General features: G+C 34.1%; 1 protein-coding gene across 1 annotated transcript; it reads right to left on the bottom strand.

The window, feature by feature from the left end:
* Window positions 1-28,621: 28,621 nt before the first annotated feature.
* On the bottom strand, window positions 28,622-67,615 carry LOC129222268 (40S ribosomal protein S25-like). Its single transcript, XM_054856748.1, has 4 exons — window positions 67,503-67,615; window positions 47,109-47,198; window positions 37,439-37,622; window positions 28,622-28,733 (listed from the first exon to the last, which is right to left on the bottom strand). Exons 1-4 carry the CDS (start codon window positions 67,503-67,505, stop codon window positions 28,660-28,662), a joined length of 351 nt encoding a protein of 116 aa, XP_054712723.1. The 5' UTR covers window positions 67,506-67,615; the 3' UTR covers window positions 28,622-28,659.
* Between the last annotated feature and the right edge of the window lie 4,474 nt (window positions 67,616-72,089).

Genomic DNA, 72,089 nt, shown 5'->3' with positions numbered 1-72,089 from the left:
AAGTTTAAAAAAATCACAGATCAACAATTGTCGCACCCTTGATTTTTTTTATAGCTCATAAAAAAAAAAAGAAGAAAATTCACGACTCGATATGCAAAGGAATTAACTAGTTTAATGGCTAAATAATGCTGATTGTCGATAAATTGAAGAAACTCTAATTCCAGAACGCTATTCAGAAATTAATTTCAGATACCAACTGAGAGAAATCATTGTCTGTCTGCCTAAATAAAAATTTTGCTCATTCGCCTGCAATCTGCTTCGAAAAATAGCTGTCACCGCCGAAATAATCATATTTTGAAAAATATGAAAATGAAATCAGATGCTCTTTAAAGTCACAAGAGAATCGTAGCTTTTTAACTAAAGGTGAAAGGGAACAATTTTGAAAGAAATTGTGGAAAATTGCTTTATTTCAGAAATAAGCTGCTGCATTTAATCGTAAAACTTGCTTCGAAATAGAAAAAAGATCAATGTGCATGACGGCATACACCCATGGACTTACACATTTACTTATTATACATATAATTTCTTTTTAAAACTCTTTTAGGATGGATCCAACGTCATGGAGAAAATCAGAACCAAGACAGACGAAGATTTTGTACATAATTATAACAATATTCAGAGTGTTCGTATATTATACATTGATTTCATGCTACACATGTTTGGAAATAATAATAAAAACTTAGGGGTAAAAAGCAAATGTATATTTTATAATCATTTAACAAACATTACACTAAATTAATTTTACCAAAAGATTTATTTCACATCTGCATTTTTTTAAGATTTATATTTTCAAATACCTTTTGCAATTTTGGCAGAGAATTGTTTTCAAAGTATGAAGTATGAAATGCAAGCAGTAATAAAGTTCCTGTATTAAACATAAATTTGGCCAAATAAATATTCTACATACAAGCAAAATTAATAAAACAAATAATTGATTGGAAAAAGAAAAAGGTAAGCTTTTTCTTAAGATTATCTAATTTTATTTTCAGTATCTAATTTTAGAACAAAGATATACTAACTTAAAGTTGTCCATTTTAATGTACTTTTTCTTTGAAACTTGTGGTATAAGTTGGATAAAAATCTTTTTTTTTTTCTGGAATTTTTTCATGCGATGCAATGAAGAAGAAAATCTCCTGCAAATTTCTCCCGAGAATATACTGATTTAATTGTGCATAAAAGTGGCACATGATTTATTTTTCCAGAACCCAATGTCTGCTGAGGAAGTAGCACTTTTATATTCCCAGTAGGGCAGGGCGATGTAGGAATTTCTACATCGTGATGCATCGCCATCCTTACATCGCGATGTAGCGATGCATCGCGATGTAGTTCAAACAGTTTGAAATATTCTTCCCGCTTTAGGGGCACTCCCCCCCCCCCTCATTAGGGGAGTTTTCCTTACAAAAATCCAGGCTTTTGTCAGATATTTTACGAATTTGGCACATAGGTCCTTTAATCACATGGGGTAGTACCCCGTATGAATACTGCCCCATGGGAAACTATGGATTTCCGGCATCAAATGACATCTGGGCCGAATCTGGAAAAGATCCGACGAAAACTGGTTTTTTATAAGGAAAACTCCTGTGGGGTTTGGCACACATAGCGGGACGAAAGCTACAATATGGGAATTCCCGAGCATCAAAAGACAAATGTACCAAATTTGGAACAGATCAGACGAAAACTGGGTTCTTATAAGATCCCCCCCCCCCCCCCCCGGCACACACATGGTTTCCCACTCCATAGCGGGACGAAAACGGGAATTCCCGAGCGTCAAAGAACATCTGTGACAATTTTGGAAAAGACATGATAAAACTGGTTTTTTATAAGAACCCCCCCCCCCCCCCACACTTGGTGGTTGTCCCCCATAGCGGCGGGAAAACTACTTTATGAGAATTCCTGAGCATCAGTGAAAGAACCTCTATGCCAAATTTTGGAAAGATACGACAAAAAAAGAATTTTTTTCAAGGAAAAACCCCATCGGGATTGCCCCCCCCCCCCCCCACAGAGTGACGAAAGCTAACCTCCGTAAATTTCTGAGCATCAAAGAACCTCTATGGCAAATTTAGAAAAGATCGGACAAAAACTTTTTTACATAAGGAGAACCCCCAATGCGGGGTTGCTCCCCCCCCCCATCATGGAGGGTTGAAAACTACCATGTGTGAATTCCCGAGCATCAGAGGACTTGTTCCAAATTTGGAAAAGATATGATAAAAACTGTCTTTTCATAAGACCCTTCCCCGTATGGGGGTTGCCCCCCATAGTGCAACGAAAACCACCCTATGAGAATTCCTGAGCATCAAATAACGAAACTCTGTGCCAAATTCGGAAAGATCCAACAAAAACTGGATTTTTTTGTAGGAAAATTACCATAGGGGTCCCCCCCCCCCCATAAAGGGACGAAAACTACCCTGCGTGAATCCCCGGACATCAAAGAACCTCTGTGCCAAATTTTGGAAAAATCCGACAAAAACTAGATTTTTTCAAGGACCCCCTCCTCCCCCCTTATAATGTTATGAAATCTACCCTGCGAGATTCTTGAGCATCTAAAAACCTCTGTGGCAAATTTAAAAAAGACCGGACAAAAACTTTTTCTTAATACGGAGAACCCCCAATGCGGGATTGTCTGCCCCCCCCCCCACATAGAGGGACATAAACGACCTTGTGTGAATTCCCGAGCCTCCAATAACGAACTTGTGTGCCAAATTTGGAAAATATCCGACAAAAACTAGATTTTTTTGAAGGAAAACCCCCATTTTGGGGGTTTAATTAGATAACATGGGGAGTTTAATCTGCAATGATTTGTTTTACCTTTTTGAAGAAGTTGTTTGTTTGCATTTTTACATAAATAAAAATTTGCTTGACATATTTTATGTGTCTCTTTTTTCAACAATTACTTGTCTTTTTTTTATGGGGGGGGGAGGGGCTGCAGGCCCGTTATTTCAATTTTTTCCCAAATATGGCAAAGAATCTGTACTCAATAAAAAAATTTACAGAAAACCAAATAGATCGACGGCCAGTCATGTGTAAAAACATGAATGTTCAAAAATCAAGACGGGAGGGGGGGGGAGGGCGTCAATTGACCCCCTGACCCCATAAATGACGGGTCTGTGAAAGTGACTATACGCATTAAAGTGGGAAACTACGGTGGTAAGATTCTGAAGATACGATTTGATCACACGCACACGAATCTTATAAAATGCAGTCGGACCTCGTTATAACGAACTTAAAGGGACCATTAAAATCGATTAAAAACATGGTTCGCTTTATCCGAAGAACAATAAACAATAAGACAAGGATTGCAAAAAAGTTCATTTCAGCAGTTATTTGTTTTAAGCGTGTTCGAACTAACGAGGTTCGACTGTATTCTCAAAAAAAAAAAAACTAATGTGCTCCAAGATGATAATAAAAAAAAAGGGAAAAAAATTTTCTTAAAAATTTACGAAATTAACGTCCTCATGTATGACGAAATTAATTTGACGAAAATAATGATATCAAAACTACGAAAATGATTGTTAATTTGACGAAACTAGAATGAAGAAATATTTTGTTACATTTGACGAAATTCGCATCCTCAAACCACTAACAAAAGCAGTTTCTTCAATTTGACGAAATGTTCGCTCGGCGCATATCCCTGGAAGTGGTTTCGTAAAAAACGAAGAAAATTTCGTCAAATTTGAAAGTCCATTTTTGAGAGTGCTTTACTACTAGTTCCGGGACCTCCCGTGTTGCTACTCCCTTTGATTTACAAACGAACTTCTGCTTGATCAATCATACCATTATGGTAAACCAGCTCTCTATAGTTTACTAAAAGAGTGGGAGGGGACGCTTTCCCTGAGGGGTAGGTTGACGATGACAGCTGGAATGTATTCACTGATATTCACTTGGCTTTCTCTCTTCTTATTAGGGATGTTCTGGGAACCTTTTTCAAATTCTGCCAGCTTTAGAAGCTGTTCTTTAAGCATTTTATTACGAAATTTCGAGTATGACTTTTACATTTGTTCAGACATCGTATATTTTGTAAGTGCTAGTTACCTAGTTTAGTTATTGAAATTCGCCATTCAACTTTTGAAACTGCAGTAATCCAATTAATTAAATTAAAAAAAAAATAATTTTAAAAAGAATTAAAAATTGATTGAAGTTGAAATTACTTTACCACAAAAGTGCAACATTAAATTAATTATATTCTATGCATAGTTGAGTTGCTTATTGAAACTGCGAAGCTTAGTATTTGCGAAATGATTTTACTATGATAAGCAAAGTTATTTTTATTTTTTTACCATCGCATGCGTAAAATCTAGATAATGTCTCAAATACTATTACAATATCGAAGTCTTAATTATTAATGGTTTCTAGTTTTGCTGCATAAATTTTTATATGGTACCCAAAGGCTGGAATTAACTTGCATCACATGTGACTTGTGGAAAACCTATCAAATAGTTGGATCTGCTAGTGTTTCCTATGTTCCAACCAACTTAAACCTAGGTTTTCAAACAATGAAATTCAGACTGGGACATTTATAACTGATCCTGTCTTATATTAATAATTTAAAGCCGGCAAAAAATTCATCAGCAATTGTATTTTTAAAAAAATAATAAAAAAAACTTAAATGTATCGTATATGTTATATGTATTGTCATTCCAAACCGATGTCTACGAACTCATAATTGAAGAATCTGTTTGCAAAATGTAACTATAAATGGGGCAAACCTAACCTGGCAGCATTTTGAAGGCTACGCAGATCCTAACGACAACATCACGAAGCTGCCAAGTTAAGTTTACCTCAACTATATATCAAAATCGTATGCCGGATCCTACTACAATATTTGGGGGGGGGGAGGGGTAGGCAGACTTTGTTGCCCCTCCCAAGAATTTTTTAAAATTTCAGCATAGTGCCATATTTTTCGGAGCGTGCGCCCTCATACCTTTTGCGCACCCCAAGCATTTCAAAAGCAGGAGCCGTGATCTACACGCCAGTTCCCAGAAAGTACATAATTCTGACTACGCCAGCGACTGCTATACAGTCGTCCCTCGCTACTTCGCGCTTCGACTTTCGTGGTTTCACTATATCGCGGTTTTTTCAGTTTTTTTTTTTTTTTTAATTATAGCAATGAGCCTTTTTTATGTTCTCGTGTAAACTTTTTCTTACAAGATAATTACAAATTATGTCTTTCAAGTAAGGTAAGCTGCGGAGTTGTAGCAAAAATGACAGACTCTGGCTCCAACAGCTTTACCTAAAACATAGTTCGACTCCGATTTCAACTCGGAGTTTAAAAACCGTCGGACTCTGATCTTATCATAAAAATCAGTCCGACTCCGCAGCACTACAACAAATTAGAGTTACGGAGTCCGAAGTGAAATGACCGACTCCGAAAATTTAGAGCATTCGACCCCGACTCTTTTTCTTCAAAATCAGTTTGACTCCGACTCCGCAGCCTTGCTACAAATTAGGGTTGCAGAGTCAGATGAAAAATGACCGATTCTAACTTCGAGAATTTTAGATTCTTTGACTCCAACTCCTTAACCCAGAAACGCAGTCCGACTCCGACTCTTGTAGTTTATAAGGACTTAGACTCCTGACGCCGACACTTTTACACCAAAATCAGTCCAACTTCAACTCCGCAGCCCTGCTACAAACAAGATTTGTGAAGTCGGAAGAAAAATGACCGACTCTAAGTCGCGGAATTTTAGAGCCTTCGACTCCAACTCATTTACCCCAAAAGCAGTCAGACTCCGATTTCGACTCAGAGTTTCAAAATCTTCGACCGCCGACTATTTCACTTAAAAATCAGTCTGACTGACTCCGCAGTCCTGCAACAAATTAGGGTTGCGGAGTCGGAAGAAAAAGAATCGATTCCAACTCAGGGAATTTTGAAGCCTTTGACTCCTACTCCGACTTTTTTACCCCAAAAGCAGTCCAACTCCGATTTTGACTCGGAGTTTCAAAATCTTTGAATTCCGATTACGACCCTTTTACTCCAAAATCAGTCCTACTCCGACTCCAACTCTGCAACCCTGCAACAAGTTAGGGTTGCAGAGTCGGGAGAAAAAAAGCCGACTCCGATTCCGGGAATTTTAGAGCCTAAGACTCTGATTCCGAACTCGCAAGACTAGCAATCAGTAATTATACACCAAGCTTACAAAAGTAGCAAATAACATGCAGTGCAATTTTTTTAATAAGGACTATTTCGGGTGAATTGTATTTTGAATTATTTTAGCACATAATGTAAATACTTATTTGATTTGTCAATATTATTATCTTGAATTTCAACTCTTAAACATTAATTGTTTACCAGAAGGTTTTTAGAATGTGTCTTTCTTCCTGTTTTAACTATCTACGTAAATAAATATTCGACAGTTATTAACATTACTAATTTATGTTAAATTTTTGCACACATTTCTGGTAGATCGAGACAATTCATGAAAATTAAAAGTATCTCTTTATTTCGGTAAAGTCTGCGCATCTCTGTTCAATTCAAATGAATATGTATTGTGAAAATATCTCGTTTGCTTTTAAAAAGCAATATTATTAAAACAGAAGATTAAAGCCAAGTAAGAAGAAAACAAATTCAGATGCCATATTTTTTAATTTATCGTCTGCGTAAATTCATTTTTATTATATTTTGGAAACTTGTTTCAACAGTTTATTAAGAGTTGTTATTTTTTTCTGAGAGTATTAGATCGACTAATTGTGTTGTGAGTAAGCGAAAGTTTTCAGCCTGAATTATTGTGATGAGTTTTTAAGTTGTGCATCGTTAGTTAAGTTGAGCGCGTGTATGTTTTTTTAAAAATAGTATTGAAACTTTCTCTATATTATTAGAAGATTAACAGAGTTTTGAGCAATGTTGAAATATAAGTTCTAAAAGGTATCGTTTCTGATTGTTACTGGCATAGGCAACGCTGCGAACCTTTTGCCATTTTTAAATAAATAACGGATACAAATACAGGCCTGTGTCATTCAAACTCCCCCTCCCCACATCTTCCCGGATTTTAAAATATGATGTAACTGCATTTTTCATGTATTTTGATGTGTATTCCTTGTAATGACGGCATGTACAAATGTATGTTTAAAGTGCTCTGTAATTGACTGAAAATGTATGGATTCTTGCGTCTTGTAATCAATGTTTTAAAATTATCTCATACGCAGGCATACTAGCATTTAAATTAAAGCATAAAAAAGCAACAAATCTTTATTCTCAAATCTAAAACTTGTTCTAAACGCATCTGCTGTTCACAGGAGCTTGGCGAGAAGCAACTCGCCAACAGAGCAAACGGACACAAAATACTTAAGAGCCGTTAAAATAATTACTACTTAAGTTAAAAGTGTATTTATGGAACTAAAATATTATTCGCACTCATGATATACTCGTACAATGTGTTATTACATTTATAGGTAAAATCGTACAAAAATTTAAAAATTATAGGCAAATGTGGGATATGTACTCGTTAGATGCATATATATGTTATTTTTTCTTTATTTAGAAGTAAAAAACATTCGTACATACCTATGAAAAGTTTATGAACCTCCTGGTGTGGCTTTTTCTTCACAGTTTATGATGCTAGGATGCTACAACACTGAATTATTGCTATAAATCTTATTTTTCTCTTCTAACAGTTAAATGTTTTTATTATTCATGGCTTCAGCTTATAAAAACTTCTTCAGCGGTTACGGACAACTACCAATTGCTCCCCAAGTCACATGGTATTGTTGCCGTATCAGGATAGTAGGGATGCACTCTCTCCATCTATTCCTTCTTAATGGATTTAACGTCTGGTTGCGACTGTTGGATCTGTTTTAGTCTTGATTGAATTTCATTTCCTAAGACAACTTTTGAATAATTGTTAGATCTGTTCTAACCTTCCAATTGCAGTCAGAGATAAAAAAAAAACCATATGAGCTGAGAGTAAGTACATATGAATTTAGGGGAAATTAGTGATTTTCAAACTTTAATTACTCCGGCCCATGATGTCCTTGGGGGTTGAATTTTTTGTATATGTACTCAATGGCTCCCCAAGAATATGTATACAAAAAATCATTACCATACCCCCCGGGGGACTGTGATAGAACCCCGGAAAGGTACAACTTGGGGAGTAAAAACGAGGGGGGAGGGGGTCAAATGGCACATCAGTAGGGCACAAGGAATGTGTGTGCGAAATTTCAGCTTGATTCCTTTTTTCGTCTGGACTGTAGCCCTGTCAAAGAAAGCGAAAACTTTTTTGAACAGCGATTTTATAACTTAAATTCCTCCTCTCCCTGATTGTCCTGGTTATTGTATTTTGGTTTACGTCGTCAGGGGGCCACTAGAGAATAAGTATACCAAAAATCAACTCCGGGGGTCTTCATGGGGCTGAGATACAGAGGGGTGAAAAACCCAAAAAACCCCAACTTGTTCTGTCGCGTAAACTGTTCTTGGTCGCTTTTATTTCCTTTCGTCTTTCTTGGCGGTGAATTTGCTTTTGTTGGTTGCTAACGTTTGGTTTCCTTGGCGGCCGGGACGCTCCCGCAATCATGCCTTAGGTCTCATAAACATTTTTGTTGGTGAAATCTCGATTCTTTCACTATTTTTCACTGATTTTAAATACTTTTTGCATATCCAGTAATCCAGTGATATATTTTGCTTTTGCAGCTTCGAATGGGAGTGAGAATATTCTCTGCTCAATTTCTTCTAAAAACGTAATCCTGTGACTTTTTATGAAAGATAAAGATGATCTCTGCCTCTGTATGGCTTCAGTATTGATAAACAACCAGTCAACTACAGTTGCATCTTCGCACTTCATGGCCAAGGATACATCTCGTCGTCTAAGAGCAGCAGCTAATCACAGGCTATCCCACTGTTGTTTTGGGGCGACGATAGATCAAATTATAATAACAAAAAATTCCGTCTAGAACTATACGAGCCTACTTTCCCGTATACCCATACTACTTTCTAGTACCTGATCAATATTCTCAAAAATAGCTAAAATCGCAAATTGTTTCAAACATATTTTTGCTAATTTCTAGGAATAAAGTATTCCTCACACATCTAAAAAAATTAGATGCATAAAAAAGCAGCATTTTTTAAACAAAGCAGCTAATACACTTTTTTCCCTTAAAAAAAATTCTTTAACAGCATTCAAAACGAAAAAATAATAATTAAAATTAATAAGCTTATTAAAATAAATACATCATATCAAAAAAAAATCGTTTCTTTTTCCCCTGTTGCCAAAAATATTTTTTTTAATTAATTAATGCACTTACCAAAATAAATAAAAACAATAAAATGTCAACTTAAAGAAATACTTTTCATTGTCAAAAAAAAAAAAAAAAAATCGTCTGCGCATATCGTTATGTAGAAAACTGAATTCGCAACTCCAACGAACTATAGGGGGCACTGAAGTCACTGTCTAATGGCGGACTTAAAAACTAAAACAAACGCACATGGTAACGAAGAAAATGCTAAAAGTGTTGTGATTTTTGTTCGTACGTATGATTTTTTCGCTTTATACTTTTTAAATTAATTTTCAAAGTCTTGTGGATATTCTGGCCCACGTAGAAAGAAATGAGAATTCAAGAAGCATTACTAAACGTCAAAGATTAATGAAAACTACGTAGTTCGTAGTTCTAAGCAGCTATTTCCACGATGTTGAATTCGATATTTATCAACTCCTGATAAAACTAAATAATAATTGTGGCCTGACAAGAATAACAATTAATGCTAGAAAATTCAATATGACATTACAAATTGTTATCGAAAGAAGATTATACTTTTTTGCCTTGCTTGACTAGCGCTTATTGTTTTCCATTTGTAGCTGAGTTTTTTCTCTCGAATTCCCGAATCGGTAAATTTAAAAATTTTCTGTTTCGATTTTTCTAATTTCTGAGTTACGATTTAATTGTGTCATGTTATGCAAATCATCAACAAAATTCTCACGGATATATGGTGGTAGTTTTCTTTTCAGTTGATTGACCATTGTTTATTTTCACTTATCGTATTCTGTAATCTTACTACCATTTTATTCCACTTATGATAAAAATTAAAAATGGTTTAACTAAAAACGCGAAATCTCACCAAGGCTACTTTGCTCGCACTATACTAAAACTATAACCCTAAACAAATTTGGCGAAACCTTTCAGCTGAGAATAAAAGGAATAAAGTAAATTCTTTCTCGGTTATTCATTTTGTTCTACGATAATATATTCAAGAAAATATTTTGCATACTGTCCATTCCAACTAAATGCTGCTGTAAAATATGGTAAGTTTAATTAATTTAAGATTAAAAAAAAAACCCATATTCTTACAAATTCATACAAAACAATAAAAAATTTTACCTTGTATAACGTTATCCAAGTTTGTTAATCCAGAATTTTCGCTTTCACCAATTATTAAGGAAATAATGAAAACTAACATTATTTTGAGAAGCTCGAGAATACTACTAAGGGACGAATTAATTTCTGTAGCTGAAAGCAAACTAAGACACATCGATTGCGTTAATAAATACTCAGAACAAACTGCCTGTGTTTACGTCAACAGACACACGTGGAACGCAACGTGGCAATGTTTTAGTTTCATTTGCAGTTTTGTAAATCACCGCAAGGTAGCGTATTCGAGCGCTGGAGTTCCGAATACCTAAATTAAAACTTTAGCGTGAAAATAAAAACAAATCATATCAACAATAATTATTTCACAGATAAAAACCTTAGCTGCGGAGTCAATCTCATTTTGGGATAAAGGAGTCGGAGACGAATATCCAAGAATCGGAGTCAGTCATTTGTCCTCCGTGTATAAATTTTTGCCAAAGCTACGAAGTCAGAGTCAAAGTCGGGGAGTCGGAGTCCGACTAATTGTCGGGCACAAGAGTCGGAGTCGGAGTCAGGAGCCTCTTAATTCTCGGAGTCGGAGTCTGGAGTTTGGTGTCAAGAGCTATTTCCAACAAAATTTGTTTGAAATAAATCCGCCTTCAAGTACGGAATCTACATTGACTTTCAGTTTCCCCGTAGGCGCTAATAATAATTTTTGATTTGAACTGTTCAAAATTGAACGAAAACTTGTTCAAATCAAAAAGATATTTTCGATACATGTTTTTTATCAAAAGTTTTTCCCTACAAAGTTTGTTTGAAGCCACTTCGCTTCTAAGTTCAAGATTTATTTTTGATTTGAATTTCCCCGTAGGCGCTAATGTTAAGTTTTTTTGAACTGTTCAAGATTGAACAAAAAATAGTTCAAATCAAAAAGTGAAGTATGGGAATGAGGTGTCCTCGCCGAGATCTTTCGAACAAAAAAAAGGTTTTTTCGAATCGGACTATTCATTCAAAAGTTATTAGGGGGGGGGGGGACAGACAGACAGACCGACGGACATTTTTCCCCATCTCAATACCCTACTTTCCAATTTTTAATTTTACGATATTTATTTAATTATTTTATTTATTTTTTTTTCGCGACATTTTTAAGATGCATTAAGCCTTCTTTCATGCTTTTTTCTTCTTTTTCTGACTTTTAATGGGAAAGTAGGCTAAAAAGAGGAGAGATGGCATCTTCCTATTGCGATTAAATCAAAGAACTTTAGTACTAAATACATAACTTACTTTTTTTGGCACACATATTTTCATTGTCTATTTTTATAGGACTTTCAGGTAATCTAATACTTTAATCCAGACTTCAGTTCCAATTAGTTTGAGTTAACGAGGGTATACAGTACTTCAGAGATTATTAGAACAATTTGAAAACCGTAATGAAACTGTTTTGAATGCTGTTTTTTTTTCCCCCAATAAAACGCGCTTTCTGCTTTTGGAATTGTAATTTTTTTCAAAATTACAGATAACGTCATATATATATATATACAAAAAAAAAAAAAAAAAGACAAATAAGCCCTAATAAGGGAAAAAAACTTTGAGTATAACGCCGATTACTGCTATTGTTTTTCAACCAAGAAAAATCAAAGAAAGGTTGCATACAAATAGTCATGTAAGCACTATTCCATTACAACATATTTCAAGGAATTGCAAATTATGTACTTTGTGACGGGATTTTCATTATATTGGAATTTTAGCAATGCAATGAAAATTAAAATGGGAATGAACATTTATTTTGTTGAACGGCCATTTCGTTGTTATCATTGATTTTTTTTTTTTTTTTGGCATTCATTTAAATGTCAAAGACTTAAGATTCAAATTTAACACTTGTTCCAGAATCTTACCATTTTAAAACTAGATATTCCACACTTGTGTTTGTGGCAAAGAATGAAGGGGCTAATGGTATCTTAGACCATTGAAGAACCATCAAAAAATGGTATGCACTCATACGAGTGATTCATTTACTCACTTGGTGGTGCTAATGAAGTCTTTTATTCGCATTGTAGCAGAGACATGCGAAACCGGTTCGCTTCCCATGCCTATGTAGAAAACAGCTCATATACACGGGCTATTTTCTAACTAGTAAAAGTGGCGCAATGTGAAGATTTCATTATTTTTTAAATATAACTCATCAAAAATAAAAGGAACAAAGAAATCCTTTATTTATCGAAGGAAAACTGACCTCACCTTGGGATTTCGCACCACAAGAAACCATACCAAAAGAAGAAGTGGTTTGAAACCTAATAGCATTATTTTTACTGTAAAAACCATATATTTCGGAATGCCCCCCCCCCCCACGGACGTCCCCTCCAACTGCAGCATTGTACATTTTTACGTTAATTGAATCAAGTTTTTTTCTGCAATTTTTTTATGGTGCGCTATCTAGTGCGTGGAACGAGTTACATTTTTCACATTCCAATAACTAAAAAAGTCATACTGAAGATTAGATTCAACTGACTCTTCAAAATGAAATAGAAGTATGTATCGGTACTTGTTTTATATTTTCTCCCTAAAATATTTATGTTTTATCCACTTGTTAACATTTTCATAAAAAGGAACAATATAAAATCTTTTGTTTACAAAAAAAAAAAAAAAAAATTCAAAACGCTTGGCGATCGTAAAAGTTTAACAACATCTTATTTGGAAAAAAACTGACACACGCTTGTTGCGGGATTGCAGTAAGCAACTTTTTGCGTAGGAAGATGAGAGCGTTGGATGTAACGACAATATCCAATATAAGCTATAAGCTTATATTTTCCTGCAATAATAAAGGTCTTTCTGCCCCCCCCCCTAAACACGTGTCTGAAATTTTAGTAAATTTGTGCTGCTTTCAAGGTTATTTTTTGCCTTTCAAATTTTACCAAGGCCGTAGCCAGGATTTTGTTTTTTTTTTTGGGGGGGGGAGGGGGGGGGGGTTCAAAAATGTTAAATAAAAAGACGAAAACGTCACTTGTTACTATGATTTTTGAAGCATATTGTGCATTGGTAGACATATGGCAGTAGGGTGAGAGGAAATGGGGGTGGGGCAACACAGCAAAATGAACAATTTTTTTGGAAGAAGACGTGGGAGAGAGTAGGCGGTATTATCGGTTGTTTTTTTCTTTAGAATAATAATTTTACTGAATTACCAAGAGTTAAAAGTTACTTTATCGAAATGTGAGCAAATGTTTTCTCAGAAAATTTAAATTTATCATTATAATATAATTTAATCAAAATTTAATAATGTAAGTTTTGTTGGTACTAATAACATAACAACCTTTAATTGGCATACCTAGAAGTATTTTTAATATTTTGAAACACATGCGAAACTGACACTGGGTTCAGCTTCTCATTTTAGGCGCAATTTCAAAAAACATCTTTTTAAACGCAATTCAGGCAACATTCGGTAGTAACACAAGGGAAAAGATTTAGTGTGCGGACACTCCCCTGAAAATTTTTGAAGCCTTAAAAACGCATTTCGGTCTGTCCCCGGTACATTTTGTTACTGAAGTTGTAAAAACGCAATTTCGGGATGTATGCTGACACGTTAGAGGAGGAGGTGATTGCTTAACCTCGGAATCTTTTTTTACATTCGTTCCGTGAAATTTATTAAGAACTTGAAGAAAAGGCATTTTCTAGAAAGAAGAAAAAAAAAAAAAGAGAGCAAAACAGATATCCAAAAAAGCTTCAACACACGTGCTCTATTAATACCAGAATCCCTCGAGGAAGGAGGATTTAACAAGTTAGAATTTAGCCTTGAGAGGAGGAGCGGTCAGTCATATCAGTCCACAAATAAATATGTTTTAACATACATGGATTACAAAATCTCACTTAAAACTATGACAAATATCGAAGCCCTCTCGAATTTTTAGAAGATTTCCTCGGACAAATTGAATAAAATTGTAGAAAAAAAATTAGCTTCCAACACCCAGCATTCATTTGAATTTTGACGTCTTCAGTTCAAATTATGCTTTTCGCAATCGGGTCATTCCATACAGATTCAACGGATGAGTGCGCTCGACCATTTTTAATTTTTTTGAAACTCATATCCCAAAAAGATGCATATAAATGATGTCTAAAACCACTTTTATTTTTTCTCTAACCTTAACCCTTGATTTTTTAGAGGTCATCAAAAGTCATTTTCGTAGTCAAAAATGGGACTTTTAGATCTTTGCAATTTGACCCAAATCTAATTAAATAACAATCATAGCAGAACATTTTACATTTTGATGTTAAAGTACATAAGCTAATAGTCTCACACACTGAGTTATGTAGCTGTACCTTAATAATTAAAATAATGGCAGCAGGCCAAAGTTCAAGGTCAAATGTAAAATATGTACTCATTTCAAAGGGTCATAACTCGCTTAGGGGATAAAAACACAAAGTGAAATATGGCAAAAACTAATCACTGGAGTCACACTAATGAGAAAATATAGCTGTAATTGTGTGTTTGTTTACCCTTTACAAATTACAGCCCCTCAAAGATCAGAAAATTCAGAAAAATAACACTTTTAGACCCCTGTAAACCAAAAGGGGATGGAATTAAAATTAAAATTTCTTGGCCAATTAAATATTTCATTCAAGTACTATACATGTTATATATATTGTTTAGTGTATTTGGTTTGTAAAAAAGATACAGTTCTTTGAAATTGAGCAATTTTGCTAGTCAATTTACGCAATAAAACAGAAATAAAAGGTGTGAAAACTTCATTGCACTTTTTTAAATCCTCTATATAATATATTATACTGAAAAACCATATTTTAAGTATAAAAAAACTATTTTAATTTGATAACTTAGAAATATTTGGACATGAATGAGTAGTTCATATTTGGTTGACAGCTTAATTAGTTAATTTATAGAATATCTACACACACAAATTTTCAATACACACAAACATATGCTCTGTACATTAACATATCTAAATTGCCTTAAACATATGCAAAAACATTATATATACAAAATTTAAATTTTAAAAAGTGCATTTTTTATTTCTTGTTTGATTGTAGTTTTGAAAAAATGAATTCACCTAGTAGTCCTATAGTTGTAATGGTGACTCAAGTGTATGGCGTTTTGGAATGCTTTACCAAGGCACATTCATAATTTGATACTTTGAAAATGTACCAGGAGCAAGACAATGACAGCGGTTCTAAATTTAGTGATCAACACAAGTTATGTAATAACTTTTTTGCCAATAATGGGCTTTTTCTTTTGATTGTCTTTTTAGTAACACACTATTCTTCATACCTATTGCTAGGGGACAATAATTTTACAGTGATGATATTTAAATACGGTGGCATAAAGCAGTGATTAAATGTTGTATTGAGAATTTTATTTTTAAAGTCAAACCTTTCTTGCAGCATTTTTTCAGCTAGTTTAATATACTGAATACTCACAAGGATACAGGCAATGTTTAGTAGCAAAAATGCAGAAGGTTTACTTCTAGTAGTTCTTTGCAAGCTAGTTTTAGTAGTATCAATTCTTTTTACGGTTCTTCTGATTCTATTACAATGTCCATTACCGTGTGATATTGCATAGAAATGCCATTCAGCTCTCAAGTTGACATCCGTTTCGTGATTACATAAATTAAGAAAGTTCTTTCTACTTTTGTTGTGTATTTGAGTAAAGTATTTCAGTACGCCACATGCTGTGTCACCACCTATAGCTCTGAGTTCATTTTCTTAAAACTACCCTGAAGCTAGAAATGAAAAACGCTCCCTTTTTTCCTTTCAACTATGTAGATTTCGATTAGAAGATTAGATTTAGATAGACGATTTAGAGATTAGTCGTATTAGACACGCTTTTGCACGTGTTTAGGCAAGTTATATAAGTTAATGTACAGAGCGTATGTTTGTATGTATTGAAAATTTGTGTGTGTAGATAGTCTATAAATAACCTACTTAAGCTGTCAATCATGTATGAACTACTCATTTATGTCCAAATATTTCTAAGTTATCAAATTAAAATAATTATTTTTTTACTTAAAATATCTTTTTCCAGTATAATATATTACATAGAGCACACTATACGTAATTTAAGAAAGTGCAATAAAGTTTTCACACTTTTTATTTCTGTTTTAGTGTGTGAATTAACTAGCAAAATTGCTCAATTTCAAAGACCTGTATCTTTCTTAAAAACCAAATACACAAAACAATATATATAACATGTATAGTACTTGAATGGAATATTTAATTGGCCAAGAAATTTTATTTTTAATTCCATCCCTTTTGGTTTACAGGGGTCTAAAAATGTCATTTTTCTCAATTTTCTGATCTTTGAGGCGCTGTAATTTATAAAGGGTAAACAAACACACAATTACAGCTACATTTTCTCATTAGTGTGACTCCAGTGATTAGTTTTTGCCATATTTCACTTTGTGTTTTCATCCCCTAAGCGAGTTATGACCCTTTGACATGAGTAAAAATTTTGCATTTGACCTTGAACTTTGGCCTGCTGCCATTATTTTAATTATTAAGTTACAGCTACATAACTCAGTGTGTTAGACTATTAGCTTATGTACTTTAACATCAAAATGTAAAATGTTCTGCCATGATTGTTATTCAACTAGATTTGGGCCAAAATGCAAAGGTCTAAAAGTACCATTTTTGACTACGAAAATGACTTTTGATGACCTCTAAAAAATCAAGGGTTAAGGTTAGAGAAAAAATAAAAGTGGTTTTAAACATCATTCATATGCATCTTTTTGGCATAGGAGTTTCAAAAAAATTATAAATGGTCGAGCGTACTTATTCGTTGAATCTGTATGGAATAACCCAATCATGAATTGCGATCGGTTCCTACTCATTGAGTTTCTCGTTTCTACAAGTGAAATGGAATGAAAATGACGCATAAATTTGCACCCGTTACATTATGACTGAGGATTTTCTAGAATAGATAATACGAATGACATTAATAAAAGGAAAGGTGATGAGGATGCGGTAAACTAAAGATTTTATGACAGATATCCGCCAATACTCATACAGCCGGGGAGCTAACTGATGGAAAACTGCAAATTATGATAAGATGCCACTTGGTAGGAACGTTGTTTATGACTGTGCAATGAAATTAAGACTCAGAGGCACTTTCGAAAACCGCTTAAATCCAAGATGACGGCGTTTTTCAAAATGGCTGCCCACATTAGCGTTTTTGAAGTACATGACGCACAAAAGAGGTTTTTATATCGAATTATAGGTTTTTCAGGTCACAAATTCCGTTTTGTATGTTGAAAGTATGATAAACGTTCATTTTGGTGCTTATTTTTTTTTCAATATAATTTTATTACTTACAAAAGAGATTACATGCTTTTCAAAGTATCAATACTTAAATTTGAAAAATATTAAATGTAAATATGTACAAAAATATCAATTATATGTCGTTAGTCAAACACTGCTTCATTGCTCTCATTCATTTTTGCATTTGTATAATAGTATGCAGGACAGATCAACACTTCTGCAGTTACACTTGTTTTTGCAGGTTTTGCATGTGCATTTAATGAGCTCAGTGCATAAATCAGAAATTTCCGGTAACTCCCATCATTTCAGCTGCCAAGATTTGTCATCCAACAGACATCTCCATTCGCTTAGAGATGGTGCACGTATGATATGTTTGTGAGCTGGTTCTCAATTTTTTTTTTTTTTTTTTTAAATCATAAACAACTCTTTCCTTGTATCTTTTACAGTTACACTATTACTAGTGGAGCAGTACAGTAAACAGTAGTACTACGTACCTTTCGAAAATGTCAAAAATTTCCCTTGGTATAGAACTTTGATGTTCGAAATAAATAAAAACACCGCAGTTGCTTCTTTGAATATCATCCATGCTTTGCAAGTTGATTTTTTGGACTTCCCAATAAAGCTAGGAATGCTTTCACAACCTACGAAGGTATTAAATCCTGGTAAAGCTAAAACCTTTTCTTTCCCAATGGCTGATATGAACCGGAATCCACATGACATGAACCGGAATAAATCTGTAGTTCTTTCCTGTTCCAAAGAAGAAAAAAAAGTTTATCCAGACTTAATGTTGACAATGAAAAAAAGTAAGATATTGCTAAAACTAAGACATCTGTATAAACAGTGCGAATGACTATGTTCCTGAAACCGTTTTCTACCATGTCTTGAAGATGCAGTATTATTCTTGAGTCTGCATTCTCTTGGCCAGGGCAAATAACATCAATGCATGGTTTTTGCAATACTGTTTCCTTTAAAGTCTTCACCTGAAGTCGCCAGAACCTGCACAATTTTTAATTTAAGTACAGTAAAGCACTTGTCTTCTTATTCCTCCTCCCCTCTTCCCTTTAGTTTTACCTTTGATGGTTGGTGTAACATATCGGTCCCAAATAAAATCATTTCTCTGGCATTGGAAAGTTTCAATATCTTTACAAACGTAAGGTTTAAATGTGTTTTCATAGTAATCAACATATGTTTTAGAGGTTTGTCGATTTAAAATATGAGTACGAACTACACCATCGTAAATTAAAGCGTCACAAGTGCCTGCGAAGGCATAGTCATTTGTCTTGATAGTATCTTCTAAAATCCTGGTCAGCTTTGTTACTTGATCGAAATTTACCATTACTCGAAAATGCAGGTAGAAATGGTTGATTTTCATGTTTGAAAAAATTTGACCTATCCAACTGACGATTTTGTGAAACAATAAAAAGCCTGGAAAGCAGCTGGACGTCTGCTCTTAAATTTTTTAGTTCATTATTTGTCTTATTCAATTTCTTCTCACGACTACTGAGCAAAGAAACATTGTTATTTTTCAAAGGTTGAAACATTGTAACCTATTTTTTCAGAAATCTTTCTTCGATGAAATTATGGAACAGTTGAATGTCAATGGACTCGACTGAATAAACTGGCATTGACATCACGGTGCACAAACTGTTATCGATTGCGATAAGTTCCTGGTCATTAAAAAAAATGGATTTCCTAGCTCTTTCAAAGTGCTATAAAGAGCTCAAACCTTAATAACCAATTTAACTTGAAATGAGTGGTACTGCTCAAGATGAAACCGACTACTTTCTTCATGTTTTAGCTGAATATCACACTCAACATCTTCCATTAACCGTCTTATTTCTGGTATAGAAATCATACAACGCCTAAGTGCCGATGGATCCTGTGTTAATCCTATTGCACCGACATCTCCTTTAACTATTGCATTATTTTGTTCACGTGCATGGTCTATACTGATTGCTGAGAATAATCTATTAGATGTTCCTTTTAAAAACTGTCCAGAAATAAATGGTCGATGCAGCTCAGGTAGTTCAATCTCTGCATCATAAAGGTCTTTTAGATGGATTGACAACCAGGAATCACTTCTTTCAAGCCCTAATGGAACAAAATGTAGTTTCCAACTCTGATTGAGCGAACAAACAGGAGCATCAAGATTTCCATATTACAATAAATTAGCAGCGGCGTCGCTACAGGGACGGAGTGGGGGGGGGGGGCAAGTGGAATTGCAAGTTTTTGAAATATATGTAGCTAAAATGAATTTTGAAGACTACAAATTCGAAAATTTTCCGGAGGAGAATCCCCTTATTCCCACATCACATCATAGAGTGAACACTGTACCTAGGACTAGTTTCATTTTGTCTATAGTTACATCTAGCAGTGACTTTTTCTTACACCAAAAAACTGAACCTGATTATCTTTTCTTGTGTTTCAGATGGGATTGAAATAATTAAAGGGCCATCAATTTCATACATCCCCTAATTTTTTTGACCTCTTGAAGGCCTGCACACATGCGTCTAGGCCAAGTTAAATAAAAATCGTTTATAGTTTTATTTGTATTTTGTACACGAATCTGAAAATTGTATAAACTTCATGTTTTTATGTTTACATAAAAAAATTCCTTTTTTTGCGTCTGTCGGGGAGAGGGACACACACACACACCAAAAATTACCACCCCAGGTGTCACCCATGCTAGGTACGCCACTGAAGTTAGCCAATATTTGAACATCACACTCTCTACAGTTCGTTCTTCACACTATGGATGAAACTCAAGCTCGGAATCTGCTTTTTCATAAGCATCAAAAATCAAGTGATACAGGGTATGAGGGTATGTACTGCAGTATATGTACAAACAAATGTAGTTTTACAGTAAAATTAAAATAATTTTAAAAATTCAATTTTAGTTGGATTTTGGCGCTTACTTAGTGTTTAAAAACCAGCTGAGAAGTAATAATTAATACCACTAGTCATCTTACATTGGTTTGACGCTTTTTTCAACAACAAAAATAAATTCCTTGACCAGAAAAACCTATAAATCAATATAAAACCTCTTTTGTATGACATATAGTTAAAAAAAAAAAAAAACGCTGATAGACTTAGAAAACCGCCGCCATCTTGGATTTAAACGGTTTTTGAAAGTGCCTCTGGGTCTTAATTTTATTGTATAGTCATAAACAACATTCCCACCAAGTGACATTTTCTTATCACAATTTGCAGTTTTCCATTGACTTTTGTCGTTTAGCTCTCCAGCTATTATCGTAAATATTATTTACAGCGCATAACATTATCTTTTTTTGTTTCTTATCAATCCTAAATGATGGGGAGTAATTTGTAAATTTTGTATTTCAATGAAGTTTTTTCCTTTGAAAAACAAGTGTTTTTGCACCCCTCCCCCCATTTAAAAGTAAAATCCACCGATTTAACGAGTTAGCTTATTCTCGTCCATCATGGCAATCTGAAAAATCAGAGCAACGTCAACTTTGGTCAAGTGCAGATAATAAGCAATTACTTACGGCTCGAAAAAATCTTACATGCTTCGTTCTAAGAGTTGGTGAAGAATAACGGGTTCGTGTTGGAACACTTCGTAAAAAATAATTCAATTAATGAAAAAAAAGGTCCTGATATCAATAAGTTTACACCTTTTTTTGCAATGAAAAACAGCTTGTAACACCAAAATAGATTTCAGAGAAGTTTTTGGAACTTTGCGGGTTTCTTTTAGCACAATCGTAGTTTAATTTTTTATTGTTTTAAATCTCTTGTAAAATTGCAATTTTTGTCTTTTTTTTATTTTTAATGGCAAATTTTGAAATTCAGTTTTGCGAAACATTGTTGCATGACGAGAACATTCTCAGCTCATTTTCGGATTTAGAGCTAAAAGTAGACAAGAATCAACTGCCAAAAAATTAGAAACATGACCTTAACATTTTACAGGCTAAGTGTAATTTTTTTCCATCGGGGATTGTTTATTAACACCAGCTTTTCTTTTATAAAATACATTAACGTTGATATTTTTTTAAACTGCAAGTAGGTTTCTTCGACAGGTTATTGATATTTGAATCGACTAATTACGATTTTATACTAGCATGCCAGTTGTAATTTTTGTGGCGTAACTTTGATACCAATTTAAGACAGAGATCTCTAATCCTAACCTTTTTTGTACTTGATACATAATTGCAATAAAAATTTCATTTTCAGCTTGGTAATATTTTGCGAGAACACATTTTTAGTAACTAATTTTAATCTAAAAATTCATTGCACTTTGCAATATTGCTGTTATTTTTCTGTTTTACAAATTTGAGTACACAATACACATCCTTTTCGAGCAGCGGGAAGACGAACTTACGGGATTGGTCTTGAATACGTGCGCATGTCCAGTGAGAGGAAATAAGCTAAATTGACAACTGACGCCCTATCTGCTTCTTTTTCGGAATTTATCTTAGAACACCCGCAGTAAAGGAACTTAGAATACTGTGGGAAAGCTTTCTGCCCCTATTCAAGGGGCTCAGGCTACACAGTTATTTAAAGGCACATAAACCTCTCCCCGAGCTCAGCTCGGGCTACGCAGTTAACAAGTTAAATGTGGCGGGAGTTATCTGCGTTTTTAGCTCGAATTTAGGCACTTCTTTCTTCATTAAATCTATCAGTAAAAAAAATTTTGAAAAAAAAAAATAGAACCGACTTCAAAATTGCTCTAAAAAGTGAAAAATAATTTTATTCTTTAAACACCATCGATAATACTTTTAAACATAATTTTTGAAGTTGGCGCAAAATAGTTCGATAAAATCATTCACAGCCATAACTCAACTACAAGTATAAATTTAACCACGTCCAGTTTCCCACATGCATTATGCATTGATGACAGCATATTTGAGTAACGATATGTTTCGTTCCTAAGTTTGGATGATTTTTTTGATAAAAATATGAACGAAGCATGGTTACAATGGATTTTACTTTTTGTTTTTGCGCCAACTTCAAAAATTATGTTTAAAAGTATTATCGATGGTGTTTAAAGAATAAAATTATTTTTCACTTTTTACAGCAATTTTGAAGTCGGTTCTATTTTTTTTTTTTCAAAATTTTTTTATTTGATTCTTTTTAGTGTAAATGTAGATATTTCAGTAAAAGTAAGAAGTTACCTAGTAAGAAGTGCGGCTCTATATCACTGTATTGCTTTAGAAAAGCCTTTATTCAAAATTATCATTACAATTACTGTTAATGTTACAGTTATATGGCACCAAACTTTTATAACAATGAGTTTCATATTGTCGCGTAGATGAAGATAGCGAAGGACAATGTGAAAGCCAAATGAAGCGAATACTCGTTAGTCTCAACTCGAGATCTTTATTCAGAACCACGAGATGAACGTTACATCTCCTTATATACAACTTGAAAAAGTGCTGGAACTTTCCAGACTTGAAAAGATACAGAAATTAATAGAACATTCGAGAAAATACGGGAAACAGTAGAAACGAAATTTTAGTAAAATTCACTTTGTCCTAGTCGGGATTTGAACCCGGGTTGCTCGTCTGGGAGACGAGAATTCTACCACTGAGCCACCGTTATCCACGGATAAACAGTGCGAACTTCGCTACAATATCATTTTAATCATTTAATAGGGAAATTTACTGTTTTTTGCCCATAACTTTTTTTCTAAAGAACAAATTTGGTCAAACAAAGTAATGGGACCTAAGTTGAGCCATCCTCTATCCATTAAAAAAACGAATCATCAAAATCGGTTCACTAGGTGAGACGCTATGAGTGGACAAACAAACAAAAAAAAAAAACATACATACGGTATGAACTGATAACCGCCTCCTTTTTGAAGTCGGTTAAAAAGCGAAGGAATTGTCCCAGTTTTCTTTTTGACACCACTGAAAAGAGCCCTTTTTTTTACTCCTGATCTAACTCGACCTATGGTCGAAAAAAGAAGCCTCCATCTCCAAAAGAAAAAAGTTACAAGCAGTTCAAGTTCGCATAATTTCATCACCATTAAAATTATCGTTTTATTTGGCGTTGCCTTAGTTACGCCTTTTCGATTCGCAAGTTTCTTCTTCCTTATTCAAACTTTTATGCCTGCTCCACACTCTCCCTGAAAAGCACGAGAGGTTTTTTTTTGCCGAGAGATCTGTGACGTCATGGCGAGGGAAGCGTTGAACGAGAGAGCCGTTCACACTCTCGGGCGAGGTGTTTGCGCACGCAGAAGCCGGTGATGTCACGAGCATTCGCGCGCGTTTCAACTGTCAATCCGCTTGTTTATTTAGAAAATGGACCACGAAGTGAGATGCAGATTTTGCGATGTGCCTGTATTCTTTTTACATACAACTACCTACACATTTACAACACCAAGAAGGCAAAAAAGAAGTCGAGGAAGAAGAGATGGTGGTTGACAAATATGTTTATCCGCTATTTTTATGAAACTGTTTTATGACAACAAATGTGAATTTAAAAATTAAGATTGCAACCAAAAATGGCCACAATATTATACAATTTAATTATAAAAATAAAATATAAAGATCTGTACTCATGATTTTCATAGCATTGAATTACACTGTGCGGCAAAAAAAAAAAAAAAACCCTTCGAAATGCTTCTGACATTTTGTCGGCTGATTCTTATGTAAAATGGCTCCCTGAATCCGAATATGACCTCCTATACGTCCCAATTTTATTAAAGTCCCCCCCCCCCCCCCCCAAGTTTTTTAAAAATTTCCTTAGCTTTAGAGCAAGTATTTTTTTTTTTTTTTTGGAAGTGAAAGGAGCTTTATATTAACTGCTAATAATAGTTTTGATGGGCAAGAGAAGTTCACAGTTCAAGATCATGGACACCGATCGCAAAAAGGGGGACTTGGGGTGTACCCCCCCCCCCCAAAATTAGAAAAATAACGAAAAACGATCTTTTTATTCTGCTTTTTTAAAAAAGATCTTTGTAAAAAAAATTTCGGTGCAGAATGAGAGTTATAAGACTCTTCTATGAATGACTCCTATATCCAAAAAAAATTTCGCGATGTAAAAGAAATTTAAAAAAAAAAGTGTCTTGTGCATGTGGCACGTTGCATACGATTGAATCGCAGGTTTTCTTTCGAAAAGACATTCTTCTGGCTGATTCTAAGGTAAAATGACCCCTTGTTTCCAAATACGACCACTTTCCTCCCCATCTCGCCCCCCTTTTTAGAACTTCCCATACCCCTCCTCTAATTCAGAGCCATTTTTTTTTTTTAATTTGGAAGGGGAAAAGAGCATTATATTAACTATAAACATTAACCGTAAGAGATGTCCAAAGCTCAAAATCTTGTGCATATGTGGCAAAAAGGAAAACCATGGGGCACTCCTCCCCCCCCCCCAAAAACACACTGCGCAGCAAAAAAAAAAAATTAAAATGATTCTGAGGCTATTCCGCCTGATTCTTCTGCTAATTGACCCCCTGAATCCAAATATGATCTCCGTTTTCCTCCTACACGTACAGATTTTTGTAGAATATCCCCCCTTTTTGAATTTGGGGGGGGGGGGGGCAAGTTTTATTTGTTGCTACATATGCACAAAATTTTGAGCTTTGCACATCTCTAGTCATTCAGGGTAATGTTAACGGTTATTGTAATGCTCTTTTCCCACTCCAAGTTTTAAAAAAATGGCTCTGATTTAAAGAAGGGGTGGGGGAAAATCTAAAAGGGGGCGAGATGGGGGAAAGGTGGTCGTATTTGGAAACAAGGAGTCATTTTACATAAGAAGCAGCCAGAAGAAATGCGATTCCATGCATCAAACCTCTTGCTTATTTTTATGATCCGTGTGCTTTGCGTTCCAAATTATAGGCTCTGTTTGAAAAAATTCCAACTCCAAAGAGTTGTTCCAAACCTAATTATTAGACATGGCGAACTGCGATTTGCTTTTTGAAAACCAAAACAAAGCAAATTCCGCGCGACGGACAGATGGCGCTGCAGTAGCCTCTCGCGCTCCTTTGACTCGGGAACAATTTACCGACATTTACTGGAGGCAACGCGAGAGATACCAAGAGGCGCCGAGTTCCCCATCCACACTCTACCCCTTGTCTTGTCTCGTGCTCTCGTTGGAGTGTAGAGCCGGCGTAAAGGTTTCGATTTTAACAGGAAAATCTTAGGCTCAACTCAGTTCAAGCCCCCAGCTAAAGAGCAAAATATATTACTAGAGAACAAGAATATGAAAGCTACTTTTCAAACGTACAGTTGCAGTTATCAGGCAGTGTGGCCAGATTGGGGGAAATCTGGTGCTCTGGGGAAATGGGTTTGAGGGGAATTTTTTGGGAAAAACCTGGGGAAAAAAACCTCGGGAATTTTTTTTTTCGTATTTAAATTCGCGTCCTGATATCTGGCAGTTATTGTTTGTATAAAACAGCGTTGGTTTAGCTTTGCTCAACTTAATGGAATTTGTATTTCGCATTATGTGGAATATTATGCTACAGAATTCGAATTAATAGTTCTGCGCGAATACTTAGTTGATACGTGAAACAGGAAAAATAAGTATGATGAAGAATGTTCTTGGATAAATATATACAAAAGTCATAGTTTAGGAATTTTATAAGAAAATTTGGCTATTTGTGGAAAAAAAAAATTTCAAGCGACAAAAATATCAGAGGAAGTCTATTCATTTTATGAAAATATTAGTGGAAAAATAATTTTTGAATTTGGGGAATTTTGATAGAAAACATCGCTTTTTGGGGAAAAGTTGGAAGGGAATCGGGAAAATCTGGATTTGACCATCTGGCAACACTGCTCTCAGGAGCCCTTAGCCCTTACGGCTCTGCAAGTTGGTGCAAGTTATTTTGAAACTTGGGGTAGGGGGTGCTTTTTCATCCAAAAGGAACTGTATAATGCATTTTTAATGTTTCATTCAAATGGATGATTTAAATCTTTGTGAATCAAATAAGATTGCAAAGTGGGTGAGCGTTAGCAAGCAGGGGGCAGAGCCCCCCTAGTTAATAAAAAAACCTTACACAAGAGAAATTCGTGCAATTAATGTTAACCACTTTGATACTTAATAAGTTTGTTTGTGGTGTTATATTGTCGGCATTATGCTGAACTAACGAATGTGAAGATTGGCTCTTTTTAGGAGAGCCAAAACAATATTTTTGTCCACCAGATGCGTTTAGTTATTTTCAATGTTTTAATTTTTATAGATAGCTTTAAGTGTTAAACTTATTGTTTGAAGTGTAAGCTTTTTACGAGTTCTACGGCAAACCATTGAAAAAACGAGATTCGAAATTTTTCACCTTTGCTTCTTTAGCAAGTTTAGCATGGTGCCGACCATATGATCAAGTTTCTTTTTTTTTTTCTGATTACACAAAACACATTACTTTCGTTTTGTACATTCAAAAACTTAGAACCAAGGCTGAGGAGTTGGAGTGATTTTGAGGTAAAGTCGGAGTCAGGAGTCTTAAGGTTTAAAAATTCTGCCTCGCGTTGGCAGGAGACAGGGAGGGAAGAGAAACATTTCAGATAAACAAAATCTGCTTGCAATTGGCAAAAATAAATACCCCTCTCACTGACTCTACGGCCTTTGTCGATTTCGAAAAAGCCTTTGTCGATTTCGAAAAAGCTTGTGAACGAGCTTGCTCTTGTCAACTTAACCACTTTTCCATTGTTAATATGATCTGATTGGTTGCTACGAGTTTTCCCATTAAAATGTAAACAAATTGTTTTATAATCCTGTTTCAATTAATTTTTATTGAATAAGAGGTAAGATGTTATTGTTCAACTTTTCCAAACTGTGGCCCACCAGGTGATCAATGACCGGAATTCTGGCCCATGCACTCTTGGCAGTTTGACACATCTGTTTTACTTCAATGGGGAGGATGTTTAACATCCTCAAGTTTATCAACTTATTACAAACAATCGAAATTTGTATCTTTTATCCTCTCTATCCCCTTAGTAATGTTAATAGTGAACAAAATCCTTACATATTATTTCTGTACCCTGTTTTTGGTTTTGGTTTCTACGCGAGATCTTCCTCAATTCTTGATCGATTTCTTTGATTAACACCTTATTTTAAAGCTTATCATGCTGGCTACTGACGAAAAATAGACCCACGATCTAAAAATTGTTTTTTTTCTGCTAAAAAACCTGTTTTAAAGAACCAGAATGAGGTTTTTGGTTAAATTTATAACTATAACTTGCACTATGACCAACAGAGCTGAATAGCTTGATCGGCAGAGCGTTCGACTGGTAACCAGGAGAATGAGTGTTCCGGCCCACGTTCGGACAATCTGCATCAAAAAATTAAAATATCAAGCATTACATGAACACTTAATAAAATAAATAACAAACTCGAGGGAATAGAATAAATGAGACGAAACGCTCCTTGCCGTTATGAAAACTTGATGCAACATGGTGCTAAATTACTTCTAAATTGTAAGGCTTTTTTTTTTGTTTGGCTCCCCTTTCCTCTCCCTTAATAAAGCTTAAAAGCACTGGACTTAGTTGGTCCGCTATAAACTAACTGAACTTCGGGCAAGCTCGAGCTGTCCGACATAATAGCATATTCAGATTAATATTACACAGTACATGTACTCATAACATACAGCAGATAACACACGTTAATAAAATAAATGCAATGGGGAACGCTACTTGGTGTTTTGATTCCTTTATGCAGGCTACAGTTATCATTCGGATAAGTTGACTGTTAATCGAAGGGTGTTCTTTGGACAAATGAAAAAATACTACGCCAAATTGAAACTACGAGTTTCACCCAGTAAACCTTTCATTATTTATCCGCGAATACGATATAAAACATTAAAATTACTATCAACTTTAATAGTAAGAAATCATTTTTTACTCCTCTGCTTTCCGCTGAAAAAAAATTGAAGCAGAGTGCGGAGTTCCGCACGGGTCAACTAGTGATGATGAATATTGCATTACATACTTTGAGTTAATTATAACAAATATGTTTGAAACTTTTATCAGAAAATACATGTTTTGAGTATGGGCACTGCCTGAATATCCCTCTATGGCTAAAGCTCAGCTCTAACAAAATGACTCAATTAAAAACAGTTCAAATGACATGCTAACATATCATTTAAACTTGTAAAATTTAAAAAATATATATTCTTGAAAAGTGGACAAATGACAATGAGTGTCTATAAAAATGTTTTTATTACATCATTCAGTTACTTTAAGAAGTGTCTTCTTTTGTTACTCTTGTGTAAATGACTTGACTGTGATGCTTTACAACTTGCTTTATTAGTCCTGAAAATAATATAATGATTATATAACAGCAGAAGCAAAATATATACTAAAAAAAGTACAAACACAAAGTTAACAAAATTAATCCTAGAATCAAAAGCATTTTTCTTGTTCAAATATAAAAGGAAATAATTTCTTTTATGCAAATTTGCTTAACTGAGCAGCCTGAAAAATCCCACAAAGGTTCTCTCACAATAGCTAAGTTATGGACCAGAATTAAAAAAAAAAAAACTAACTCAGTTTTATAGCATACTTTTCATTTTGAGTCACCATTTTATTCAGGACATTGGTCCGCGCTTAATGAATTTTTCGGCATCACTATGAAAGGTAACGTGCAAAAAAAAGATTATAGCCCAGCTATTTGCTGGATGCTGCATTATTTTCCTAAAAAATCCCTGGATGGAAGCAGCAACTAAAAATGAAAATGGGGCTATATAACTAAATTCAAAGTGTGTTCTGCCCACTTTGGGCTAAGTAAAATTTTGAATTCTTAAATCTACTCTGATATATGGATTTACTACAAAACCCTCAGTTTTAAATGCCTCTAAAACCTGTAAAGCAAAAAAATGGGAAGTGTGCCTTTTAAGGGACTTCGTTGTTTTACTGAAAGGGTAAAAAGGGGTTTATTTTTTGAAATTCGCATTTATGAGATAAATAAAAAAAATTCCAATTTGGTGTTTAAAAACATTCAAGCACAAAAAAAAAAAAAAAAAAAGTGAGCATTTTTTTTTTCAAATGAGCTTTTTTTTAATGTTTTTATAGGGCAAAGAAACAAAGTTGCTATTTTGTCCACTTTTTTGTAATGTCTAGGACGCCGGCAGAAACTGAACAAAATTGGACGAAATGAAAAAAAAAAAAAAAATACCGATTATACATACATAAATTTATTGTTATGGTGTAATAAAATTAGTATATTATTCTAATACATTTTCTATTACAAATTTATCATTTAATTGAATCAATAGCTTTAGAATTTCATAAATCTAAAAATAATAAAATTTAACAATGAACAAGCTATTGGGCATGATTAGACTATTATATACAATATATAAACTAAAAATATTTTATAACTGCTATATTTTTTGAGTTTTTATTGATGTCACCACATAGTAAAATATTTACTTTAGTATGGTTGTGGGTACCCAGAACAGTGAAAGGGCTATAACAGGCAAGAGGGTAGATAGCTTAAAAAGGGCCATTAATCTTCATTGGGGACTAATAAATCGACTAGGAACAACCTTGTCAGAGCCTGTTGCTGATCATCGCATTAGTATTTGTATTGCAAGAACAGATTTTACTTCATGTCAACATTTCTTTTATTAATATCAAGTAGTTTTTCTTTTTCTTTTTAAATATGATTTTTAATGTTTTGAAACTCTAACCTTTAAAAACTTTTTCTTTCTACTTTTTAATTTTATAAATGCACTTTTTATGGGCAACAAAAATCCATGTCACAGATAAACATCTTAAAATTCAGCTGATGTGCTTGTTTTATAAATGCTATTACATGCAGTATAATTTATTTCAACACTTTTGATTAACACTTACAATAAAGTTCAACTGATCTTACTTTTTTATTTTCGCTTTAAAATATTTTACAATCAATTGTTTATATGCATATTTATGCATGCTTTTTTATATTAAAATATTACTTGAATAGGAAAAATCTAAATAATTTTGTATTATTTTGAAACTTCAAATATTTAACTCAAAACTTTTAGTTTACTTATAAAGTGGATAAAATGGACAAAATATCATTTGGTCCATTTCATGACAATTTTTTCGAAAGCGGGGAAAACAGAACAACCCTGCATACAAACCCAGAATTACAAGTAAGTTCTATAAGTTTTTTGATTGGTACATGTGTTATTTACTTACTTAACCGAATATATACAAGACATATAGGTTATACTGATATACTTGATTAACAAATCTCAAGATTCAAAAAAAGTCACAATTAAAACTTTTATATTTAATCCTATAAGCAAATAATGATGATATTGCAAAGAAAATATGACTTTCTGAAAGTATGTCATAAGAAAGGGAATTTTAAAACAGTTGAAACAAGAACATGAAAAGAGCAGTGAATAAATACTCATAATAAAAAAATTAAATTTAAAAAAAAAGGTTCACAGCAATATTTTTCAAACTAACAATAAAGGTGTAATAATTCAAATTGACACTACTGCCAAAATTTTGAGACAGGCTAAAAATTAGGAAAATACTCCTGATTTGGAGCGACTTGCAATGTCTGCAAATGGATTACCAGCATTTGAATTCCTCGATTTTATTCTTTTATCGCCATCTTAAATTTCACCATCCAAAATTACACCTCTATTTTATACTCCATTTTTACAGTAGCTATTGGCATAAATCAATTTGAATGCAATTTGATTCACATTTTTGAATGGGGGTTGCAAAAAACATACAAGCCTACTGCTACCGAAAAAAAAACAGGAGGATAGTGGAAAATAATGGTAACACATAATTATTACATTCACACTAAAAGAATCACAACCTAAATTAAAACGATCGAGTTTTGCAAAAGCGGTTCTAACTCAAAAAATCATTAAACAGCTCCAAATGCCTGTTCTGCAGAAACTCAAACATGCGTAAGGGACTGCAATAACAGATGCAAATCTGCACATTTAGGCACAAATTGGTGCTATCTTAATATTATGCATTTTCTGCATGCAGAGCAATGCAATCACATAAAAACACTTAGTCTAAAAACTTTTTGCTCAATATGATATATATCTTGTACTATTCAAGAAATAATTAGAAATATTGCAAAACGAAAGCAGATGCTAAAAGATTCCTGCAGAGTTACAGCAAAAAGCTAATATTGTATGACAAGAGGAATTAAAAAAAAAGTTTAAGTAACTGCTAAAAGAATTTTATCTTTTAGGAAGTAATTCGTGATTTTTTTTTAATGTTTTTTTTTTTTTTTTTTTTTTTTTTTCAACTTAAAGATACAGCTCTTACAGTTTATGGCCTGAAATTTGCAAATCCTAAAATATGCACAATTATCTCTCCTTAGTTGTGCCAGTCGCTATAACTACCGTACTTTTCTGCTTAAAATTGGCCAGAAAAAAAAGAAATCTTTGTATAATCCGCGGTAGCGTAGAATGAGATGCAAAAAAAAAAAAATAATAATAAGTTTTGATTTAACATACAATTTTAGCAACAAAATTTAAAACATGAGGAAGTAATAACTTGTAAGGTCTAATCAAAATTAATCTAAAGAATAATGATTTCTTCTTAAAACTGTGATTACAGTACCCTTATTACTTAAAGACAAAGAGTCAAGACAAAGGAGTAAACGGTCTAATTGTACAAATGAAAACTTCGGCCGTAAGTGTATGTTGTTAACTTCATAGTTGAATTGCATAGTTCTGAATCGCGTAAACATTCAAGCTATGTAAAAAATCTATATGCAGCAAAAGCATAGCTGCCAACATGCCAACTTACCGAAGTATCAAACTTTTAAGTATAATATTTTCAAAACCTTACCTTTAAATGATTTTGCTTTTATAAGCAAAAAAAAAAAAAAAAAAAAACTGAATAAATAAATTTAAAAATAAGTAAATAAATAAACTTTTATTTCTTTGAACAGCTTCGAAAAGTTGCCGACTTCACAGCTTTTAAATATTGTCTATCAAAAAATGTCTCAGTAATGGTGCTTTTAACAGTAGTTTTTTATAGGACTTGGTGCTTTTTTGTAAAAATATGATGTCTGGTGACGTTAGCTCCTCCATGTGCGATCTTGATATCCATATGCAAACTGAGCAAAATGCAAAGTGTTGTCCTTTTCGTGATTCGAAGATTCTAGGGTAATCTTCCAAATAACATTCCAGAAATATCTGGTTATTTCTTAGCTTTAGAAATTTTAACTTAATGCCTCATGCGCGTTGCATCAGAGATTTATGCTTAGGCCACGCCCTTCAGTTGAAGGTCGCTGGAAATAGAGCCCATATAACTGGAGAGGGCGACGCATCCGCCATTTTGGAGCAAGCGTACAACAGCATACCTGCCAACATGTCTACTTGGAAAACCTTACAATCTCCTGTTCAAAACCTTACAATGATTCAAAATAACAATAACACTCTAATTTCCTTTACATTTTTATTACATTACAAGAAACATAACTGTACTAGAAAACATAGAAGGCCATTGAAAACTAAAAATAGAAATGTTCAAAAAATTACAATATCTTGATGAGGTACTGGGGTACCTAATTTTGGTCCAACCTCATACTGCAAATTAAAAAAAAAAAAATTACTCTGCCTCCATACTTTTTAAATGTTTATACGTAGCAGATTTAGCCTTAGCCAAAAACTCTTTATTAAAATTCTGTTGATAGCAGAATTGTTTCTGCATGTTTTTGGCTAGTAAAACATTTTCTAAGTTCTCGTTTGATAAAGAACTTCGGGTTTCAGTTCTTGTTTTCCGCACACAGCTGAATACTCTTTCACATTCACAGTTACTGTGTGGTATTGTTAAGATGCACAACATGAATCTAGCTATTCTACTATATTTAAGTGATCCATCCGCTGCTTTAAATTTGCCCAAAACAAACCACTTTTTATCCACTGTTTCTTCATTTATTACCTCAAGTGGTAAGTCATCAATTTGTAGAGCACAAAATTCTGCTTGGAGTTGATCTTTGGCCTCATCTACAGTTTCGCTAGAATTTTTGAAACTAATAGCTGGAAAGATATCTAAAAAATAATGCACATCCATGAAAGACTTTTGGGAAATTTTGTCAATGTGCGCAACTTCAGCATGCATTAATACATCGCTATTAATCAGAAACTTGAGTCTGATATAATTGCAGCATGCAGAAAAGTACTGTCTAACATCAGAATAAAATTGCTGTTTTTCCTTACTTTCTAATTTATTGACTACTTTTAAGGTAGCACTACCAATTAACAAATCTTGGTCATTTTTCTGGTTGCATCTCTCAGCATACTTCACATCAGTTATACATACACAACTTTTGAGAACAAATGGCTGAACAAATTTGCATAAAATATCTTTGAACATTTCTAACAATAAAGAATTTAAAACATGAATTTTCGGTTCTGCAGACTGCAATATTACATTTGTTTTTTCAAAAATTGGTATCATGAAGTTCAAAAATAAACAATAAGCTTTGTTCAAATCAGAAGTTAAAAACATAAGTAATCGTTCCTCTCTTGTCAAATAACTCTGAGTACATACAGTGCTTTTCTTACTTTAACTTGGCATATTCATAGCACAACTTGAATTTGTCTTCAATTTTTTGGTTGGCTGCTCACTGCTGCATGAAGAGCTTTTCTTAGATGTTTTCAAGGGAATTCGGTATGATTCAAGTGAAGAATTTTTCTTAGAATTATCCGCTTGTACAATCTGATTTTTAAAAAAACTACAAAGTACATCCCATTGTTCTAATAACCGTTTTAAACTCCTGCCTAGAGACAGCCACCGAGTACACACGTGTTTAAGAATTTTGTGGTTTTCCACATCAAATCGGTCTTGCAAATCTTAACTCTTCTTTTCTCTTTGCACTTTTCTCCAAATAATAAAATATGTCGACTAAAATGTCATCCACTGATACAGAAAGGGAGTTGGCTGCCTTCTCAGCAGCTGAGTGAATAAGGTGACAAACACAGCCCATGAAAATGAGATTTTCATTTCTGCTTTTAAGATGAGCAGTAACACCCTTCTTATCGCCAATCATTACATTTGCATTGTCTGCACTATAAGCTATGCAGTTCTCTACACTAATGTTTTTTACCTGCAAGGTATCAAGTAATAATTTCCCAATGTTTTCTCCAGTACAGCGCCCAGATAGCACAGGAAGAGCTAGAAGAGAATTTTTTATTTTGCCCTCTTCAGTGTTGAAATAAACTACCACAATAGGATAAATTTGTGCATTTGAATCATTGCTACCATCAACAGAGATTGTAAACACTGTTTTTTGTAGAATGTCCCTTAATGAGCTTTTACCTTCTAACGCCATCTCCTTAATTATGGCGCTCGTTTTAGTCCGACCACATGCAAATTTTTTAGCAATTTCACATTTAGGAAACATTTTTTTAAAGAGTTGCCCTGCATGATCAGCTATTGCTATAGGCAGATTATGCTCTAATATGAAACTGGTGAAGAGGCACTCCGCACGTATGACATCACTTCCCGCAGCGTCGTCCACACGATTAAAGAATGTCCCGAGTCTCTGAGATTTTTCTTAAATTGCCATATAATCTTGGTGCTTTTTAGTTGCAACATGGTCCTTAATATCACTTTTGCCACCATGCGCAATTTTTATATCGCAACTGCAAATGGTACAGAGCGCAAATGAGGGCCCTTTCCTTGACTGTTTTATGCAGGGGATTTCTTGTGCATAGAATTCCAGAAACACTTGATTATAACTTTTTCCTTCTCCATTTCACGGCAGTGACGATTATCCAATCCAGAAAGAAAGAACACTGTTACGGAAGCAAAATCCAAAAATAAATTCACACGAGGCGAGCAACGCCGATTACGCTATTGCTGCACGTCTTTCTAGCCGGCAGGAGTGGATGCTCAACGAGTTGCTAAAAATCACGATCGACGCATGGAGGCGGGCTTAACAACTTCCTTCGTTTATAAACAAATAGCGCATGCGTAGAGGCTAGGAGAAAAGTGTTGGATGGTATGTCATAGACTAATAATAAGAGTAGACCGAGCTATGGCAACCCTTTTGCTGCTCATAAACCAAACCATGTGACTGGTGGATATCCTAGCAACAGCGGGCGTTGATCGTAGCAGACGATCAACGCCAGTGCGAAATAAGAAAAATAGAATTTATGGAACACGGAAGAATGATCTTTTATGGAGTCCGATTTGTAAATTTGTTATTCTAAGTTGTAAATATTTTGTTAATATAGTGAGTTTTTCGTTTAGATAGTACTGTGCATTTTCTTTAGTCAATTTCAATAACTCTCTTAGCAATCAAAGATGCAAGCGACCAAGAAGAATCAACAAACGGTAAGATTTTTACCTACAGTTTCAATTTAAGATACCGATTAGTACATTTTTGCGTTAACGCAAAACGTTTACGCCATTTCGTTCACGTCAACGCTGACAGCTCCAAATGAAATAAAAGTTACCGAAAACTGATCAAAAACTATTACTAATGTCAAAACAATGCATAACTAAAAGAAAAACAGTTCAATCTCTGCACCTGGAAGTTTTTTTTAATGAAAACACATTGTCGTAAAATACATGTCGAGTGCCAAACTGTAGATAATGCTGCCATCTAGCAACCATGCTGCCAAAGTCTTCGCCAAGCCCTTCCACTAGTCATATGATACATCTATGAACCAATTTTCTTCATCAGCAAGAATGAGAAAGCTCGGTCTACTCTTATTATTAGTCTATGTGGTACGTTGAAATTGCGCATTTCTGCTTCGCGTAAAGGCTTGGGTTTGAAAGCTCAGTGATCACCATGCGTAAAAGCATTGCGGGGTGGCTCCGGTCGATTGTAGATAGATGGGCTTGAGCGCGTTTGATTGTTTGAACGAAAGTTTTGCATTTTTAGGTTTTGGGGGAAATTTTACGCGAAACCGTACAATTTTAGTACAGAACCTTACAACCGTACAATTTGTACCAAAACCGTACAATGTACGGCCAAACCGTACAAGTTGGCAGGTATGCAACAGGGAAAGCTACCTTTATTGGCAATCATTCACCAAACAGGGAACGAGAGAGTCGGAGGGCGAAGGTGAAATTGGCGAAATTTCGGAAACAGTTGGCGTCGTTTCCAGGTTGCTAGTCACTTCGCGGGCTATTAATTATCCATTTCTTTTTTCTTTCTGAATCTAATGGAAATCTGAAGAGCCGAAATCCTTTTTTGAAGCTGTTTATACAATTAACAGCCGAACAACCACCCATTTGACTCATTTTAATATATGCTAAAGAAATGTAAACATCGGCAGCAATGCTAATGCTACGAAGCACTGGATCAAGTTTGCTCCAAAATGGCGGATGCGTCTGCTCCTCCACTATAGGGGCCTTAGCTGGAAAACCCCACCAATCATGTTGGTACTTCCTTGATGCTTGGCGGCAAAACTTATCGTTCTGCGCTGAACTGCTTCGCCAACCGAGATATTGTGCCAAATGTTGGCTTCAAACGAAAGTCTTTAGGAGACGAATAGCACAGAGAATAACAGAGAATCTTTGTGCTTTTCAAGGCGTTTACATCATGCCTTCAGGGGTTGCTTTCAAAAGTGCTGGTAGTAATAGGAAACTTCAACCGTTCGCAATTTATCGTAAAATTAAAACCAGAAACCTAAAAATTGTACAAATTGGCCATAAGACCATACAACCTTACAAAACGTCTGAAATTCTTACAATGTACGACTGAATCGTACAAGTTGGCAGCTATGCAAAAGACATTCAAGCTATGTAAAATAAACAACATACAGTCAGCGGTAACGGTCTCTTGGTGAATCCTACTATGAATATTGAGGTTCAATGCCTTGTTTCTCAAGGTATTATTTCATCTCACTTTAGCTCGAGTTGAGAACTAAATCATAGTTTGGCTACCATTTTTTGAAATTTGGTGACTATTTTCTGGGATTTTTGTAGCTATAGGCTACCAATTACAATTTGCAGTTTTATTGCACAGTAAATTAAGCATATAAAATGAACATTAATGGATCTTAGGTTGCATTTGTATTTACCTTTCTGCTGCAATTCTTCCAAAGCTTTTCTAGCTAATGAGCCTCGAACCTTCAAACGATCTGACACAACAGATGGAGTAATTAACTTATAGCTTGGAATTTCTTTTAACATTTTTTCATATGTTGCTTTGTCAAACAAAACCAAGTTGTTCAATTTGTCACGTACTTTTCCTTTAGACCACTTCTGCAATAGAAAGAAAAAAAAATTAAGACTAGATAATAAAAAACACCACAGAGTAGCCCTCAAGACGGCTGGTTTAACCTACTGTAGTGGCCTTATCAATCTCACTGTCCTACGGCGGCTCGTGCAACCCACCCATGACGAGCACGAGAATATCCTTGTATGTACCTGCTCCTTATTTTTCTTGCCATCTGCAGCTAAACAGTAATTAATCAGCAAACTAAGTCAACATCTCTTCTAAAAAAAGCAATATCCCAACAACATACTTGCCAACCTTCAAAGAAAGAAAAACAGGAGATTCCACTAGAGGCATTTAGGCGATTCACCAGCGACATATCTTCGCAGCAGAATTATTAAATTATGCTTTTAAATAACATGAATACTAAATTTGAAGTGCAATGGGGATTTTTCACAGATGTAAGCTATTTGGTAGTAGCAAGAAAAATATACTGCAAAGGAAAAACCAAAAAACAAGGAGTGAATTTGCTAAAGTTTTGTACATTCCCCAGTCTCTACCAAAAAAGTAGCTACAAAAATTTAATAACTAAAATCTGAAAAGAAAAATCAATAAAAATTAAAATAAAATATAAATTAAATAGGTATAGGGTAGCTCATGTTAAAACAACTTTAAACTTCAAAAATAATTGAAATATTTCCAAGATGCAAAAGGATTGAAATGTGCTGCAATTTTCGAGAAAGCACATGTTTCGTTGAACATGCAAAGAGGAAAGCTTCCAAAAAATTAATTTTAACAAAATGAGTTATTAATTGGAAAAATTCTTATTCCCTAACATTGGTAAACAAGGAAAGGGTGCCATCTATTAAGAAGAAAGTGAAACTTTTTGATGATTGACTGCAAAAACGGGAGAAAATCATAAAAAAGGGGAAATCGGGAGATGGAAGCAAAAAACGGGAGTCTCCCGTTAAAAACAGTAGAGTTGGCAAGTATGCAACAAGCATGTCCTGAAAATTTCAACCTCCCCCCCCCCCCCCGGATGGTTAAAAAAAAAGCTTGCTTTCAGCCAGAGTCCAGGACAACCCCCCCCCCTTTTTTTTACACTTACTAATATTATGCTGTACAAGTTTTAGCTTCTTACTCAAATTTTTAAGACGGTGGCTCAATGACCCCTTAATTTAACATTAGCCGTATCACAGAAAACGCCACAAATTAAGAAATATTTTATTTCCCAAGTTTTTTTTTAAGTAAATAATTATTTTAGTATAAGGTAACAAAATGTAAAGGCAAATTTGATCTGGATTAACAAGGGGCGGAGAAATGAGATTCTACCGTAATAAGTAGAGACGTACCGAGTACTCGGTAACTACTCGGTACTCGGCCTACTCGGCCAATTTGCCGAGTACTCGGTACTCGGCCAAATTCTGATCAGATACTCGGCCAATACCGTGTAGTTGCAAAAAATTGAATATTGTCCAAAGCTGTAATAAAATTTATAAAAAACAAGAGCAAGCATTATATTCTGCAATCATTTACAATTAAAATTTATAAGTCAAACTTAAATTTTGAGAATAATGAAGTTTGTAATGCTTCAATGGAATAAATCTTTATTTTAATGTCCCCAAAGTTAATAAAACTTATTTATTAAAAATTATGCAAAAAAGGTTAAGTATAGAAAATATGGAATTTTTATATTAAAAATGGATTTTTGCTATAAACAAAAATTAGTTATAAAAAATATAAAAATACCTTTGCTTAAAAAATAAAAGGAAATAAAACAACGTTAAAAGTACAGTGCAGGAACACTGCAGACATTTGTTTTGGCGTTACAAGGAATTCCTTTTTCAATGCACAAAATGGGAGCTCGTGGATTTAAAGGCATCCGACAAAAGTTGGATTTTTTTGTCGAATGTCTTTACATTCTTTAGCTCACATGTTATGCACTGAAAAAGACGTTCCGTGTAACGGGAGGGGGTGGGGGCAGAAACATGTGTCTGCAGTGTTCCTGCACATTTGTTGTATTAAAAAAATATTTGTGTTTGGTGGACTAAAACTATAATTGATTGGTTACAGTGAAACCCCTCCTAACGGACACCCCTCTTATGTGGACAATTTTTAATTCCCCAGTTCCAATACAAATAACATTATTAAACCCTTATCCTGCGGACACCTCTCTATTGCGGACAAAAAAAAATTGTCCTGTTAGTGTTCGCATTAGAGGGATTTTACTGTAATTTGTTTTAATTCCAACTTGATTAATCATACCTTTTATTTATTTATTTTTAATTTTAAAAATAATTTTTTTGTAAAACTTTTGACTAAAACAAAATTGTTTATATAATGCATAATTGAATTTCTGCAGGAATTCAGTTTTAAAAACTATTATATAGACAAGGAGATCTATACTACTATTCCAATAAGTTCAAAATTCATCACATGTGTGTCGGTGGTTCTTCTTAAAACATAATTGGTACTTGGTAACTCGGCCGAGTACTCGGTAACTCGGTACTCGGCCGAGTAGTGAAAGGCCGAGTACTCGGTACTCGGCCGAAAAGCTACTCGGTACGTCTCTAGTAATAAGTATCTTTTTAATGTTCAGAACACGTTGGGATATTTGGTCATAATAGTACTCAGTCCCAACAAAGATTCATCATTGACATTTAAAAAAAAAATCAATAACCGTTCAAGGGCCAATCAATCAAAATATTCAGCCATTTTTTATTTCGAGATATTAAATCAACCAAAAAAATCAGCCTTTATAATTTTTTCAAAACTTCAAAATAGTTCAAATTACTATATGAGGGAAGGATCATCGCTCTAACCTAATATATATCCACACTAGCAAAAGTACCCGGCGTTGCTTGGTTCAGTAGTAATTGTGAGGAACAATCGCTACTTTCATTCATTTTCTGTTTCCACTGAAAAAAACTCATAACAAACTGCTTTGACGTGATTAAAAATCGAGCTTCTTGCTTACCCATAAAAGTAAAATAGCAATAAGTATTAAGAACAAAATAGTATTGATTTAGAAACGAAAGCACTATATTTAAGCATATACAAATTTCCAAAACATGAAATTATTCTTCTCATGTTTAAAAGATTAATCTGTTGATACTTTTTTTTAACATGGAGTCTAAAACCTCCTCTGTATTGCTAATGAAGTTGCACGTAATCCCCTTATACTTGCTTTAGTTATTTTGGGAAATTTCAATCATTGTGGGCTCTTGGTGCGATTTTACCCAATTTGCGGGAATCGTTTTGGGATACCTTCGATGATGCTCCCTCCTTCGTTCCTTACTTTGTGAAACGATATGATATTAATTTTCGTTACAAAGATATTATCGCCAGATGCTGAGATACTTTTGGTCACCATAAAATGGCAATAAAGAGTTTCATCCGAAATGTTTCCAAAATAAGTAGTAAAATTTGGCGATTGTTTGAAATTGTGCAAAAAGGAAATTTAATGGAAGTTTTTGTGCTGTTTTATTTAAAGTAATTTTTAAATATAACTTAAATAAGACATTTTGTTGCTGGAAATTAAGATTTGCCTAATTTAGTTGCTGGATTATTTAACACAGTAAAAAAAGTTTTTTAAAGATTCTTTGATTGGCGATATTTTGTTTACATGGTGAAAGCTGAGAAACATTATGACGTAGTCCTCGGCTTCAAAAACAGCGACGTTGAAAAAAACTGCCAAATGCATCAGCTACGGAAATCTTTCTACAAAAATTTTGGCGATCTGCTGGTTAATTGGATAATGAGTAAGTGTTCAATCAGCATAAATAATAATAAAAACCAAATTACATTAAAGTTCCGTTTAAATGGAAAATGATCAGCCAAATCATATATTATTTGCCAATCTTGTGCAAAAATCTTACTTCAAGATTTGACTTGAGAAAAGCCTTGAACAGTCATGAAAAGCAAAGATAGTCAACAATACAACAATTGTCGCTATCGACAGGTAGTTGAGATGATTCACTAAATACTGTATTGAGTTTAGGAAAGCCTTCGAACATGGAACTAAAAAGCGCATAACTAGTTTTTTATTCTACTTAGAAATTTCGAACAGGTGCCATCTTCAGCAGAAAAATCAGAGCTTTCGATGGACATATAATGTAAATATGTGCAAGTATTTTTTCATCCCTATATTACAGAATTTATACGAAAATTGTATTTTATTGCTCCCCTAAGGCGGTTTTTCCCCCCATAACGGGACGAAAACTACCCTATGTGTTATTCTGATGCATAAGCTATATTATTGTAAAGTTTCATCAAAATCCGTTCAGTAGTTTTTGCGTGGAAGAGTAACAAACATCCATCCATACAAACTTTCGCATATATAATAGTAGTAAGATTGTGTTCAGTTTATGAATAAAATATAAATGATTTCAGTTGTTTTCAATTCAATTATTTTCAAAAGCAAATATTTGAAACATTACTTTTTACTGCTTATGATATTAATTAGTAAGATAATAGTATTGTCTATGCTCTATAAGTGTCTTGTCGATTTGCTGCTTTTCATTAACACCCAAACTGTTACAGGAACGTTACGTATCTAAAACCGAAGGTTTGATTTTGGGGTCAATCTTAAGCACTACCCCCCCCCCCTAAAATAGTAGCCTGCATCCACCCTTAGCCAACGCCCACTCCCCCACCCCCCACAATATTAAATGCCTATCACATTTGCCTCAAAAAGTGATCCTCTGAAAGCATCCTCACTGATTACAATAAAGCCATCAGGGATGCTAAATATGATTCCTGGAAGAATGTTTGTTATAATATTAAGGATGTTCCCGCTATGGCCAGAATAATGAAATTCATGACCAGAGACAAACTGCTACTACATTAATAAAATACTGCTAAATACATTAAAGCGTACTGACAGTAGCTTCACTGAATCTGGATGCGATACCCTAGCAGAGATACTAAAGGTTCATTTCCCTGGTTCAAACATTATAGATGGCCCACTCCCTTTGGCCACATTACCTGTTATCTGGTACACAAAATGCAAATGGGACTGTACTAGAAGTATTGTCACTTATGAAAGGGTTCTTTGGGCAATTAACTCACTTAAGCCTTTCAAGACTCCTGTAATGGATGGCATTGTTCCAGCCCTTCTTCATAAGGGCATTGAGGTTCTTGCCCCTTTACTCTGTAGGATTTTTAGAGCTTATTCTGCTTTCGAGCACGTTCAAATTGCTAGGTCAGTAACATTACTTTTTTTTAGACAAACTCTCAGCTGCTCTGACGAGGTCAAGTATCTTGGGATCTATTTTGACTCCAAGATGAACTGGAAGAAGCACTTCACCTACTGTCTGGCAAAGGCTAGTAAGGTCCTTTGGTCTTGCAAGAGAGCTATTGGTAGAACCTGGGGGCTCAGCCCCAGGGTTATCCATTAGATCTACAAGATGGTCTTCTATCCCATCATTACGTTTGGCTCTATTGTCTGGTGGTCCAGAACCAAACTTGACATTGTTAGAAATGAGCTCAACAAGCTGCAGAGGACGGTCTGCATAGCCATGACTGGATGTATTAGGACAACGTTTACTACTGCGCTGGAACTACTTTTAGTTTTATGCCCCCTCCATATGCGGATTGAAGCTAAAGCTCTTTTGTGCATGGAGAGGCTTAATCAGAGTGACTGGAGGGATGTTGCCTTATCTCATGGTAAAGGTTGCACTCTGGTACACCAGGGTTTGGTTTTTTGCCGGCAAAAAGGTATTTTTGCCGGGACCTATGCCTAAAACCTATTTTTGTCGGGCGGTAAAAACCGTGGTTTTTCCATGTTTTTTTCCGCCTCCGGCAAAAACTTGCCAACCCTGTGGTACACTGATGGCTCTAAAATGAATGAAAGGACTGGGGTTTCTTGTCTCGGTACTGGTATTGAGTATTTTTGTTCTTTCGGCAAGTTTACTTGTTTTTCAGGCTGAAATTTATGCTATCCTGGTGCGTTGTGGTATTTGCTTGAGTCGTGGCTATAGAGACCGTTGTGTTCATATATGCTGACAGTCAAGCTGCCTTAAATGCACTTAAGGTTGTTATGACATCTCACATTGTTTGGGATTGCTATAATTTGCTCTGCAATCTTGCAAAACTGAATTAGGTTACCCTTTGTTGGGTACCAGGACGCTCCGGAGTGCAGGGAAACCGACTATCTTGCTCGGAAAGGCTCTGATATCCCTTTTGTTGGCCCTGAGCCAGCAATTCGGATTTCGAAAAATCTTATGATGGCTGTTTTTGATATTTTTGGTACTATAACTGGCACAACCTTGATGTACAGTGGCAGGCGAAAGAACTTAATAGAGGTTACCCTAGTATTAGGGCATACGAGCTCTTAAGTCTGAACTGTAACAGCGTCAGAAGGACTATCGGTCTCCTTACTGGTCATTGTACCTTGAAGCGGCATCTTACTATAATGGGTGTCACTGACGACCCAATTTGTAGAGGCTGTCGCTTTCATATGGATACTGCTGCACATATTCTGTGATTGTCATGATTTTTCTTCCTACAGGTTTGAACACCTTGGACGCCACTTGCTTGATCCTTGGGAGGAAAGGGATAGGAAATCCCGGCATAGGAAAGAATGCAGGGCTGATGAGTGCTAATAAGCACGAAACTGCAGTCCTCGGCTGGAAATTACTGAGCTGGCGGTGTATTTCACGTATTTTTGCTTTAGCCCTGGCTAATGGGCGGTAATTTACTGAATATACCTTGCCTCGCGTTCAATCTTCGAGTTGAACCGAACCACTGCTTCGGTAACTCGTCTGGTCTGCTAATTCTATATTAGCTACCAGTTTGTTTCGCACCTCTTGGCTTCCTTAAGAGGTTTTCCATCACCAGCTCAGTCACTTTCCTACGCTGGGCTGATGAGTGCTAATAAGCACGAAACTGCAGTCCTCGGCTGGAAATGACTGAGCTGGCGGTGTATTTCACGTATTTTTGCTTTAGCCCTGGCTAATGGGCGGTAATTTACTGAATATATCAAACATATGTTCAGAAAATTGCACTGATAAAATATTAAAAGAATTCAAGCAATAAAGAAACGTTTCATACTTTTTCAAGGTTTTCAAGCACTTAGAAAATGAACTCTTTTTTTCCAAGAACTTTTCAAGGGCGTAAAATTAACGAACATATGCGCCTGTAAAAAAAATGGCGCATGCGCCACTAGATTACTTCCGAATTCATTTGCAAAAGGGGTGGTTCATAGCAGCGTTACGATTACAGTCAACTCGCGACAACTCTAAGTCCCAAGGGCCTGGCTAAAACGCTCCAAGTTATAGGAAGTTTCCACAACAGTCTCAAGAGCTTGGGATCAAATAAAAACTTTGAGATAAAGGAATATTTATCGAGATCGGTAAGTTCATTCGTTACAACAAACGTGAGGCTGAAACTCCGAGACATATCGGTAGCACCCTGCTCCGATTCGACGTCATAACTCCTCCCCCAAACCTCTCTTTTTTTTTATGGATTTCCATGCTGCTGCGGTTGAAGGAAGAGTAATGACGTCAATCTGAAGCGAACAAATAATATGGGAAAGTCAGGTTAAGGCGCTGCGGCCGCGTGTTTGGGTGTACAGCATCTTTTAACGTAATGGAAAATTTTTAAAAGCGGACTAATCGGACCAAAATGTTAAAAAGCGGTCTAAAGCAGACTTAACCCCAAAAAAACGGACTTTGGCGGGAAAAGCGGACCATTTGGGAGCCCTGCATTAAATGCCTGCTTATCTTTGCTTCGGTTACTGGTCCTTTTTAAGACTTCTGTTTAGGGTTTAGTACAATAAACCTCTGGTCGCAGTGCTTGGCTTTACTGAGCCCCCCCTCCTTCCCCCTTCATTCGACTGTGGTGGCCTTACCAATCTCACTGTCCTAGGCGGCTTGTGCAACCCACCCGTAACGAGCACTAGTACATCCCTACTTCTTATTTTTCTTGCAGTCTGCAGCTCAACGTTAATTAATCCGCAGACTAAGCCAACATACCCTTCTAAAAAAAAGCAATATCCCAAAAAGCATGCCATGAAAATTTTACCCCCCCCAGGGCCATTCAAAAAACTTGTTTTCAGCTGAAGTCCAGGACAACCCCTTTACACTTAAGGGCAGGTCACTTATCGGCCATCCGTCCCGTCAATCCCGTTTTTTGACGTGACGGACTGCGACAAAAGCAGAGTAGCATTCACATACGGTCGCCGTACATCAATCACGTGACTGAATTCACCCGCCAGAGAGAAGTGCGCGCTGCTTGGGGGAAACCAATGAAATGCCGTTCTACTTTTGATGGCCGTCAGATATCAAGGTTCTTCTGATCGAAACCGGTCCCGTCCAAGATGGCTTGCTGTCATGGCAACCAGCAAAGAAAACTTATTTCGGGAGGGAAAAAATGTGATGGACGGAACGGACGGCCGATATGTGAACAGACCCTAAGTAATAATATTATGCTGTAAAAGTTTTAGCTACTTACTCAAATTTTAAGACGGTGCTCAGTGACTCTTTAATTTAACATTAGCCACATCATAGAAAATGCCACAAATTGAGAAATATTTTATTTCCCTAGCTGTTTTTTAGTAAATAATTACTTTATTATAAGGTAACAAAATGTAAAGGCTAATTTGATCTGTATTAAAGAGGGGCGGAGAAATGAGATTCTACTGAAACAAGGATCTTTTTAATGTTCAGAACACGTTGGGATATTAGGTCATCACAGAACTCAGTCCCAACAAAGATTCATCATTACATTCACATTTAAAAAAAAAAAATCAATAACCGTTCAAGGACCAATCAATCAAAATATTCAACCATTTTTTTATTTCAAGATATTGACTCAAAACTTAAAAATAGTTCAAATTACTATAAAAGGGGAGGATCATCAATATAACCTAACCAGCTGACAAATATCCACATTGTATTCAATTTAAGAATAAAATATAAATGATTTCAGTTCTCTTTTCAATTCAATTATTTTCAAAAGCAAATATTTGAAATATTACTTTTTACTGCTTATATTAATTAGTAAGATAATAATGGTGTTTGTGCTCTAAGTTCCTCCTTAATTTGCTGCTTTTACAGGAATGTTACGTAGTATTTAAAACCGTACGTTTGATTTTGGGGTCAATCTCAAACATGACCCCCCCCCCCTAAAATAGTAGCCTAAGCCTGCATCTACCCCTAGCCAACTCCCCCCCCCCAACCCGCCATAATGCTAAATGTCTATCACATTCCTCTGATAAAGTGATTACAATTTTATTTTTATTTTAAATACCTTAAAATGTTTAAGGAAAAAAATTAGCTTGTGGAGTAGTTTTATACAAAAAAAAAAAAAAAAAGATAACGATAAACCCCAAAGCAGAACACTTAAGGATGTTCTGCAACATATAATCATTTTACCAAAATTATTCTGCAAGTACTTCTAGCATTGGAGGGTACATACAAGAGGTTTGAATAAGGTACAAACATACAAGAGGTTTGAATAAGAAGTTTCTTTTAAAAGGTTTTGAGAAAGGAAGTAATTTATGGTTTGATGTACTTCAAGAAAAAACTTACCTTCTTTTTAGCTTTACCACCAGATGACCCACCTTCTTTCTTCTTTGCTCCTACTTTTGGATCCTTTTTCTTTTGATCTTGTTTAGGCGGCTAGGATAAATGTTAAAAAATATTAGTAAATGCAGAAAGAAAGTAAGATTTAATGAAGCATTCATAGATTGCTCAAAAAGATTTTTCAAAAAGCTTCTACTTCGAAGTGACGTACTTCAGAGATGGAAAATTGAAAATAACATTACGAAATTCCATTAATTTGTGGAGAAGAGGCTTTCAATTTTGAAATTCTGAGAAAATAAACATGTTTCAAAGAGAGTACTAGCAATTTATCACCAGTTTAATTTCTAGGAATTACATCCTGAAAAGATTAGGTAGCTCTTCACAGGACAAGTGGTTTGTATAGCTTAGGATTTTTGTAGGAGCGTTCCCAGCAGCAGAAACTATGCAATGCTGCAACAAGTGTCAGATATTCTTGAAAACCTCTTCAGTGCAACACCCTCTATCTTTAGTTCTCAAGAAAAAAGTTATTGGTATGAACTGGAATTATACACCAAATTTAACAGGATAGAACACAATTTATCTCTTTGGAAGTAAGCCCCTGGGGATAAATACTTCTCTTAATTTTAACTCACTAAAGAGGGGAAAAGTGAGTTTTTTCACTCTATTTCAACATTTCGGCTTTGTGTGAACTGTATATGCCAGGGTTGGCCGGATTGGACCCAATTGGGTTGGACCCAATGGGTTTTTTGAAAAAGCCCATTTAAAAAAACCCATTATTTAACCCACTTTTGGGTTTTTTAAAATTTTCTGAGAAGTTTTAAAAAAATTAATTAATTTAAATACTTTTACAATTCAAACTTCTATTTTATTTGTTCTTTGCCACAGACAATGGATATTTTAAATAAATATACTTAACTTTTTTCTTTAACTTGTTAAATAAATAACCCAAATTATCTTGACTAAGTCCTGTCACCTCTGATTTTATCAATATTTGTAGATTGTACATAGGAAACTACTCTAGCTAAAAGGCTTTCATGTGAATTATTTTCTGCAACCCAACACGTCACAAATGAAATCTCGAATTAACAAGTTATATTTTTTTTAGAAATTAATAGGTTTTACAAATGGACGGACAGAAAACAAAATAGGATGTACAGTATTTTCATTATATTACGAAAAAGTTTAATATTTCTTACTCTGCACACAGAAATAGAAAACCAGGCAACATAAAATTCAAAGAAATGTCTTGATTAAGCTGGAATTCAGTAAAAACAGGATTTTAACTACTTGAGGTTCTACAGTAGTTTTGCTTAACGAAATGAAATTAAATTAAGTAAAATAGAAAAAAAAATGTAGCAATTAAAAATGAAAAACAGATTTTATCACTGGAGAAGTAACTTTGCCTTAACTGTTGGTAATCATGGAAACTAAAAAATCTGAAACTTCAAAATTCTTGGGTTTTGTCGTCTTTCATACTTTTCTTCAAAAAACGTTGAATTTTAACTAGTTTTCCAGCTTTTTTTACCCCAAGACAATTTTTGCGCTCTGTCCATATACTTATGCTACAATAAGCTACAAGTACCCTACATTTTCACTAAAAAATACAAAAAAAAACCCACATTTCATTTTAAAAAACCCACTTTTAGTTGCGTTTTTTGGGGTTTTATTTAAAAAACCCAAAAAAACCCTGGGTCCATGGGCTTTTTTAAAAAAACCCGGGTTTTTGCCAACCCTGGTATATGCCATGTTTGGACATTCACAAAATGGAAGTAGAAAAGTTGCTTCAAAGCAACCAATGGTTTCCAAAAACAAAGCATAATTGGATGTTAACTCAACTGTAAACTAATTTTAAAAATAATGCAAAATCATGCTTAGGATGCTAGTGTGCGAAAAACTAGAATATTTTCACTAAAATTTAATTTTATGAGAATTTTAATTATTTTTGTGCTACAAATTCCAAAATCTTATCTTAAAATTTGGTGTAGTAACCATTATGGCAGAGCTGCCAACTGCTACGAAAAATCATAGTTTCTACAAATTACAGGTTACTTTTAGGACTGAGCTACAGTAAAACCTGTGTACAATGATACTGTCCATAACGATATTTCCGTTTGGGCCCCGCGAATTTCCTATTTAATTAATACATCTTAAACCTGCGTACAACGATAACTATTTTCAGACAAAACCAGTCTACAACAATATCTTTTTCTCTCTAGTAAGCTCGTTTAAGAACCTGGATTTTTTTCTTCTGTCTTAAAAAACCACTCCATAATGCCTGGAATATGAGATAAGAAAAGAACGGATTATTTCTAATGTTAGTCTACCATTTTGTAGCTGAGGGGTCATAGGAGGGGGAAAAAGCGACGATTGAAATGTGTATAGCTGTTTACATCTTGAGGGAGTTTTCTTTCTCCGTCAGTTTTGAATCATTTTTCGTTTTTAGAGGACATATTCTACGTGATTTGGAAAGGCGATGTTTTAAGCAAATTACGTCAAAAACGAATTTTAAATTGAAAGTATAAAGAAAATTAATCAACACTTTTTTTTTAAAAATATTCTGTACATTTCTTACCAAATAAACTGATGTTCATAATATCTTTGACACACAGTTTTATACCTTTTTTCTTCGCAAAACTTTCATTTCAAGTTCTAAGACTATAAAACTATGTTTTTTCATTTGAAATTTGTTTGTTCAAACTGTCTACAATGATATTTTTTCTCGGTCCCCAGAGTATCGTTATAGACAGGTTTGACTGTATTTCGACCATGGGTGCAAGTATGGTGATGTGTTCAAGACGGAAAATATTTTCAACCCCCCCCCCCTCCCCCGCCCGCATGCGGGCTTAAGGAAAAATTTGTGTATAAATGTTGTAGATTTTAATAACGCCAGTTTTGGAATCTGTGCTTGATTTAAAATTTAATCCTTTAAATTGCAATATTTAAGCAATTTGGCATCATAATTCTAAAAAACCTAATATCCGGCAATAAGGGGGGGGAGATCTGAGGGCTCGCCCCCAGACATTTTTCCAAATTTGAGTCCAAAAAACGCTATGGTAGGCCATTTTGATAAAGTTCCGGGAAAGGAGGGGTTCAGGGACTCAATTATTTCAAACTGATAGTCCGAAAATCACAATATTGGGCAACCTTCAAAAAATATTAGGGAAAGAGGGGGGGAGGCGCTCTGGGCTCTCCCCGAAATTGTACTCCATCTTTCATAAAGTTTGGACTCCCTTTTGAATGCACTATTGAAGGGATGGAGTTCAGGAACCCTCCTTCGACAATATTTCAAAATTGAAGTTCAAAAAATGCAATTTTAGACGATGTTGGATAATGTTAGGGGTAAAAGCGTTCGCAGCTCCCCACCATTAGTTTTTTATCGATCGTAAACATTTTTATTGTAGCAATAAAATCGCTTAAGACATAAGATTTTCACTTTTGCAACATAAATCAGTTCTGATCGGAAAGTCTACCCAAGGTAGCGCCAACAAAGCACAAAAGAAGGAAAGGTGTGGGAAGGGTATGGGCGACTAATGATAATGAACTTACACCATCCCCCCCCCCCCCCAGTCTTCATTTGAAAAAGAATTCTTTTATAAGATAGCAGGTGGTGAAATTAGCAATAAAAAAAAAGCTTAAGTGAAGTAGATATATTTTTTGAACAAGGTACCCTTTCCAATATTCATTAATTAAAAAAAAGTAATAGGGGAACTGAATCCTAACCCCAGGCAGGGTCCCCGAATCGCATCCCACTTAAGACACTCAAATATAGCCTAAAGTGGCGCTTTAAATATTTGAGCATCAAAATATTTTCGCTCTGAGTTCACTACAAATGTCCTAAATTTCAATTTTTAAGGCTTCAGTCCCTATTTTTTTTTTTTTTTTTTGTAGGAATAGTACCCCCTTTACCTATAAACATGACTTATGACCGCCTAAAAAGTTTAATACTTTGATTTCGGAAACTTTTTGAAAGAATCTTCCAACACCCTTCCCCTTAAGTCATCCAAACATAGCCCAAAACAAAGCTCTAAAAATTTCAGAAATGGAAATATTTCGGGCTGGAGTGCGGAATCCCCCCCCCCCCTTTTATTGTGTTACTAAACGCAGTGTAAGTTTTTGTTTAAAATTTATTTTTCTATTGAGAAAGCAACTCCCCTCCACACATCGCCATAGACAACCCAAAGTTTTAAGATCTCAATTTCGAAAATGTTTCGAGAAAGGCCCCTGAATTCCCTAACTCTTAACTCACTCAAAAATAGCCAAAATAACATTTCAATACTTCAGCACGGAGAAATTTTCAAGGAGAGAGACCCCCCCCCCCGAACTCCTTCCCCTAAGTTCACTAAATTTGACTTCAATTTGCGGTTTCCACTTTGCATCACCGAAGATTTAAGAATTTAAATTATAAATTTATTGAGATAAAGACTTCCAATTCCCTCTTCTTCAGTCTTCCTAAGATTACCTAAAGCTGAGTTTCGAATATTTCAGCTTTGAATATTTTTTGGGGAAGAGGAACCCCGAACCCAAAGACGGCCTAAAGTTGCGCTTTTAAGACTCCACTTTCGGAATTTCGCCCAAAGAGAGCCCCCTCCCTCCCTCTTGACATTGCCGAAGACAGCCTAAAAGTTCTAAGACTTCAATTACAAACACTTTCCGGGAGAGGGTCCCAAATGCCGATTCACTTAAGTCATTTAAGTATAGCCTCAAGTAGTTTTAATACATCAGTTACAAAACATTTTCATGTTAGAACACCAAAACCTTTTATCATACATTCACCGAAGATTGCCTAAATTAGTGTTTTTAAGACTCCAGTTTGATTTTTTTTTTTTTTTTTAACTTCCCCCTCCCCACTTTTACATCATTAAAGAGAGCCTAAAACGTCTTGACTTTTAAATTTTTAAGAGTTTTGCAGAGGAGAAATATCGAACCACTCCGAGCATCAAAAATGGTTTTCAATTCATTTTCGATATTTTATGCTGGAGTCCTTGAGTAGCCCCCCCCCCCTCTCAGATTGTCCAAAATATAAACGTTTTAAGATCTCAGTATTGTGAGTCAATTTGCGGACTTACCCTCTTTGCAAGAGCAGCGTTTTTTTCACAAACTCGTGCTGCCTTTATTTTTCTCCTTTCCTTTCTCTCCCCCTCCCCATATGTCTATTCTAGCGAGTATTAGATTCAATGACATTGGAATTTAGTGATTCCTCAAGTCTTTGTCAAAAATGCAGGAACGGTTACCCATCGGTGTTTCCAACCAGCTTGAAATTTTTCCTCGATTATTTCCAAAATTCCCAATTTCATTAAAGTATAAAAAATCCCTGAGTTTCCGTTTTACCTGGTATGCGGATGCCCTTTGCTGTGGCGAAAACATTTCATCTAGTCAGCAATCACTCTCATTCGGTGGTTCAGATTCAACTCTTAAAACATTTTAAGAGCGTACATAGCTTTCAAAAATGCGTGTAAAGTTTGCAAAAAAAAACACGTGCAAATGAAAAAAAAAAACGAAAAGATGATCGAAAATAGCATAAGAAAAGGCTAAGTTTTCAATTAGAGCCGATTATTTTGAAAAATCAGGAAGAATAGCGAGCAACTCCTCGGTCTGCAATGCAGTGAGTTTGAAATAACACAGCTATACCTAAAAAAAGACAAACGGCGCGAGTCGAAAAGTCACTCCTCCAAAAGCACGTTGCAAACAAAACAAGCCCATGGCGGAAAACCGAGAGAATGTCGATGTAAATTCCTGGTTATGAACGGTCCAGTAATATATTAAAGCATATTTTTCAAACACTCAAATTTTCTTTTTTAAGTAAAAACTTAAAGAAAGTCAGCGAATTTATTTCCGTCCTGACCTCCGTCTCAGAAATTTTGTCCTAGACGGAAATCCGTCCTGAGACGGAAGGTCTTGCACCCATGATTTCGACTGCATGCATTGGGATTCATGGTGCTTTGCATGATTTTTGAAAAAAATACTTGAAAGGTTTATTGTGATTTTTATTGTATTTATATAGTGATGTGGATCGGGTAAATACCCAGCGGGTAGGTAAATATTTTTTGGGTAAATACCCAAAAACTGGGTATTTTACAAAAAAATGCAAAAAGTGAATGGGATTTTTTTTTTTTTTAATCTAAATATGAAATAATTAGTAAAACTGATACACACATATGGGCAATTCCACCGTTACGGACGTAACAATCACAGACTTTAAACACTCATAATTTCAATTTGGTTTCATAAAAAGCTACAATTTTCTTTTCTGCTGTATAGTTGGGTGTTATTAATGCTATCAAAAATTTGGGTGCAGATTGCTTTATTAGAAAAAGTAACAAAAATTAAAAACTGCCTGTTACGGACGTAACTCAGAAAACAGCAAAATGTATACATTGTCATACAATTGCCAATATTCCTGTGAATTATTCATAGATTTCTAAAATTTTCTTTGAAATACTTGTTCTAGAGATTTTTGAAGCTTTCTAAAACCATAAAGTTTTCATGGATACTGTTTGTAAAATTTATGATAGAAATTTATATATTTGTTACGGACGTAACAAAAAAGTGTTACGGACGTAACATGTCTGATATACTAATTGCACAAAGCAAGTAAAAGCTTATGTATACTAATAATTTTTGTTAAGAGAGTGCATTGGTCTAGATTAATACATTATTTTGACCATTTAAGTTACACTTTAATAGTTTTTAAAGATTTGGGGAGGTAGGGAGCAGCCCCCGTCCATATACCACCATGTAAATAAATATAAAATATAAATTGGTGAGTCATAAAAAGTGAAATTATCCAAGGGGAAATTAAGCAAAACAAAAGTGGAATTATTCAGTTACAAATAAATTTTTCAAATTTTTAACATGAACATGGAGGGAGAGCGGGGGGGGGGGGGGGGTGTCTTCTACAAGGAAGAACTTTTACAGTTTAAGAATTTTCGATGATTTTCTCTATCTCTCAACAAATATATTAACTGCCAAATTTCTTTTAAAGTTTAACGGTTGCCTTTGATTTCGATCGCTTTTTAATAGAATTGGCACGTTTTTGCCAAAGGTGGAAAAAAAACTGTCGAAACTGACATCGGAAAAATACATTTTGGCCAACATTTGCCTAAGTAATCTAAATCTTGCTTCAAAACTAAATTTGCTTCATCTGAAGATCAGATGTAGCTAGTTTAATATTTAGTATTTTTAACTCTAATCTAATTATGCTTTTTAATTTAAGTTTTAAAACTAGAAAATATTCAACGCATTAATGAAACAGTAATCTAAATATTATTTTTTTGTGGAGAGTAAATAACAATAAAAAGTAACTCAGTAACTTAGGTTTAAACTATTAAACAGGACAAATTCTTATCTCTAAGTTAGTTTTTAAATAAGAAGTAATATCAATTTGGCTATGCTTTCCGAATGATAGAAGTTTGAAGAGAAAAACTATAATTAATATCTGTAATATAAATTAAAAAAAAAAAAAACTTTATTGATAAAAATTACGCACAAAATGCTTTGGATTTCATCGTGTTAAATGATCAAGGAATTTTCACAAAAATCTACTGGGAGAACACTATTTTTTTTTGTGTCATAGTGCATTGATGAAGCAAAGTTTAAGAAATTAAGGAACCCTCTAGAATATTTTAATGCATGTTATTAAGCACTAATTGCTAATCTAGAATTATTAACACCAATTGAATTAGGATTTGGAGGACAAAAAAAATCTTACATTGAGAGGAACACCTCAGAGCAACAGTAGGATATCTTGTCATATTCCTAGGATTAGATGTCTTAATGTTGCTCTGAGGCGATGATGTGTATTTCAATAATTTTAAAAAATGAAATTAAATATCCACTAATATTTATAAAATTTTGAAAATTACAGTGTCAGAAGTTTTGTTATATCATATTACATGTCATACCCTATATTTTCATTGCCTATCCTGTATTTTTTTCTTTTTAATTGAAAATATACATGTGTTACGGACGTAACGTACTGCTTTTTGTTACGTCCGTAACAAAAAATGTTACGTCTGTAACGCCATTTTTTTAAAAACTAAAGAAATTCTAATGTTATAAACTATGGTAAACAATTACTCTGATGAATTGCTAAAAGGACAAAAAAGGATTTCTTTTAATTTTGATTTTTTAGGAAGCAACAACAACTTTTGCTAAATTTTTGTTACGGACGTAACATTGAACTTCATTTTTTAAAAATTTTAATTGCATAATTTCATTTTGTAAAAAAATAAAAATAAATGCATGTTATTATAGTATTATGTTAATAATTTAAGCTGTACTGCAATTAATTTTGTTTATTTTTATTTTGCTATTAGAAATAAGCGTTTGAAAATGGGGTATTTTTTTCTGATTGTTTTGAAGACCCGACTATCATACTTCCAACTAGGAAAAAAAATTATTATTTAATTTTTATTAAAAAAGCAATGCAATATTCTGAAAATACACATTGCAAGCTTTACAATGATGTATAATATAGCAAAATAACTGCAATATGAAATTTTGACCTACTGGTTTCACTTTTCATGGAATTGCCCATATGTATTATACAGCTTATAATATTTTTTATTGAAAGACTAGATGAAATTATGAAAGAAACATATCGTGTGAATCAAAGGATCTTTCTTTTCAATGTCATAATTGGAGAAGTATAAGCAATTCAATGATGAACTTCAGGATTTCGAAATCACAATCTAGGTTAATCATATAAAAAATGAAAAAAAGGAACCATGAGGGATGTTTGGAAGAATATACTAGGAAGTTATTAAGACTATGATGTTATTTATTTTATTGCTGTTTAAGTGATAACGCCGCAAATATAGAAACAGTTTTCACATTAATAAGCAAAAAAAATAAATAAATAAATAAATAAAATAAATTAAAATACTGTTTTTTGTTGCCTTGCTCATTTGCACTTGCTCCCCAGTACTTCATGATTCAAACTATTTTTAATACATGCAATTAGTGATGTAGGGTGGGAAGGTAAATATTTTTTTGGGTATTTATCCGAAGGCAGGGTAAATAAATCCCCTAGTAATTGAGTATTTCGCAAAAAAAAAAGGTGGTATCAAAAGGTGATGTTTTTCTTTTTAAAACATAAACCGCAAAATGAAAGATTAAAAATATAAAAATGTATGTATTATAATTTTTTATAATGCATAATTTTGTTTATAATTAAAGGTTCTTATCAAAAAAACTGTCAGAATTTAGAATGAACTATTCTAAAACTTAAATAGGATGAGAGGATAATTTAAAAGAGAATTGATATAATTTTCGGGAATTTGTCTTTGCCGGTGGTAAATGATTATTTCCACACCAGGCATTTGTATATATTCATTGCGTTCCCTCCCCATTTTTTATCTTTTCAAAATTTGGCTGCCACTTCAAAGAATGCATTTTTTGGATTTGTAGTGCTTTGTAGTTCTGGTACTTAATACTTTGAGATTTCCAATGCTTGATGAGTTCAATCTCAAAGCAGCTTTTCTTTTTCTTTGGCTTTGTTTATATTTTTTTTATTCCTCCCTCCTTTTTTTAAATGTTTAATTTTTTTTTTAGTTGCAATTATATATATAAGATTAGATATAGATAAATAAATAGTAATAATAAATTGAGCGACATTTCGTTACATTTTGAAGTCATGCAGGGACATATTACTGGGTTATAAAAGACTAAGACCTTAAAAAATTGATGTTTGCTTTTTTTTGTAGCCAGTTAAGCTTTTTACTTTTTATAGAATGGCTTTTTATGTCTGAAATTTGGCTATCAACATTGATTAGGCATATCCAACACATTTAATGTGAATATCATATTAGATTGCTAAATTGTTTCACACAGTTATTCTTTAAATATTTGATCAAAATACAATTTTTGGGCAAAAATTTATTGTTTTGAAAATGGTTGGTTATTGGAATACATACAGAAAAGTATTTTTGTTGAATATAAATTTTTGAAATAAATACCCGGGTAAATACCCATTTTGGGTATTTACCCGGGTATATACCCTGGGGATTTGCCCTTAAAAATAAATACCCGGGTATTTTACATCACTATATTTATATGATGCTTTCTTTTGTTACAAAGGAACTATTTGAATCAGAGATAAGTGGTCAGAGAGAAAAAAAGGAGGAAATCCAAAAAAAAAAAAAAAAAAATTTGCAAAAGGGATGATATCCAAAACTGCGTCAAAATGGAACGTAGAAGCTGTGATATTCAAAAAATCAACAAAAAAGGCTAATTTACCAGTTTTAAAGGTAATACATATTTATTAATCACCTATATGTAATAATTTTGTACAATTCACTGCCTTGCATCATTTCTTACAAGAGTGTTTATTCCTAAATAAATCTAAATTTTGAGAAAGAACAATTTCTAACCGGAGTCCTTGAATAAAGGGTGGAGGGAGTTTGAAGTTAATCTTGGCTGCATCACCCAGCATACTCTGAAGAATTGTTATTTTGTGTGCAAGTGCACACAAACTCTAGAATAAGTTATACTGTTTGCTTCTTAGGTACAGATGTGATATACCCCCCATTTGGCGACATTTGCTTTTTTTGCACAAAATTAAAATATTTTTCTCGCCAATGAGGCGATAATTTTTTATGCATGGCATCCCTGGCCAAACTAATTTGTGTTTAGCAACCCGAAGGCAATCTTACAGATCTGTTCAAACTTGTTTACTTGGGTTATTTGGGTTTCACGCAGGAGAGATACGTGGTGTTGTTTCGTGCAATATACCTTACAGGAATGTTTATTTTGTATTAGTTTAAATTCAGTAGTTGTGTTTTGAAGTGAAAACATTAGAAAATGCCAGTTTCTTCAAACTTGAAGGTTAATTAAAAGTTAACTCCAACGTGGTGTATATCTGTAACGTGCCATTGTCATATGATGTATTGTTTTAGACTGAGTGTGAATATTTATACCATATAAAAAGGTAAGTTCTTTATTTTAGAATTCAAAAAAAAAACCTCTCACTTCCAAAATTCTTTGTTTTTACAAATCCTTGAGGGGTTCTTGTAGTTTTTAACTTTATTTTTACTGTACATGTAAATTAATTTTACAGAAATAGTACGGTCAATTTGTTCTAAAAGTTAATTCTTATCGATGCCACGAATTATTTAGACATTCTATTAACGTGCCTCCTTTAGGTACTGAATTTTATGTTAACAATTGAAAGTTCTTTCGGTTGTACTCTTAAAAATGCTGAATTTTATTAATAAATCTGCACAATAATGGTGCATATTTCACACTTAAAACTGTGTCATTATTGTACACTGAACGGAAGGAGCCACCCTTGGGTGTCTCCATGAAAATATACATAACTGTGACCATACTCCGACTGTAATGTATATTAACAGTCGGAGGGATAACGGACCGAGTGGAGCGAGGTCCTGGCGAGCCAGAGGTCTCATAGTACTTTCGTAATGAGACCTCGGCGAGACCGAGGGCTCGTATCCCGGAGAAATGATGAAAAAAAAATTAATGCATTAATTTCGACTTGTAATTAATACAATAATTTATTTCATTGTATTTTAATATGTTTACAAAAAACCCCGGCCCTGTACATTTTTGAAGCATATATTCGTGATGTTTTTTGTTGTGCTTTTATGTTGTTTTTATATATATTGTGTTCTGAAGTGCTTTGATCATGTTTTTTTATCTGATTTTTTTCCTGTTGGCGCTAAAAAAGCATCGCTAAGAACGATGTATGACATATGTCGTCATACATCGTTTTCTTGGCGACGCTTTCTTGGCGCCAACAGGAAAAAGTCACCAAGGCGGGGTATATCACATCAGTTCCTCCGCTATAAGGAGGAACTACTTTATTTACCTTTTTCAAAATGGGCTGTTGTTCCCTTTGTAGAACACAACCAAAACAATTGCGAAAGGTTGACTACATTTTACGTCAAGTGTAATTAATCTGTTTTTTCTTAATAAAGGTATACTGACAACACACACTTGTCTTAAAAAGCATTTAATCGATTAAAGTAATCAGTTAAAACAGTTTGACTTTTTTGCATTACCAACGGCGCCGATTCGCCGGAGCAACCCCCCTCCCTCCCACACACTTTTTATGGTTAATTTATTTATTTTATCTCGATTATCACTAGTGCATGATTGATAGTTGGCAATATGACCTTGAATACGGGCAAATCTTTTTCATATCTAAAAACTAAACAACCCAACGAAACCACGCCAACTACTACCGGCGCCGGTCTGCTCAATTGCATCTCCTGAAAGTCCCAGTTAGAAAAAGCGCCCAGTTTCCTCTTTTTTATCTTAACTTTTGAATAGTTATTGTGTACAAAATTCATAAAAATCTTAAGAAAAACGTACGTTAATTGTTAGACTGACATCAGTTTTCACCCTCTGCTTCAATGCTCTCAAAACTAACCGTTACAAAATTATGACTTTTATTTTTTTTCATTTTTTGCTGCCCGCAAAAAGTACCATGCCTTTTAGTTCTTTTTTTCTGCCCCCAACTTTTAAGCCCCAATAGCTGCCTCTGCCCATTACCACCCTTTTAATTCCAAGAAACAGTGATAAGGAAATGACGGGGGGGGAGGGGGGATATGAAAAGTTTTGTAAAGCAAGCAATTACTAAGATATTCTGTGAAAAGAAAAAAAAACGGAAGTGCTACGATCGCAAGGGAAATTTTTTGTGAAATAACTGTCCGTTATTCAGAGTGAATTACATGGAATGGCCTATATTGAGGGACTGGGACTTGCAAAAATGTCCGTTAATTAGAGGTGTCCGTTATTCGGGAGTGTCCATTAAGGGAGGTTTCACTGTATATATAAATGAATATATATATATACATATATAAATGATTGGTTATCTTTTTCCTTGCATTAGGACCCGAAATTTGGTTTTAAAAACTTCCTAATACCATTTTGGGATCAAAAGAACAACTTGCAGCTGCCCCATTTAATAACGAAATTCCAAACATTTTAACAGACTGTAAAGCCTAAACCATTTGAGATTTACCATGAATATTTTTTACTTTCTTAAAGACATAAAAAAAAGTAACCATGCCAAGTTAATAAAATTCAAGACAGTGATTTTAAACCCCATTTTTTGATTGACAAGATATTTTCTGATTGACTTTTGCATTTTTTCTTAAATAAATAAAATAAAAATATTATTGAAGTGTTGAATAAAATAAGCAAATATAAGGTGGCATATAGCAAAAAACCATTCAACATTAAAAATAATTGAAATATTTGCACGATGCAAAAAGATTGAAATGTCAAACGAGGCATGTTACTTTTGGTGCAGCACCTGTTTGACGTCGTTGGCATGATTCTAAAACATTTTTGGCAGATATCGCGGAGGATAGCGATTTGAGGGGAAAATAGAAATAAGAAAACGGCAATCAAAAATTAAGAAAAATCTGAATCTGTTCTGATTTTTGAGAAAAATAAGAGCGCTGTGAGGCCTGAGAGAGGCAAAAAAAAAAAAGGAGGAAAGACTTTAAAAGCCAACAGAAAAAGCCAGAATTCTAACAAAAGCTGGAAAAATATCATCTTTGTTGAATGAAACAAGATCGAAATTTTTAGTAAGAAATTATCAAAAAAAGCCTGTGTTCCACAGAGGAAAACATTTTTAATCATAAAAGTTTACATAGACTAAATTAAAAACTTAATTAGTAAATAAACAATATTTAATGAAATTTGATTTTGTATGGCACATTTAGAGCACAAACTTGAATTTAAACCTCTGATGCCATCTATATTTTCATTTTTTGAAAGGAAAAGGTTTGTAGATAGAACAGGGCTGCCACAAAAGTTCAAGAATGAAATTCCCTGACATTTCCAGGCTTCCCAGTTTTTTTTAGAGAACTAAACTGGGTCAATGAATGTCGACCTACGTTATTATATACCAATACAACATATTTCTAATGTAAATAACCTCCTTTATGCATAAAATAATGCTTTAAAAAATACCAATAATTTTAATCAATATTTAAGTTAATATAAACTAAATATTTGATTACACTGATTACAAATGCTTTAAAAGATCAGCTATTTCCAATTGCCACTCCTCCTCTTTGAAAAAGGACTGAAATCTCAAATGCATATTTAAAAGTCATAACTTTATAAAGTCATTTTTAGCATAGCCAATACTGGAATGTTTCAAAAAGAAAAAAAAAAAATTTTAAATTTTTATAACCATCATTCATTTTATGAAAATGAAACAAGCTGAAGTGTGCATCACATGACCTTTTTACTCCTATTTTAATGTCATTTTTCCATTGTTGGCAATTTTAATGTGATTCAATAGCTTATACTCTAAATATCACCACCAGAGGCCAATTTGAAACAAGATTTTAGAAAAATAAAAAATTAAAAAAAAAAACACCAAACTTGTAGCCAACTTGTCGACAAAAAGACTGGCGATATATTGCAAAGTGTCTACCAAATCATAACACCACTTGAGCATACATCGAAATTAACAATGATTTCCCTCCCCCCCAAAAAGGGGCAAAAGACCCCTTTAGAAACACCCAAATGCAACCAAAAGGGGAGGTGCACAACTAGAATCCACTAGGAGTCTACATACCAAATTTCAACTTTCTAGGACATACCGTTCTTGAGTTATGCGACATACATATGCACAGGGTTCATACTCTATTTGGATGAAAAAATTCCATGACTTTTCCAGGACTTTTTCATGACTTCATGAAAATTTTCATGATCTTGTTACATGAAGAGAATAGTACTATTTAATATCAAACTTGCTAATTTTTTTTTTTTTTTTTTTGGAAATGAGCATTAGCAAAACTTCTATGTGAATGCCACTACTTGATTGAAGAGTACACCTAAAAAACTGAAGAATTCTTACCTGTTATCATCATATAAGTTTAAGTTAAGTAAAACTACAGTGAATGATGCTTAAATTTCGACTATTTTTTTTATAAATCGGCAGAATGATAATGATTGGGGAAAAGGTTGAATAAATCATTACTAAGTTTCAATAAATTTGCTTCAAAAGTTGCCTTTTAGTATCAACTTCACAATTTTTTGTTTCTTTAAAATAAAGCCACATTCTTTAGTAAATTCATGTTTCTGAACCAGATATTTATTTTAAAAAAATGTAAATAAAACCATTTCATAATAAATAAATCTTTTGATTTAAATGTACTTGTTTACTTATTTGTACATTTTCAAATGCATATAAATTAATAGGTTCAGAAATTACAGAACATGTTTGAATAATGACACTGAACGTACCAGTGGGTCGCATGGATTAGTTTTGCGGGCCGTATATTGGGCACTACTGTTTTTGAGCATTAGAATTCCCCTATTTCTGTATTCTATCGCCTGACTAAAGGTTGTCTAAAACCTTCAACAAATTGAGATAACGTCTGATAAATTTTAAAATAAAGATTTAGGAGTGATGGAAACGAACTTGGATGCAATGTTTTTTGAGATCGTTCAATTTTCCAGTTTAAATAGCTTTCATGGTGCAATACTAAATCACTCAAGATTTCTAATACTCTTTTTAGCTACTGTTACTTTTTCCCAGAAAATTTTCCATGACTGAAAATAAGTTTCCATGACTTAGACTAAAAATTTCAATTTTCCATGACTTTTCCAGGTCTGAACTTTGCTTATTTTTTTTCCATGACTTTCCAGGATTTCCATGACCCGTACGAACCCTGTACGCACATACGGACGTATCGAGAAAAGTCGTAATTAACTCGGGGGATGTCAAAAAGGATATTTCGGGTGTTTATACGTTCTTAGGCACTTATCCACTTGTGGTCGGGTTGAAAAAAACTCAGCATTAATTCAGGGGTGAGCAAAATGGAAACTAAGGCCGAATTTTGAGTGAAAATTTTTTTCGTGAATACAATACTTCCTTTTTTGAGAAAACAAAAAGTAAAAACAAAAGCAAAATGTAGGCTTTTAAGATACTAATAAAAACAGATGCATTGCAGAAAATACAAAGAATATCTAGCTAAGCGTGGATTGGATTTTTTTCCTCTGGAAGAAGCAAAATAAAACAATGATTTAGTGATAGTGATTGCAATTCCGGAATACCGGTATTTCAAGCAATTTTGCAATTTCGTAATACCGGCATTTGCTGAGGAAAATACCAGTATTTTCGGCATTAACTGAAAATAATAAATCGTGTTTCAACTAAAGAATTTTCAATCTAACTTATTAAATATCTACTTAAATTTAAATCTACATTTCTTTTTCTATGATTCATTACCAAAATCAATCCATTGATGTGAAAATTTGGCTTAAAAAACACAAACTAATAGAATATCATTTAACAAAAGTAGCGGAAAGATTGTAAAATGACATTGTCATTACGAGACGGTGAGAATATTAGAATTGGTGCATGATGTTTTTATTTTTTTCACTTCACTGATCACTCAGTTTCCTTTTTGTGAAAGCAAATTTCGAATGCATTTGTCCTATGCAGGCCTGGATTTATTTACAAGCTAACCAACTATAGCTTAAGGTCCCCGCTTTGGTAGGGATCCCCAACTCTCGCAAATTAGCATGATTTGTTCAAAAGAAAAGTACTTGAAAAATAAATTTAATTTTCTAGTGCTTGAAAATTTGGAAAAGTGTGGTTACAAATCATAAATGAGAGGGGGTAGGGAGAAGGAATGCTAATGTATGTCAAATTCAGCTCCTTGCTAATATTCTGCACCAAAAATGTAAAGATCATGGTACTTACATTTCTGAAATATATTACAAATTTTTATGATTCACATGTTTCATATCTTACTATTTATATAATTCCAAATGCAGTATTTTGGAAATTTTTTTTGGCATTGCTTGCTTTTATCTTACTTCTTCTGCATATTGTCAATCTGTTTAGCACAGGAAAAAAATACAGTGTAATTTAATTTTTGTAATTCCAACTTCATCTTATAAGGCAGGGTTTAAGCTGGGTTCAAAAGTTCTTTAGCATAAAAGCTAAAATTGATGGAAAAATGTTAGCAAAATGCTACACATTCTCATATATTTATATATGCCTCAGTGTGTTTCATCTCCAGTTGAAAATAAAATTCATATTTCATTTGTGACATTCTTGAAGAAATAAGTACAACAGCAGTTCTTTTAAAACATAATATAAAAAAAAGAAAACATGATTGGTGTTTAGAACGTTGCAGTTCCCTCCTCCTAATAAAGCAGTTTTTTGGGGGGACATAATGCTGGATAAGACTATAATAGTTATTGAACTTAATTGTAGTTTAAACATCTTAGCTAAGATTTTAAAAAGATTAAGTTGATTATCGCCATGCACGCTTCCTCTCTAGGATCATACATTTCTTCTTTATTTAAAAAACTAATTTATTTTTTATTTGAGCAAAAAAGCGAAAATGCATTGCTTTATTTTCGCAATTCAGATAGTGTTTTCGCATTATGCGAAAAATGCGACCGTAGCAGAAACCCTGTTATAAGGCTTAAAATGCTGAATTTTATATCTGTCTTTCAAACTTTTCCCCAAGTGAGAAACCCCTGTACTCCCTACACTTGAGGATATTCCATTTTCCACTTAAAGGCATGGGTCTGGCCAGAGGAATTTTGGGTCCGTTAACGGCTATTATAACTTCAAAATGAGGGCGTTAAACCTTTATAGTGAATTGATTAGAAAATATTATCTTTTTACCAGCTTGACAATATATGCTATGTTTAACTGTTATTTTGGGAGAAAATTATATAGGTTTGATTTTTCCATGCTAACAAGGATGATTAACTTGAAGCAAACTCTTATTTACCGTTTTTTTTTTTCACAAAAATTCAATCAAACAAAAAAAAAGGACCTTTAAAAAAATCTCAATCAACCCAAAACGAACCCTTCACAAAATTCTAATAAACAAAAATTAATCTTATACAAATTGTTTATTGAATTGAAAGAGCAAATCTGAGGATTTAAAGTTAAATTAGAAGGATCAGCTTTATACAAAATCTACAAAAAAGAAAAAAAAAAAACTCTTGTGATGCTCCTGCAAGGAATAAATAACTACAACTGCCAAATAAATATACTTTTTTTTTCCTTTGAAAGAAACAGCGCAAGTGAGTAAATAATTTTGCTTCTTCGTTTCATCATAGCTGCGGGTGTTGTTAAACTTCTCTGAGAAATCCCTTTCATGATTTAATAAACAATAATAATATATAACAGTTAAATGAACTTAGAAATGAAAATGGATAGTATGGGTGGGGAGAAAATGTGATCGCTTTAGATAGGGTTACCAACTTCAAAATGAGGGCGTTAAACCTTTACAGTGAATTGATTAGAAAATATTCTTAACTTTTTACCAGCTTGACAATATATGCTATGTTTAACTGTTACTTTGGGAGAAAATTATATAGGTTTGATTTTTCCATGCTAACAAGGATGATTAACTTGAAGCAAACTCTTATTTACCGTTTTTTCTTTAAGTGCCTACATTTTGAAAAATGCAATCTGTTTATATCCGATATGAGAATCATATTTTATTCTTTTTTCAAGCTAACTTCCCTTTTTAGAATGCAAATCACGGTTGCAAGTTTGGTGATGTGCTCAAGAAAGAAAATATTTTCAGCCCCCCCCCCCTTACCCCAAGCATGCGTGCTTAAGGAAACATTATGAAAAAAAGTTGTAGATTTAAAATATGCCAGTTTTGGAATCTGATTTGAATTTTAAGCTTAAGAGTTTTTAAACAACATGAACTTAGTTAAAATTGTAATATTTAAGCCAGGGTTTAAGCTGGGTTCAAAAGTTCTTTAGCATAAAAGCTAAAATTGTGGGAAAAGTTTTAGCATGACGCTAAAATGTTACCTATTCGCCGCATATCTTTCTAAATCCATCAGTGTGTTTCATCTCCACAAAATTCTTATTTCATCTCTATGGCATCCTTAAAGAAATTATACAGCACCTTTTTTTTTAAGCATAAAATGAAAAAAAAAAATACATATTTGGTTTTTAGAACGTTGTACTCTCTTCCTCCTCATAAGATGCTATTGAGAAGGGCATAATGCCGGAAGACTAAGTATTGGTGACTTAATAGTAATTTTAAAGTCTTAGCTTAAGATTTAAAAGAGATTAAGTTAACTATCGTCATGCTGCTTCCTCTCTTGGATTATAAATTTTTCTCTCTCCCTTTTTTTTAAACAATTTATTTTTTGTTTGAGCAAAAAAGCGAAAATGCTTTACTTTGTTTGCGCAATTGAAATTGAGAGTGTTTTCCCATTTTGCGAAAAATGCAACTGCAGCGGAAACTCTTATTTAAGTGTTTTGGCATATATTCCAAAAACCTGAAACCAGCCAATTGGAGGGTCTGAGGGCTCTCCCCCAGAACTTTTTTTAAATTGACGACCAAAAAACCCAATCCTAGACCATTTTGAGTTTAAGGAAAGGAGGGATTCAGGGACTCTTACATCAATTTTTTCAAACTGATGGTCCCAAAATCACAATATTGGGCAACCATCAAAAATTTTCCTGAGTTTTCCCGAGGGTATTTCAAAGTTTTGTTTTCTACAGAGAGTGGCCACTCTGGCAATGAGGCTTGCTATCTGAATTTCGAGTGAGTATGAGAAAACCAATTTCGTATTAAAACAGCTTGTTTAAAAACATTAGTCCAGGACAAATGCAGTTTCTGTTCAACCCAGATGAAGGAATAGTAAAACACGAAGTGAATAAAACCATAAGATTTCTTTGCACAGTTGCTATGTTTGTTCATTCGCATTGATAAGTAGACAAAACCATCAACTGCATAAGTTAGCAAAACCAGACTTGGGTGATTTTTGCAGTTTAAATACTAAAAGCATAAATTATTCCATAAATTAGTTGCTTTCTTATTATGTGCAGTTTTTTTATTTAATATTATTTTCTAGCAAATTTTATGCACAGAACGTTGTTTTGGAAGTTTTGCTAAGAACTAAAACTATATTAAGTAGTAAAAGCTTTCTGTATCGACAGATTTTAATATTTTTCCTCGAAAGACTGCGTTAGTCATTTAAATGAAAATCTGGCAGTAGTTCGCTAGTTAACGAAAACCTTAAAACATTTTCTCCTTTATCCAGATTCTTAATGACTTATAAAAGATACATTTAAAAAGTGTACTATTAATGCTAATTAAAAATGATCAATTTTAATGTAGACGTACCCTATTTGAAAAACGTAAAAAGGCAGAGAGCTTCTAATTTTAATCGATTACATAAAAAAAACACACATAAGAGAAACATATATATGACTTGATTGCCTTTAAAATACAGAAATAGAACTTGGGATGGAGACAGTAAAAGCAGTGTTGAGCCTCTCAAAGCAAACTTTTATGCGACAGAAGATACAATAACTTTCCGTAGAAAAGTTTAAAAATTGAGAACTGCTTAAGAATAATATAAATTTGTGTTTACAAAGAAATTAAAAATGCATAAATTAACAATAATACATACCATTTTCCAATAAAATAATGTCGCCTACAACGTGTTTCACAAACTCCACGAGGAAGATCGATAGCGTTGCCAGATTTGTTTTAGTTGTAATATACAACATTGCTATATTGCCACAACTGGAAAAATTAATAAAATGCAGAATATAAAAATTGGTCTGATATTTTTATGCTCTTTTTTTCCCTAAGAAAGGCATCTTCTGTCTTTAAACACTTTTCCGAAAACTTATTCTAAACGAAATCGTGATCATTTCCATTTTTCACTCTGTCTTGTAATTGGGTGCGTTCGTGGACTTCGACTGGTCAATCGGTACCTAACCGCAGCGTTCTATCATCTACCGGTCGACCGCAATTTATTTAGTTGATTGACGTGATATTTTTGACCAATTATAACTACTCTTTCTTCTGCGTGTAATTCGTCTGACGTCATTAGTGGTCATCTGATCAACCAACCGGTAGCTACCGATCGAGGGCGGTAAACGTAGCCATTGTACCGTCGAGTCCCAACTTACGCGAGGGATGCGTTCTCCTCGCGTAAGACGAAATTTCGAGTTGTAGAAAACTGTATGGACTGTATTAACCAGATACGCCACAAGAAACGATTCTGTAGGTAATTGAGACCTTTTAGTAAATAGACTGCAGCTGAGTTTTGCATCTAGTTATATTACAAGGCATATCGACCGTTCCCAAGCGGTAATTCTGTAAGCCACGCTATGTTTTGTAAGAAGGCTTGGTTTCCTCCGTTCTCGATACATGGCGCCACTACTTTTTCATCATTTTTTTGCGCTCTTTTCAAAAATGTCTTATGTCTTTTGAAGTTTTAACCATGAATAGCTTACTATCCGGCTTTACTTATTCAAATATTAATATTACAAACGATCAAAATGAAAATTTAACTTTCAGAGTAAAAGAAATCACTGATAAAAACTCCGCAAATGTAAGTTTAAAAATTTTTTTTCTTAATTTAATTGCGAACAATCCCGAAAAAAAATTAACGCCAATTTAAATTATTGGAATTTGAAAACAAATGTGAAAATCCATGTGCCTATAGGTTTAACGTTGTAATTAATAATTTAATCAACGATCTAAATTGATACAACAATATCAATTAGATAACATTGTATGCAGTATTCGGGGAGGGGGATAGTACATATATATAGTGTGAAAATGTAAGTCAGAACAGCTCTTTTACAAAAGTACTCCAATAGGCTTTCCAGTTTATTTATTTATTTATTTATTTTGCAAAACACACACACACACACACACACACACACATACATACATACATACATATATATATATATATATATATATATATATATATATATATATATATATATATATATATATATATATATATATATGTATGTATGTATGTATGTATGTATGTATGCCAATGATTTTTTTTTTTGGTGATGGGGGTGTGATCGCTTCCTTTTGGGGGGAGAGGGGAACATTTTCACCCTTAGTTTTACTTACCATTATCATGATTGCTTATTGCTTTCATTTGACTGTTTTGATGTCCTATGATTTTATTTTCCCACCAGCACCCTCTGCAGCATCACCGTCGACCGGCTCTTCACGATGCTGCTCCCCTAGCGAAAACCGTCTCCAGGTTGCATCCATGTCATACATACACAACTACACGCACACATAAATACCCACACACTCATGCCTGCACACAGACACCACGCACACACAGACAGACTATACACACACCCATACACTCATGCCTGCACACAGACATATACACACATTCACACACATACATACCCACACTCATGCCTGGACACAAACACACACCCCTAGTGCCGATTTACACGGTTCCCGCTTTCGGACATGTGACGTCATTTTGAGCTCGAAAACCAGTTTTCGCGCCTCCAAAACCTGCCTGACTTCGTCGGGAATGGGTTGTGGATCGTCCACAACTCCAAGTCAGAAAAGCGAAGTCCGACGTGCAGTGATTGGCTATTGATGTCACATGCTTTCGTTTCTATGGTAACAATAAACCTTCCAAAATCAAGGGAAAGGTAGCCATCTTTGTGTCTTGTTACGGCACTGATTTCGATGAAGTAAATTTGAAAGTGCAACTTCGAAATTGAACAACTACGTAAATCGTTGATAATCGTTCGAAACAAATGAGCCTCTTTTTTTATGAAGGACCATCATGCACTGGAAAAAAAAGCGATTTTACACATGCTAGGAACTGCAGCGCAGCATCTATACGAATTAGCTGGGTAATTCTTATCGGCAGGATTATTTCTGTATATTCTGTCATAAAAATTATCTTGCTGGCAAAAAGAAGATATTATAATTTTATTCTTGCTTATGGAGGCAATGAGAAGATTTACTAGATTTTCAATGTTACACCTAAAACCTTTTCAAGTAAGTATCATTGTGATTGTTTATCATACAAATACTTTGTGATATTACTTACACCTAGTATGTAATAAAAATTAAGACATTATTGTTTTCATTAGTAGCTAAAAGTGCTTAAACAATGTTTTATGCAATATTGTAATAGCTTCATTTCATAACAAATGAAATCTTTAAATAATAATCAACAAAAAATGTTGTAAAGTCACTTGTTTCTTAGCAACTTCCAAGTATAGGTACGTATTCTCAATTATGGGACTGCTTATAGTTCAACGTATTCTTATAAATTTACTGTGTTTTATTCTTGGGCATAATTGTGCGTAACTTATTATGGAACATAATATTATGTGCTAGTTATTGTAAAAAAAAATATTCACGAGAAATTGTTATGTGCTGAAACAGTTCATGATTTGGCTGGGCTGAAGCTCTGTTCCACTCCTATTTTTAATCATTGCTCAATTGTACTTAATGTTGAAACAACAACAAATTTTGGCAAAATATTTAGTATTCAGCTGAAGATGAGAATAGAATTTTAACTGAATGTTCGGTATTCAGTGCATCCATAGTTTTCGGTTTATGCGGTCTTCTATTAAAAATCAGAGTCTACGGAAAAAAAAGACAGGTATAAATTTTACATTTAATGATAATGATAAAACTAAATACAATGTGTACAAGTTAACTACAACTTTTTTATTTAATTTCCTGATAAATGTTTTTCATGAGCATTCAACAGGAGTTGAAAAGAAAGTTATTATTCATTATTTGGCTACATAATAAGACTATTAAATGCAAAAATTTTGTTCGATATCTTTCTTTCCAAAGTTACATCAACATTGGAAAAGGATAGGCATTACTTGCGAGTGCCAAACTAGAGTGAAAGGTGGGTGGAAGAAAGGAAAACAATCTCAATGCATGTTACGCACGTTCATTTTTAAGCTATATTTATCTGATATTTTTCTGTTTATATACAGGAGGGGGTATCTTCAAGGGGTTTTTTCCCTTGCCATCATTGAATAAAAACTAACCATAAACATCTTTCATCTGACTAAAATTTCAATGTTTAAAATAGTTTCCTCTCACATCCTTCACACTTAAACCTCTGGTTTTGCTAATCAACTTTAGCTGAGGGTAAAATATTTATCTACGTGTTTGTTGTTTCTATATTCAATTCCTTTGGTGCTTGCAAGTAGCGAGAGTCGAAAAAAAAAATAATAATTTGAATTTTGACATTTTGAATTCAAATTATGTTTTTCGCAATCACGAGTGTGTATGCATACAGCGATAGCTGATTTTGTATTTATTAAATCTCCCTTACTTCGGATATGTTGTTGCAGCACGCCAAGTACGTTTTGTATCTTCACTGTATTGCTTAACCAGTTCTGTGTATAAAATTAACAAGCATATTTAAGTTAAATCTGTATAAGCCATTTAAAAGAGAAATTAATTCAATTTCTATTAAAACACAAATACAATCTAAACAATCTTTAACCTAAAAAGGCCCAACATAGCAATTGAGTAAAGAACATGTAAGTAGTGGTGAAAAAAACAACTAAGACAGACAGAAGAGTTCCTGGGGATGGTCCTTCAAAGCATACAGGATCAGAGCCTGATTACCGCAGGGGCATGTGGGGCACAGGCCCCTCCTCTTAGATTTCAGGGGGACCCAAAAGCCCCTTTATTTATTATGTTAATTCAAAATAAATAATAATTTCCCTCAGAATCTGGAGTACAATGATGTCATTGATATTTTTGCAAATGCTAAGCAAGAAAAAAAAATCTCTTATTCGTTGATAAAAATTCCCCTTAAAATCTTGATCTCTGTGCAAATCCTAAAACCACTCCAAGTTTAGTCTGTATTTACTATTAAAAGTTATATCAGAGATAACTTTAATATTTACGGTTTACTGCAACGAGCAAAGTGCAACTACATCTTTAATAATTATTGTACACTATATCAATTCTACTTTTTAAATATATAGTACTATGTTTTGATATGAGGTACCACCAAATTTAGCATGGCTGTGCTAATACGCAAGTATCGAAATATTTTATAGCTTCATTACGTAGAATAAGCAGGAATAGGAGGGGTGGGGCACAAAATGAATTTCATGCCCAGTGTTCTCCAAAACCTTTGTCGGGCCCTAAGGGGGCCCTGAAATAGAATTGTGCCCCATGTCCAATGTCAGAATGATCAGGCTCTGTATGCACTGCTAAA

Source organism: Uloborus diversus, chromosome 5 (assembly GCF_026930045.1).
Source record: "Uloborus diversus isolate 005 chromosome 5, Udiv.v.3.1, whole genome shotgun sequence".
Lineage (NCBI taxonomy): Eukaryota > Metazoa > Arthropoda > Arachnida > Araneae > Uloboridae > Uloborus > Uloborus diversus.
Note: the sequence above shows the minus strand (reverse complement) of the source record. Positions and strands in the feature narration are given on the sequence as shown.

Bases quoted from the DNA above. Each gene is read 5' to 3' on its own strand.
- LOC129222268 (XM_054856748.1), bottom strand. The intron at 37,623-47,108 runs GTAAGTTTTTTC...TTTCTATTGCAG, and splicing joins GTGGTAAAGCTAAAAAGAAG to AAGTGGTCTAAAGGAAAAGT. The intron at 28,734-37,438 runs GTAAATACAAAT...TATTATTTTCAG, and splicing joins GGAAGAATTGCAGCAGAAAG to GACTAATAAAGCAAGTTGTA.